This window comes from Drosophila takahashii, chromosome 3L (assembly GCF_030179915.1).
Source record: "Drosophila takahashii strain IR98-3 E-12201 chromosome 3L, DtakHiC1v2, whole genome shotgun sequence".
Classification (NCBI taxonomy): domain Eukaryota; kingdom Metazoa; phylum Arthropoda; class Insecta; order Diptera; family Drosophilidae; genus Drosophila; species Drosophila takahashii.
This window is the reverse complement of record NC_091680.1, coordinates 26465069-26532857: the sequence shown is the minus strand read 5'-3', so window position 1 is coordinate 26532857 and position 67789 is coordinate 26465069. Positions and strand designations below refer to the sequence as shown.

The 67789-nt window shown below is 39.3% G+C and overlaps 10 protein-coding genes across 15 annotated transcripts; 5 read left to right on the top strand and 5 right to left on the bottom strand.

Annotated features, from left to right (window-relative positions):
- Nucleotides 1–26842: 26842 nt before the first annotated feature.
- Nucleotides 26843–28384, top strand: CycH (cyclin H). The gene is made up of 5 exons (XM_017137223.3): nt 26843–27239; nt 27435–27636; nt 27693–27921; nt 27980–28091; nt 28152–28384. Exons 1-5 carry the CDS (start codon nt 26929–26931, stop codon nt 28267–28269), a joined length of 972 nt encoding a protein of 323 aa, XP_016992712.1. The 5' UTR covers nt 26843–26928; the 3' UTR covers nt 28270–28384.
- A 2140-nt stretch (nt 28385–30524) lies between these two features.
- LOC108054330 (matrix-remodeling-associated protein 7) lies at nt 30525–31692 on the top strand. The gene is made up of 2 exons (XM_017137225.3): nt 30525–30803; nt 30863–31692. The coding sequence occupies exons 1-2, from the start codon at nt 30672–30674 to the stop codon at nt 31235–31237; spliced, it is 507 nt and encodes a 168-aa protein (XP_016992714.2). The 5' UTR covers nt 30525–30671; the 3' UTR covers nt 31238–31692.
- A 1731-nt stretch (nt 31693–33423) lies between these two features.
- On the top strand, nt 33424–36382 carry eIF2A (eukaryotic translation initiation factor 2A). Of its 2 annotated transcripts, none has more exons than XR_001769748.3 (4): nt 33424–33714; nt 33888–35055; nt 35106–35604; nt 35664–35813. XR_001769748.3 is itself a non-coding variant. In XM_017137221.3 (4 exons), exons 1-4 carry the CDS (start codon nt 33675–33677, stop codon nt 36065–36067), a joined length of 1890 nt encoding a protein of 629 aa, XP_016992710.2. In that variant the 5' UTR covers nt 33428–33674; the 3' UTR covers nt 36068–36382. The 2 variants fall into 2 exon arrangements, 1 of the variants encoding a protein (XP_016992710.2); XM_017137221.3 differs by having other exon boundaries at nt 33428–33714; nt 35106–35383; nt 35664–36382.
- Nucleotides 36319–36818, bottom strand: LOC108054328 (small integral membrane protein 8). The gene is made up of 2 exons (XM_017137222.3): nt 36630–36818; nt 36319–36560 (listed from the first exon to the last, which is right to left on the bottom strand). Exons 1-2 carry the CDS (start codon nt 36726–36728, stop codon nt 36402–36404), a joined length of 258 nt encoding a protein of 85 aa, XP_016992711.2. The 5' UTR covers nt 36729–36818; the 3' UTR covers nt 36319–36401.
- Nucleotides 36819–37191: 373 nt separating this feature from the next.
- Nucleotides 37192–38509, top strand: LOC108054324 (putative nuclease HARBI1). Its single transcript, XM_017137218.3, has 2 exons — nt 37192–37471; nt 37526–38509. Exons 1-2 carry the CDS (start codon nt 37248–37250, stop codon nt 38370–38372), a joined length of 1071 nt encoding a protein of 356 aa, XP_016992707.2. The 5' UTR covers nt 37192–37247; the 3' UTR covers nt 38373–38509.
- Nucleotides 38345–39519, bottom strand: LOC108054325 (uncharacterized). The gene is made up of 3 exons (XM_017137220.3): nt 38945–39519; nt 38531–38883; nt 38345–38471 (listed from the first exon to the last, which is right to left on the bottom strand). The coding sequence occupies exons 1-3, from the start codon at nt 39294–39296 to the stop codon at nt 38454–38456; spliced, it is 723 nt and encodes a 240-aa protein (XP_016992709.2). The 5' UTR covers nt 39297–39519; the 3' UTR covers nt 38345–38453.
- Nucleotides 39520–40670: 1151 nt separating this feature from the next.
- Nucleotides 40671–42414, bottom strand: LOC108054838 (uncharacterized). Its single transcript, XM_017137932.3, has 3 exons — nt 41668–42414; nt 40912–41608; nt 40671–40853 (listed from the first exon to the last, which is right to left on the bottom strand). The coding sequence occupies exons 1-3, from the start codon at nt 42216–42218 to the stop codon at nt 40731–40733; spliced, it is 1371 nt and encodes a 456-aa protein (XP_016993421.2). The 5' UTR covers nt 42219–42414; the 3' UTR covers nt 40671–40730.
- Nucleotides 42415–43338: 924 nt separating this feature from the next.
- Nucleotides 43339–48032, top strand: Nopp140 (nucleolar and coiled-body phosphoprotein 1). Of its 3 annotated transcripts, none has more exons than XM_017137886.3 (4): nt 43339–43553; nt 43762–45222; nt 46156–46314; nt 46560–47234. In XM_017137886.3, exons 1-4 carry the CDS (start codon nt 43455–43457, stop codon nt 46989–46991), a joined length of 2151 nt encoding a protein of 716 aa, XP_016993375.3. In that variant the 5' UTR covers nt 43339–43454; the 3' UTR covers nt 46992–47234. The 3 variants fall into 3 exon arrangements, with proteins under 3 accessions (XP_016993375.3, XP_016993359.3, XP_016993367.2); XM_017137878.3 differs by having other exon boundaries at nt 43342–43553; nt 47091–48032; XM_017137870.3 differs by lacking the exon at nt 46156–46314 and having other exon boundaries at nt 43341–43553.
- Nucleotides 48033–48804: 772 nt separating this feature from the next.
- P5CDh1 (delta-1-Pyrroline-5-carboxylate dehydrogenase 1) lies at nt 48805–53705 on the bottom strand. 3 transcript variants are annotated; one of them, XM_017137899.3, is made up of 8 exons: nt 53572–53705; nt 52099–52264; nt 51436–51909; nt 50428–50599; nt 50179–50366; nt 49895–50117; nt 49474–49841; nt 48805–49420 (listed from the first exon to the last, which is right to left on the bottom strand). In XM_017137899.3, exons 2-8 carry the CDS (start codon nt 52161–52163, stop codon nt 49186–49188), a joined length of 1725 nt encoding a protein of 574 aa, XP_016993388.2. In that variant the 5' UTR covers nt 52164–52264; nt 53572–53705; the 3' UTR covers nt 48805–49185. The 3 variants fall into 3 exon arrangements, with proteins under 3 accessions (XP_016993388.2, XP_016993397.2, XP_016993404.2); XM_017137908.3 differs by having other exon boundaries at nt 53526–53660; XM_017137915.3 differs by lacking the exon at nt 53572–53705 and adding an exon at nt 52439–52560.
- A 7478-nt stretch (nt 53706–61183) lies between these two features.
- On the bottom strand, nt 61184–61652 carry LOC108054785 (neuropeptide-like protein 31). Its single transcript, XM_017137858.3, has 2 exons — nt 61334–61652; nt 61184–61254 (listed from the first exon to the last, which is right to left on the bottom strand). Exons 1-2 carry the CDS (start codon nt 61641–61643, stop codon nt 61184–61186), a joined length of 381 nt encoding a protein of 126 aa, XP_016993347.2. The 5' UTR covers nt 61644–61652.
- Nucleotides 61653–67789: the final 6137 nt, after the last annotated feature.

Here is a 67789-nt window from a genome sequence, read left to right as displayed (position 1 = left end):
AAGATTCAATTGAATTTTAAGTACGCCCAGAGCCGAGCTTCCTTTTGTATCCGTAACTAGAAACTGACGATAAGCTAAGGCCAACCGACTGTCAGTCAGTCAGTCCCGGCCGACGGCAATCCATCTCATCTCCGTCCGTCTGCCTCTGTGTCATTTTGCCTGTGTGTCGCGCACGCGCATAAACTTTTCAGTCCGGAGGTTGAACAATCGAAGGCGTCGTCTAGCTGAACCAGTTAGCTCTTTAAGACGGAATTGGCCCCAAAAATGAGACAGTTTTTGGCCCATGTTTGACAGTGGGTTGCAAAGTTGGTTGTTGCCCCTTGCATTATATTAGCGCCCAGTTATTTACATGTTTTGAAAATAAAGATGCATCGCTTAATTAAAATTTAGATTAAAACAAAGGTATTATGATTGGAAACTAATTTAAATAAATAAAATCAAAATGTTACAAGTGAATCTCAAAAATAAGAATGTGTATAACATTTTTAAGAAAATTTAAGAATTGCTCTTCGCATTTCTTTAAAAAGAAACGTTTTAGAAATCGAGACCTATGGTGCTTGAAGTATACTCTTTGAGATTTAATATATCATATCCTACTTTTGAGGTCGGGAATATTGTTTTGAGAATTTGTTTTTTCGTTGCGTATTTTATGAGTAGAAAGTGACTAAAATATTTGTAATTCAAGTAAAATTTATGACAATTTGGGCAGTTACTCTGTATAAAATAAGTAGACAATTTTACCAGAAAGATTTTGAAATTATAAATACAATATGCCATTTTGTCTCTGGCAAAGGAGTACAAATTTAAGAAAATAAAGAATATAAATTGTACATCTGTCTTAAATAGCTGCCGTGTAAAAGCCTAAAACTACGACACCAAAACCTCCGATCACCGTGCCGCAGTGAAATCGCTGAAAGATCAGCAACAAAACGCTGCAACAAGAGTTCAGAGTTGTCAATAAAAATTAATTGCAATTTTATTGCCACAGAAGGCAGCTCCTGCATACAAAGTACCGACTACGCATGGCACTTGAATACTCTTCAAGGTTTTGGAGATACCAAACAAGTTAATCGCACTTGGTAACATGAAATAAATAAAGAAGAAATATACGTCAGATTTATTACTTAAAAATTATTTTTTATAAATATATTAATATAGAAAAATGGTGAGAGTAATCCCAACTCAGCATAAAGTCTTCCGTTTTTGGTTCATGTAACATGTTTTGCCCGTCAAAAACTCCATGTGACCCAATTTTTCAGCCAACTCAATAAAAACAAAAGCAAAACAATATTAATTCAATTTCGAACCGACTGATGCTGCAGGCACCTTAAATGTTAATAAATGCACAGCACGTGCGTCCCGAAATGCGACCAGCAAACAAACAGCTAAAAACTGGGTCCATAAATACAACTTTGTTGCAATTCTGAGCCAATTTTCCTAGCTAATCCCGCAAAAAGTTTGGGCTGATGACCTCCTTTCTTCAAACGTTGTCTAAATTTAGTTTACAGCGTTTTTAATTTGTAAATTAATTTTGTAGTTAAATAATTTAATGCAAATTGGCCTGGTATGCCTTTCGCGAGTCTTTTTTTCAATTTGCGCTTTCAACATGACTGTTAAGTTAAAATTTTTGTGGACGACGTTTAACAGCTGTTAAAAACGTCCACCACAAAAATGTGAAATGTGTCGCTCAAGCTCTTAAGGAATCACGGTCCATCGAGGATATTTAATTCACGGTTGTAGGGTCTGGCTTGCTATAAAAACAATCTTACATTTTTGTCGAGTTTTATCGAACGCCTATTATTTTGACAACAAACGAAAATCCCACATGTTTTTTATAGCAAAATGTCACAAAAAACCTCAAAATTCTAGAAAATGCTATTTTGTTTTTATAGCAAAACACGCAACTTTGAAATGCAATAACAAGAGAACCATGCATTTCCGCCGATAATCTTCTGCACGTAAATTCATAAGAAATCGCGGTCCGTCGAGGGCAATTTTTTCGCGATTTTTGGGGCACAGGCCCCAAACTATACAATTTTTTTTAATTGGGCATAACTTTTTAATGAATACACAACAAAATTGCATTTATACTTCTCGGAAATCTTTAACGGGTTGTGCGCCAGACACATTTTAAAATCGTTAGTGGACGATTTTGGGAGTTAGAGGGGGCGTGGCGCTCGGCTGAAATAAACTTGCGCTGCGTAGGAAGCACAAGATCTCAGCGTTCATACAGACATGGCTATATCGACTCGGCTAGTGACCCTGGTCAAGAATATATATACTTTATAGGGTCGGAAATCTGTTACATACTTTTGCACGAATACAATATAGCCTTTTACTCTACGAGTAACGGGTATAACAATTCTCCTAAAATAAAATTTCTGCAAACCTGGTCACTCTAGAGTTAAACTTTATGTTTGAAAATGAGGAAGAAGAAAATTGTGCGATCTGGTCACTCTGAAATGCAGCCAGAGAGTAATAATGTATAGAGGCGCCATTTGCTCTGCCGCTCTCTTCGGCGAATTCGCCGAAGATGCCACCTAGGCGAAAAACGACAATTTCCCTCATTTTTAATAGGTTCGATTCAAACATGCATTTTGGGTCCATGGTGAGTTTAATGGGATTTTATATATCTGCACCGCTCTCACTCACTGTTTTTTTTTTGTTTGTGGCCTCTCACCACTGTTGCTGTTGCTTCGCACATGTTGGATGCGGTGAGAAATTTAAGTTTGCTTCGAACTTGGCCTAGCGTTTTGATTGCACATCACGTTGTTTTCGTTACGTTTCGATTGCCAGCGGAAAAGTATTGAAAAACCCAGCCGATCTGGTCTATAATATAATATATATATAGTTTCTTACTCCTATGGTTAGAATCCGCGGGAGATGACCGTTGGAGGTGGAGAAACATCGATGTTTGCGAACATCGTTGTTTCATTGATGTTTTTGTTAATCACAGTTTTATTTTATTTAAATGTTGGTTTTTGTTTAAAAACAACAGTTTGTCAACGAGGGAAGATGAAAGTCGAGTGCGACGGTCAGATATAAGTTGTCCAGCTTTGCTAAAAACGCGTTTGACGTTCCTAAAAAAAAATTATTTTCATACAAACACCTTGTAAACGTACAAATGTACATAAGCACACACATATTAGGGCGGTCCCCATTTTTGTGGAAGCTTTTAAGGTCCCACTCTCACCCGCCTATTGAAGTATTTAAGGTAGACCAAAAGAATTTTTTTTGTTTTAGGGTCTGCGAATTGGATTCAAAGTTTATCATCCATACGCACTGTTGCCTTCGATATACAGCTGGATTGCCAAACATCGATGTTACCGATGCTTCCAAAACATCGATGACATCAATGTTAGCATCGATGTTTCTCCACCTCTAATGATCGTCTCCCCGTCCATCACGTTGGACCAGATGACGTGCATCCAGAGGATTGGGGACAATGTGGAGTTGGTTATATATGATGGACGTTGATGCACTACGAGCAGTACAAACAAGTGGCCCAACGATACCAAGCACGTGCTTGTTACGCGCGGGACCCTTTATCAATTAGGGCAAAAATGCGAGTTCGCGAGGAAAAGACATGAAACCAAATACTACAAATACTACAACTAAGATTGAAGCAAATGAGATAAAATTTTAGTTTTCAATACGGGGATAGATGTTGAAGTGCAAATTAAATGATAAAGATTGTTATAATTTTTACATAGAACACGAAAAGGCTCATGCAGAGTAAAATTTGATGTACATCGAGGCAAATTAAGAGGGTAATAATTTCGTGTTAGTCTAACGGGAACATTAAAAGTTAAACGGTTTACCAGTTCTACGGAATCAATATCACCTCTTATAAGATTTTGCATAAAAATAGTACCAAGCATTATTCTACGGTTTTCAAGTGTAGGTAAATTAAGCAATAGTAATCTACTCTGGTAGGAAGGTAGCCTTACGTTTTGATCCCAGTTCAAACTACGAAGGGCAAAAAGAAGAAATTTTTTTTGCACCGACTCAATACGGTCGATGTGCACTTGATATTGTGGGCTCCAAACTGAAGAACAATATTCTAAAATAGGACGGACAAGGGAGGTAAATAATAATCTGGTTGTATAAGGGTCATCAAATTCCTTTGACCAACGCTTTATAAACCCAAAAACACTCATAGCTTTATTGACAGTGGCCATTATGTGGCAATCAAATTTAAGTTTTGGGTCGAGAAGAACACCTAAATCGTTAATTGAATATATACGGTCGAGTGGTGTATTTTGAAGAGAATAACTAACAAACGTAGGAGTGCCCCTGTAAAAAGTCATAACGTTGCATTTAAGGCAGTTCAGATTTAAAAGGTTGTACTCACACCATCCCTGAAAACAATCAATATCTGACTGTAAGTTGAAACCGGACCCTACATCTTTATATGATAAACAAAGCTTAACATCGTCAGCGTACATTAGTACACGAGAATGAGCTACGATAGAGGGAAGATCGTTAATAAACAAAGTAAACAGCAAAGGGCCTAAATGACTACCTTGAGGAACTCCAGATGTCACGTTGATCATTTTAGAAACAGCGCTCTTAAATATAACCCTCTGAGTCCTACCATTCAAGTAACTTGAAATCCAAGTTAATAGATTACATGGGAACCCAAGCTGATCTAATTTGAATAAAAGGAGAGAGTGGTTAACAGAGTCAAATGCCTTACTAAAATCTGTATATATAACGTCAGTCTGCATGTTATTCTTATATCCATTTATTACAATAGATGATAGTTCAAGAAGGTTGGTGGTGGTCGATCTTCGCTTAACAAAACCATGCTGACACGGTGATATTAGCGAGGAACATAAATGCTGCAAATGAGAAGTAATAATACATTCAAATGCTTTAGGAATTGCCGACAATTTAGAAATGCCTCTATAATTCTGAGCATCCGCCTTCGCACCCTTTTTGTGGAGTGGAATAATGAAAGAGTCCTTCCAGATAGTTGGAAAAACTGATGATGAAATAGACAAATGAAAAAGTTTAAGAATCGGTTTACAAATGGTTGAAGCACAAAACTTAAGCACACTCCCAGGGAGTCCATCAGGACCGGGAGAATACGTTGGCGTTGTTGTTGCTAAATCCTTTAAAAGAGAACTTTCGGTAATTACAGGGGTAAAAATACAATTAGCCCTATTTAAGTGGTTAGGGTAGGTAGGGTTTGACCAAGCAGCCGAACTATAAGTAGTTTGGAAAAACTCGGCAAATAAATCCGCAATTTCAGAATCCGACGATGCCTCTTTTGAGTTTAAACGTACCGATGAAGGCAATGCCGAAGACTTACGCTTGGCATTAACGAAGTTATAAAACTGCTTCGGATCATTTGAAAACTCGAATTTACATCGATTTAAATACATGGAATAGCAATGACTGTTGAGAACATTAAAATCTGAACGAGCCACAACATATTTCGCAAAATCAGATGGCTTTCCCGTTTTTTTATACTTTTTATAAGTGTTGGATTTAAGATTTTTAAGTCTTTGAAGCTCATTGTTAAACCAAGGAGGCCTGTTTAGCTTCGGAGGAAGACTGTCAGGTACGCATTCGTCAAAGAAAGTGTTTAAAACGCTATAGAAAAGTTCAATTGCACTGTCAATATCCATGCAATTGTACAAATCAGTCCAATTATATTGATAAATCATGTAGTTTAGTTTATTATAGTCACATTTACGAAAGCATCTCCTTTTAGTTTGAGGAACTAAAGGAGAAAGGGTATCAGTACAGGGGAGGCCAATTGTCAATTCCAAAGTTGGATGATATTGGTCTTCAGGTACAACAAGTGCGTCAATTCTAGCTACAGTGACTTCATGCGGATCTAAAACAAAGACTAGATCTAATTGTCTATTTAATGAATTTCGTATAAAGCTTACTTGCTGTAACGATAATTCTAAAAGGCCATCCACAAAATCATGGGCGGATAAAGGAGTAGCGACAAGTGAGTCAGTGGGAAGAGACCAAGAGATATTTGGGAGATTAAAGTCACCCAAAACAATCAAAAGGTCTCTGTTAGAAAGAAAGGATAGAACAGATTTAATAGCAGACAGATGGTGCTCATAAATTAGTAAATCAGAGCCAGGAGGAATATAAGAGCAGGTTACAAAAATAGATAAGGATTGAATGGAAACTTTGACACTAACAAATTCAATATCGTTAGGGATATGAATGTTAAGCCTCTCCGATGTTAAACTAGAGGTAACGGCAATCAGAACACCACCCCCCCTACGCGGGGAGCGATCGGTTCTGTAGGTGTTAAAGTTCATTGACAAAACTTCAGAGTCAGATATCTCTGGTTTCAGCCAAGTCTCCGTAAAAGCCAAAATATCTTCAGTAAATGCAGAGGAGTCAGCATAAAGCTTTGGTAGCTTCATATTTAGTCCTCTAACATTTTGATAAGCCAAAAATAAACCTGTTAGTTTTTTGGCACAGTGGAAGGCCTATTATTAGGCACAGTGGAAAGCCGATTATTAGGCACAGTGGGAGGCCTGTTATTTGTTCTCGGTTTATTGGGAACAAATTCTTTTATTACCAAATCATCATTAAGCCAAAAGCTTTCAGAAAGTAGTACATTAAACACATCAGGCGGAGCAAATATTTTAAAAGAAGATATCCTACGGGCGTACGAAAATCGAAATTGTTCAACTTCAATGTCCTCGGATGGGAATTTTTCACGTATGAATTCCATAACATCCTCAGATTTGGTATCCGGGGTAAATCTAGAAACAAACAATTGCTTCCTATGTGGAACAACTGAAAGTTTCTTACGCCCCCCAGCAGCAGTCTGAACCTCACTCGGCTGGGACCCAGAAGCGGTTCCTACTGTACCTACGGTCAGCACCGACTTCTGTAGCTCAGGTTGGCATCCAGAAACAGGGTCACCTCCGGAACTGGCTGTTACCATAGGCACAGGTGGCTCGCTTACCCCTGTACCGACCGGAACTGCTGCAGCTACCGAGTTCAATGTTTTGTTATGTTTCACGGTCTTATTAACCGCCCCTGAGCTGGCTTTTTTCCGTTTAGGCGACTCAGTTAATAATAATTTCTTATTATTAAATTGGTCGCAAACTGAGTTGAACCCGTCATTGAGCTGTGTGAAAACTCGTGAAAGGTTTAATAGTCCGTCTCGAGTCTGCCTCATAAAGCTGCTCATTTCGACTGTCATTTCCTTGCAGGACTCACATGCCCACATGAGACCGGTACGCATTTCAATGAAGTCTTTAACTCTGCCAGTAAATCCTGCACATTTGACGTGCATGACCGAATCGCAGAGCCAGCAGATAATAAAAGAATCTTTGGTTGACATCGGAAGAGCACAACTTTTCTTCATACAGATAAGGGCCATTTTATAGGAAAAAAAGATTATTCGAAGATATAGAAAATAAAATGTGGAAAATATACCTCGAGTAAATTTGGCACTGGGATCAAATTCCAAAACCGCAAAAAACACAAAACACAAAAGTATAAGAGCGCGAGATCGCGAATTAAGTCGAGAGCAAGAGAGCGCGAGAGAAAAAGTGTTCAATCGACTGAGCGTGGCTTGTGCGGCACCAACAACAAAACGAACGAACAGTTACAATGTAAAGCGAGAGAGAGAGACTATGAGAAAAGCACCCAAGAGTCTACAAGAAATTTGCAGGTTCCGAGAGAGCGAAATTACAGTTAAAATAGAGCGGAATAGAGAGAGAGAAAAAGAGAGAGAATACAAGAGCAAATTTAGAGAGCGCAAAATAACACCAACAAAGCCAAGATATTAAACAAATCTAATGGAAATTGTTAAAATAACTAAAACCACATACCCGTTAAACAGGGAGATCTATTTAAAACACTAACGCGATTGTTAGGCAAACTTTGTTAGATGCTAAACACAAAACACTTGCGTAAAAAATCACAAAAATAAATCAAAAACTCAGAGCACAGGTAAACACAACCGTTCACAAGCGACGCTAAATCGATTATGATCGATTATGGTTGGAAGAAGTCTGGCAAGAAAGTTAAAAGAAACAACGGGGTTGTACTATTTCTTATTTTGGTTAGATTTTAAATAAGAAATAGTACTCAAATTTGGTCTCGCTGTTACTTCGAGCTTTCTGCAAAAAATGTTATGTCTTTCATCAGGATTCTTCCGGCCACACGACTTACATTGCTTTACTTTATGCCTACGAATATGGTTTCAAGTCCGACGGCGGAAAAAATCTAATTTGTCAGATTTGAAATCGATTGAGTAAGTATTATCTTCTTCGTTATAACATTCAAGATTATTCATATTCATATTCATTTTCATTATTATCTTCATTATTTTCATCATTACTTTCATTAGTTGCATTATTATTATCATTATTATTATTACCTTCATTATTATTATCATTAGTTTCATAATAAATCGGAATTGTAAAAGTGAAAAGCTGCATTTTTTATTTACCCGCTTTGATACGCGGATATAGTTTCACCGGAACTGCATACCCAGGAGTGTGTCCCTCTGTTTGCGGACAAAAATAGGCCCAACACGCTCCTGGGCATTATGCAAGCGCATGTGCCTCCCCAAATGGTGCTGAGTGGGGAAAATTTCTCCCTCGGAGTGCTTTTCCAGCTGGTGCCACTTCACCAGCATCACCGTCGTAAAGGTTCCTTTGAACAGGAAGCAAATTAAATGTGCCGGATATGAGTCTGCTGGCGGAAGAAGCTCCAGCAAGGTGAGATTCATCGGTCCTGGATTCGGAGTCATCTAGCCTTGGTATTGTCTTGCGCCTTTTATCAGCTGGAAAAGTCTACCAGTGCTGTAAAGTATCTAAAACTATTTATATACCCCTTTTATATTGAAAATTAAAAAATTTAATTTCATATTCTTGTTAGTTTTTAGGGCTTGCAGGTGGTAAGCAATTTTCATATTATACCCGTTACTCGTAGAGCAATTTTCATATTATATAGAATTAACCGAACGATTTTTCACTTTTTTGGACGAAATGTAAAATGATGTGACCCTGCATTATATTCTTGATAATACCAAAATGCAGATAAATTTGGTGTAAATTTCGTCGTAAAGTAGGGTCACACTTTGGCGCCGAATAAATATTTCGTTTAAACAATACTTTTCAGGGACCGTAATGATTAAAGGTTACGTATATTATAGGTATATTAGGCATTTTTCCTGTTATCAATACCACCAACACGAGTTTTTATATTTTAACAACACTTAAAAATGGCTTAGGCCACGATCTGACGATCAAATTATTTTATTTTACAGAAAATGTTTAAAAATGTAAAAAACAATAATATTTTTCTTTTGTAATTTAATGTAATTCCTTGATAAATGTGATCAAATATTTTAATCGTCTGACCGTGGATTTTCTCTATAATTTTGTTGAATCCCACATTTATTCTTATTATTATTTGTAAAAATTTTGAGTAAAATAAATTAATATTATGATTATAGACATTATAATAATAGTTATATAGTTTAATTTATTTGATTAACAATTATTAATATTTTTTGAATATTTTTGAATGTTATAAGTTGTTGTTAAAAAATATTATAATCGTAGTGCCACAGAAATCACACAGCCCATAAGTGGCCTGATATTGATGCTACTCAGAAACCCACCCCCATTTAACGCTCAGAAATTATCTATCCCTACACCGCCGCCTGCAAAAAGGAACAGGATTTCAAGAACACAAAAACCAACTTTCACTTTCCCGCTGGGTGGACACCACTGATTTATACCTATCGAAATTTAGAAGGACAATTCATTAAAAAGTTATGCGCAATCAAATAAATCTTATGTATCAATCTCCCTCGCACTCCTTTTAGCTGAGTGACGGGTATTAGATAGTCGGGACATCCACCCGACTATAGCGTTCTTTCTTGTTTTTAAATTTTTTTCTCGTAGATTAACATCTTAAGATTATACAAAAAAAGTTTTAAGTCAATCGGACCAAAACTTTAGAAGTTCTGCATAAAAAAAAACTCCCCATGGGAAGCGTATTTTTATACCCGTTACTCGTAGAGTAAAAGGGTATATTAGATTCGTGCAAAAGTATGTAACAGGTAGAAGGAAGCGTTTCCGACCCTATAAACTATATATATTCTTGATCGGGATCACTAGCCGAGTCGATCTAGCCATGTCCGTCTGTCTGTCCGTCTGTCTGTCTGTCTGTATGAACGCTGAGATCTCGGAAACTATAAAAGCTAGAAGATTGACATTTTGCATGCAGATTCTAGGAGTTCCTACGCAGCGCAAGTTTGTTTCAAAGGGGTGCCACGCCCCCTCTAACGCCCACAATCGCTTATATACGATTTTAAAAATTTCAATATTTTGGAAAAGTAAAAATGCAGTTTTATTGTGTTTATCAATCAAATAAAAACACCTCTTAACGAGGTAAAAAACTAGTGACGACCGCACCTTCAACATACAAAAGTTCTGATATCAACATTTGTGACAAAAAATTATTACACTCGTCATTAAATAGACTTTCTAATATTTTCTCATTCGGCCCGCCCTAGCAAACTATTCCAGCATTTTTCCCTTCACAGGCATTTTCTATTGCAGCGTGCCGAATGAGAAAATATTAGAAAGTCTATTTAATGACGAGTGTAATAATTTTTTGTCACAAATGTTGATATCAGAACTTTTGTATGTTGAAGGTGCAGTCGTCACTAGTTTTTTACCTCGTTAAGAGGTGTTTTTATTTGATATCAGAAGTTTTTGTTTGTTTACATTTGCTCTCATAGGAGCTAATATATACATTTAAATTTAAATTGGTCAATCATAATTTTTAAACTATTGTATTTTAACAAATTAATTTAAAAAGGCGTTGAAGTATTTCAAAATACCTTTTAAACGAGGTATAGCACATGTCTGTACCTTTAGTAGTGTAGAACTTACAAACTAACGAAATTTAGCTATTTTTAGCTTTTTCCCGCTAAAGTAGCGGCTTTTTCCAAAAGTCGTAGAACAAAAGATTCCTATATGGAACTCTTAAGTGCAAATTTACTGATTCCATGACCCTAAAATACAGTTCGGATACCCTCCCACAAAATTCAATACTCAGGGAGCGTTAATTGTTCGAGCTGGCAAAAGTGGCTATTTTCGTATAAAAATAAATTTTAAACGTGACTTTTTACAGTAATGTGTTGTATACCAAAATTTAAGGAATCTCAAGGGCTATACAGTTTAAGGTTTTAAAGAAAATCGTTAGAGCCGTTTTTGAGAAAAATAAAAAAAAGCTAAAAAAAAAGTTTTAAAAAATTGTCTTTTGTTCATATTTTTTTAATTATTACATTTACACAAATTGCATATAGAAGGCGTTTATAGCATTTAAAAATACCTTTCAAACGAGATGCAGCACAAGTCTGTAGCTTTAGTAGTATAGAAGTTACGGCTTTCCGATGTTTAGCTATTTATAGCTGTTTTCCCGCTAAACTAGCGAGTTTTTCCAAAAGTGGTAGAACAAAAGTTTTTTATATCGATGTGATGAACGTCATATAAAATTTTCAAAACTTAAAAAACATGTTTTGGACAAACTGACAAACTGACAAACTGACAAACTGACAAACTGACAAACTGACAAACTGACAAACAGAATTAAATTTTCATTTTGGGAAGACGAAGAAAATCTTATTTTGGCTATAACTTTTGAACGGAGCGTCGGATTTTGACAAACGACCCCTCATTCGACGGGTATTTTCAAAAGGAATACAAGTAAAATATTGCGAGGGGGCAATTATCCCCACCGGCCCCAACAGCTCCAAATTTCGAAATTTTCACTTTTTCACTTTCACCGCTCTCTCTCCCAAGCCAATTGATTTTCTTAGAGTCTTGGTATGCAATCCTGTTAGTTTTTGCAATACCTTTCGATAGGTGTATCATTCATTATGATCGGACCATCACAGTAGATTTTCATTTCTTCGTGTATATATAGTAGTCGCCTTCGCACACTCTCCTGGTGCGCTTCGTCACTATCAATACCTATCGAAATGTAGAAGAAATTTTTTAAATCGGACCATTCGTTAAAAAGTTACGGCGGATCAAAGTTTTTCTCCATCTCTTTCGCACTCCCTTTAGCTGAGTAACGGGTATCTGATAGTCGGGGCACCCGACTATAGCGTTCTCTCTTGTTTTTATTATACCCGTTACTCGTAGAGTAAAAGGCTATATTAGATTCGTGCAAAAGTATGTAACAGGTAGAAGGAAGCGTTTCCAAACCCTATAAACTATATATATTCTTGATCAGGATTACTAGCCGAGTCGATCTAGCCATGTCCGTCTGTCCGTCTGTCTGTCTGTATGAACGCTGAGATCTCGGAAACTTGGCATTTTGCATGTAGATTCTAGGAGTTCCTACGCAGCGCAAGTTTGTTTCAAAATGGTGCCACGCCCCTCTAACGCCCACAATCGCTAATATACGATTTTTAAAATTTCAATATTTCGGAAAAGTAGAATTAAATTCATCCAACCAGTTTTTATAGAAAAAATCGAAAAGTTAGTCGATTTTTTGGTGCCAAAGACCCTTTCCCCCTTAAAGAATGTAACTCGCTCCCAGATAATAATGGAGACCACGGACATAACAAAACGGCTGTTGGACTTAACAGACAACCAACTAAAAACCATTTGTGATGAAACGTACATACGTCACCAAATAAGTTTGAATAACGCGTATTAACAAAAGTCCTTCTCAAGACAAAAAATTTCCCTTGGGTAAGCCATTTACTATTTTATCTACAAACGGCTTCGTAATTGACACGACAAGACCATACACGGCCAATGCTAACGATACTACCATCCTTAAATACCTTATGAACGTCCAGGAAGGATTGCCGAGGTTACTTCAACGAAGTGATATTTTTGTACTGGATAGAGGATTTTGAGAAGTCGTTAAAAGCCGAGAAGACAAAGGATTTAATGCCTGCGATGAAGGGAAAGCTAAGCTACGACGGACGAAGCAAACAAGTCACGAATTGTCACAAAAATAAGGAGGGCGGTCGAGGCGGTGCACGGAATTTTAAAGCAAAAATATCAACTTCTGGGCCAAAAATGACATAGAAGACTTCCCGAAATTAACAGAAGAAGATCAAATCATATATTTTGGCGGTACTTATCAGTACACCCAGTCTATGTGCTTTTTAGCAGAATTAGAGAGTCGTAACATATTACGAATACACATAAAATCTAAATTCATATTTAAAATCGGAATTCATATCACATATTTATGGAAACACATTAGACTCCATAATAGGGCACTTCTGCAGCTGCCCAAATGGAATTCGAACTGTTGGCGGCTCCTCTCATGTCACATCGGTTCTATGTTACATAAAGGTAGGAGTTTTTCAACTGCTCGTAGAGTTTGCCTTGGTTATCATCTCTGATTTTTTTGAATTTTTTTGGTGTCCATTTAGGGGCGCTATGAAACTCGTAGAGTTTGCCTTGCTTATCATCCCTGATTTTTTTGGTGTCCATTTAGGGACGCTATGAATTTTTGAAGTTAAGAACTTTTTTCCCTAATTTAAGAAAACCCTTTTTATATTTCCAGCGAGTACAATTATTACAGGTTTAAGCTGAAAGTTTGCACAACTCTATTACTCACAGACAGTGTTTAAAATGCTGCAGTCGAAGTAGCAAAAGTCACATAATTTTCATTTTTCTTGCTTCGACTGCCTGTAACTTTTCAATATGACGTGTTGCTTTTGCTGCTGCTTCTGAAAAAGTCGGCAGTCACAGTAGAAGCAAAAGCAAAATCCGACAACTGTTCGACAGTCGGCAGCTCTCGTATTTTGCTTTTGCTTCGACTGCGACTGCCGACTTTTTGATAACTGCTGCTTCGACTGTTGCTACCGACTGAAAGCAGCAGGACAGCAGCAGCTAAAAATCAGAAAGCAGCGACTTGCTACTTCTTCGACAGTTCTCGGATTTTGCTTTTGCTTTGACTGCGACTGCCGACTTTTTAGAAGCAGCAGCAAAAGCAAAAGCAGGCTAAATGAAAATTCAGACAGTTTTTAAAACACTGCTAACAGATATTATGCACATATGTATGTAAAGCAGGCCATCCACAGTCGAATTTGCTCGATGAACATTTTTGCGAACACAGGCAAGATAGAATCGTTTCTATCTTTGTCGAACAAATTTATATGAAATCTAAACGCAAACACTACCACCAACGATGAACACACGAACATGTTCGCCAAACAAATTCGACTGTGGATGGCCTGCTTAAATGTCATAATTTTACCACCGTTCCATCATATAACTGCCATAGAAATCGATGGATTTTCTTATTGTTTAAAATGTAGGCTTTGAAAATATTTTTTGTTTCAGATTGTAATACAGGGGAGAGTGGGGCAATTTCGTCAGCATTTTTTAAAGCTATTTTTTGTCCATCATACACACGTTATCATATTTCTATTTTTATTGTTGAATGCGGTTAGCCCCAAGCTTAATAATGTGACATTTACCTTTTTTTCAAATTACCTTGGTGATTTATAAAAAATTTAAAAGTAAAACCAATGTACTGGGGCAAAAATAAAAAACAAAATAAACAAGAGAGAACGCTATAGTCGGGTTGTTGTCCCGACTATCTAATACCCGTCACTCAGCTAAAGGGAGTGCGAGGGAGATAGATATATAATTTTTGATTGCGTATAACTTTTTAATGAATGGTCCGATTTGAAAAATGTCTTCTACATTTCGATAGGTATAAATATACACAACAAAATTGCATTTATACTTCTCGGAAATCTTTAAAGATGTGGGCGCAGGACCCATTTTAAAATCGTTAGTGGGCGATTGTGGGCGTTAGAGGGGGCGTGGCGCTCGGCTAAAATAAACTTGCGCTGCGTAGGAAGCCAAAGAATATGTGTGGGAAATCTCAACCTTCTAGCTTTTGTAGTTTCTGAGATCTCAGCGTTCATACAGACGGACAGACAGACAGACAGACAGACAGACAGACAGACAGACAGACAGACAGACGGACAGACGGACATGGCTAGATCGACTCGGCTAGTGACCCTGATCAAGAATATATATACTTTATGGGGTCGGAAACGCTTCCTTCTAGCTGTTACATACTTTTGCACGAATCTAGTATACCCTTTTACTCTACGAGTAACGGGTATAAAAATATCGCTCAGAAATAATGATTATTATGTGAGCGACATTATTTCGCTTAAAAAATCACTCAAAGTGCGATTGCAGCCGTTCTGTACGGAATTTTAGAAAGATTTAAATTTGTGCTTGTAGGTAGAACCACGAAGCACATATTGAGTTAATAAAATAAGGTGTTTTCTTTGTATAATCTTTTAAAAACGCGGTTATTAGTAAATACAAAAAGTTGTAGCAACCTTAGGACTTTATGTCATTTATATATTAGCAAAACGACTTAACAAGATGTTATGAACTATTCCACATAAACCCAACCCGACATGTGTGCTGGGTGTTAGTGTGTTGGTCCCCCGTGCTGTAAGCACGAGTTCGATTCCCACAGAAAATTTTTTTTTATACAAAAGTCAACCGCTTTTTAAGCGGTTTATACAAAGAAAATGTATTTTTTTCTTAGCTGGATATGTGCTTTGTGGTTCTACTTACAAGTGCACATTTAAATAATTGTAAAATTCTGCGTAGGACGGCTACAATCACACTTTGAGTGATATTTTAAGCGAAATATTATCGCTCACAAAATAATCATTATTTCTGAGCGATATTTTTTTCGCTTACAAAATAATCATTAAATAGTGATTTTTTATTATTATTTTCGGTCCCTGGTTTCGAGTCTTTTGATGGGCCATTTCAAAAATGTTAATTTTCTAGCAGCGTCTGTTCGTGTTCGTTGTGAACAGAATAACTGTCAAATTTTCACCATTACCTTTCAAGTGCATTTAGAAAGTCTTCATTATTGAACAGCCACAAAATGTGATTGAACCGTCTTGTGTTTCTTCTCAATTGATTCCAACTGGTAATGTTGACCAAGTCGACAATGAAAATATTTTTTTTTGACATTAAGCGAATATGATGATATTTTAAACCATTGTATTTTTAACCAGCTTCGCTAAGTACCAAACCTCTTTTGTTAGCCATAGAAATGTATGACATAATCTCGATACCCAGAATTCAAGTTTCTAAATTACAAAATTAAATCTCAACGATTTTAGTTTCAGCTTTTAGAAGTCCATTTAAATGAAAGCGACAAAAATGAAGAGATTAAACAGCCGTTTCGGAATATTCGTTCTGAATTTAAATTGCTAGCAACTTTAAGAATACTTGATTTGTTTAAAGAAAAACGATTATCAGAAATATTTTTGCATGGCAACCCTACTTTCGGTATTAAGACAGATCATATTTATATAATGCCATTAATAGGGGAGAGGTCTGTAGGATGGTACACCTTTTGCTTTTAATCTGCCATTTCGAAATTCACTTAAGAATCTTTACGCATTTAGTACTGATCGAAAGGTTATTCTATTAGCTTAATAAAAAACAAAAAAATATTTTTTTTCCTTAGGGAAAACTGAAAAATTATTTTTTTTGAAAAGTCCCAAAAAACGACATTTTGAAAAAGAGGTCTGTAAGTTGAGACACTTTTAAAAGTCAATAATACGCACACAAAAAGTACTCCAAACTATAAGGAACTATTTATTTATGTTAATTTAATCAATTTTAGTTCGTCCTAAATTATTTCCCATCCATTTTTTAAGAACTTAGACCAAATAACAATTAAAATCAAAAGGCTCTTTGAACATTCACTTTTCCCCTAATATCAAAGAAATGTACTAGGCTGAAAGCGACCTCTGCACAGTGGTCGATCCCATAGGCCAAAAATTAAAAAAAAAATGTTTGAATTTGGTCGCCGAATTGGCATTACTGATTCTTGAAATGGTAAATAATTTAACTGTAAATTTACTTTTGCTCTATTTTAAACAAGCTCATTGTAAAAGTTTTTGTAAATCGGAGATTTAAACTTTTCAAACGTGCAGTCAAGCAACACGAAAAAGTCAGCTCGCCTTGAAAAATTTATAAAAAATATTAAATCAAGGAATATTAAAGTAATTTAAAATGATAATTGTGAAAAAAGGTTTATATTTTAAAATTAAAGTGTTTCTGTGAATTTATTTGTTGTTGTTTTGTTGTAATATAAATTGTTGTCCAGTGTTTTTGTCATTGTTATAAAAACCAAAAAAGCGTACATTTAACTAAAGAAAAAGTTGTGATCCGGATCTGTCCCGAAAGTGAATAATATTTTGTAAACAAGATTAGTCTTTAAGAATTTTATGTTTACAATTTCAATTGCCCGTTTTTGCCCGTTCCCTTGGTATAATTTTTTAAAGAAACTGATCTTGTGCGCTTTTTACCGTTTTTTCATCAATTTCGTGACTTTCATTTTGTGTGTGTTCTTAGCTTTTGTGTATTTGATTTTATTTATTAATGGAGCTTTTTTCGTGCTTTGTTTTTATCTTTCTTTATGTTTATTATTCTATCATAGCACCATTCTTTATTTCTTTATAAATTTCGATTTCTTGATGGGCTGATTCTCTCAGTGTGAGTCAGTGATAGAGTAGCATAACTAATAAATTTTATTTATATTAAAAACCTAAACTTGATTTTTATTAAATAAGTTTAATAATTGCGTTGTTGTTATTAACGCATTAAAAAGTGTTGCATGCTTTAAGGGGTAAAATGTAAAATTTTTCCGTTTCACATAAAATTTTAGGCCTATACGGCCCTGTTCTAGTTTTCACTTCCGAAAGATTCACACGAAATCGAATTTCTCACACCTGTTCCAGGACTCACTTCCGAAAGAATTGCAAGGATTTAAATATCCCTCGTTGTTACTCTGTTAACTTCCGAAAAATTCACATGGAATCTTTCCGCCAAGCATTTGACAGGCGGACTTACATAAATCCGCTAGCATGAAATCAAATTCACTTCCGAGTGAAAACTGAAACAGGCCGGATATACTTAGTCAATTGGGCCAATTTTTATCAGTATAATCTAATTATATTATTATTAAGTTACAAAAAAAATTTCAAGTTGATATCTCCACTGGAAGTATTTTTGGCCACCATCTCCATACAACACCAACCACTGTGCTCTGTTGGCCTAAGGCCTTTTTGTATGAAAAACGGGTGTCTCAACTTACACGCTCAAAGTGTCCCAACTTACACAAAATGGGATGTTTCGGGAAAAAATTAATAACTTTTTTTCTGACTGCCACATTAAGCTGATTCTTTTTTTAATTTGTTAACAGTTAATATACTCATGTTTTAAATCTCTTACCAAGTTAATTTAAGGACGTTATTAATTTTAAATGGAATGTTGAAAAAAGTAGACAAAAACTTTTTTGGTGAAAAATGGTACACGACTCTCAGAGCTTTAACCTGGCTTATAATGTTTTCCCCAAAAGTTTTGTCACTAAAAGGGACAACAAAAAAAAATAAAAACAATTTTTTAGTGGATAAGTTTTGAGAAAATTTAGTGTCTCAACTTACAGACCGTCTCAACCTACAAACCTCTCCCCTTTTTATATTCAAAAATTTTTTTGAAATTCCTCATCTTTTAAAATATTCTTTACAAAAAATTGAAAATAATTTGCAAGGAAGCACTATAAAAAGTTTTGTTAATGGAAACATTTTTAAAAATATAGTAAAACGTTTTGTTAATAAGTTGGTTATACCATATATTTTATATTTCGATGATTTCGAGATTAACAATCCTATTGGCGGTCAAACGATCACCCTTTGTGGTTGTTATATTTCCTTTCCTATCTTATCTTCACAACTGCGATCGAAAGTCAGTTTTAGTTTTCAGATCGCATTTATTTCATTAGCAGCCATTAAAAATTGCGAAAATGAAAATTCATTTTTTCACGATGTAAAAGAATTACAAATATTAGAAAATGGTATACAGTTACGAACATACAATGGAGTTATAACGGATCACTTTGTTTTGGGTCTGATTGTTGGAGACAATTTGGCAGTAAATGAAATGAATGGTTTCGTGCAGTCATTTAATTCAACAAGAGAGAACATTATAGTCGAGTTCCTCGACTATCAAATTCCCGTTACTCAGCTTAACAACTTTAATATAAATATGCCTTTTTGTATGTTTTTTGCGCGCCTCATTTCAAATAATTTACGTGAATACAAAATGTATTCCAAATTAGAGTGACCAGTTTTTTTCCAGCACCAGCTGGAGTGTTGAACACGCGGCGACTGCGCCAACTATGGCACATAATTGGTACTGTTTATACAGAAAACTGTGGGCGCCACGGCTTTTTGCGGTTTGTGGGCATTAGAGAGGGCGTGGCACCTTGATAAAATAAACTTGCGCTGCGTAGGAAGCCCAAGAATATCTGTGGGAAACCCCAACCTTCTAGCTTTTGTAGTTTCCGAGATCTCAGCGTTCTCCAGACAGACAGACAGACGGACAGACGGACATGGCTAGATCGACTCGGCTAGTGATCCTGATCAAGAATATATATACCGGCCTTTTCCAGTTTTCACTCGGGAGTGAATTTGCTGGCTGATTTAAGACCGCCTATCAAATGCATGGCGGAAAGTTTCCATGTGACTTTTTCGGAAGCTAACAGAGTAACAACGAGGGATACTCGAATTCTTGAAGTTCTTTCGGAAGTGAGTCCTGGAACAGGTCTGGGAAATTCGATTCCGTGTGAATCTTTCGGAAGTGAAAACTAGAACAGGGCGGTATATATATTCTATATAGCTGTTACATACTTTTGCACGAATACAATATACCCTTTTACTCTACGAGTACACACAAAAAAAAACTTGGTAAAATCAATTGTAATAATTGTCAAACAGGCCCCAACCAGCAAAATTGTCAATTCTACTAAGTAAATAGTCATTTCACAACAACAAAATGCACACAATTAGCAAAGTCACAAACTCAAAGCAAAAACAAAATACACGTAACTATTTTAATAGTTATGTAACTATCTTTGTTTGTCAATTTTACCAAGCAAATTTTTTTGTGTGTAACGGGTATAAAAATGTATTGCAGAGCTTGCACAAAGACAAAATCAGAAATGAAAGTTAATACTCAACAGTTCGAGTCCCATTTACGTAACCGAACTAATTATGCAGAACACTTATCCTTAAATAATTTTCAAGAAACTGGAGTAAAAAGCGTTTGCGTTTTTAATGACCTTTTATCGTTCCATGTTGTGGAAAACATTTGTTTCGACATCATGCAGGATGTATTTAAGGGGTTGTGTATATACGATACATGCAACATTTTAAGCGCTTAGATAAAAGAAAACAGAACTGAACTGTAAGAAAAATCTTTTTCAATATGAAGAGACTGAGACAGGAAATAAGTCAAAAAGTATCGAGATTGAATGAATGAATGAATGCAACCCAAATGTATTCTTTAGTCCATTTCCTAACATTACAAATTGGTGATTTTATACCAGAAGGTAACATGATATAAGAGCTACTTCTGCTTGATATTATAGTTGCTAATGAAGCCTGAAGTCATTGAAGAGGATTTAACCGAGTTCAAAAGGCTTGTTTGCTTACACCATCAATATTGAATGTAATATTCGTAATAATGTAATAATTTCGTTCCTTTGAAGCCAAAACATCATTTTCTTCTACATTATTCCTCAGCAATTCAAAATTGCGGACCCATGCAGGACATGCATTACCATGGTACAATTATAGAATTATTATACAAAAACAAAAACGACGATTAATTTCAAATTCAAAATTATTAAAAATTAAATTATAAACAACTTTAACTCTCTTTACTATAAATGAACAACCATCTAAGGGTTAAACAACAAGCTCTATTGTCGTTTCACTCGCACTTACTACGCACACTCCTCTCACTCGCACTTGTTGTGAGTATTGTTAACGGACTGCTTTTTGCCGACGAGACTACCTTCTATAATTGTACCATGCTCTGCCCGAACCATAGAGTAAGAAAATATATAGAGGCACCATTTGCTCTGCCACTCTCTTCGGCGAATTCGCCAATGATGCCACCTAGGCGAAAAACGAAAATTTCCCTAATTTTTAATATGTTCGATTCAAACATGCATTTCGGGCCCATGGTGAGTTTTATGGGATTTTATATATCTGCACCGCTCTCACTCACTGTTTTGTTTTTGTATGTGGACTCTCACCACTATTGCTGTTGCTTCGCACATGTTGGATGCGGTGAGAAATTTAAGTTCGCTTCGAACTTGGCCTTGAATTGGCTCTCAGCAGAGCTTGGGCAGAGGTTCGGGCAGAGCAAATGGTGCCTCTATATATTTTCTTACTCTATGGCCGAACTATGTATTAAATTAAACAAATTTTTTAATAACATATATTATAATTATTTAAGTTACATACCACTAAAACTGGCTGAAGTCCCGCACTGTTATTGGTGATAGCTGGTGATCTGTATCAGGAACATAAGGCGCCACTCCTAGCGTGCCAGCTCTGATTCAATGTCCTGGACGCGAATGGACATTTCTTATAGTTATGGACAAGTAACTGGCGCAAGCAATTGTGCTTAACAGCTTTCTTGTGCTCATTGCACCTGGCCCAGCACATCCAGCACTGGAATGTGACCGTAGTCCACAGGGTCTCGTGCCTATCCCTGTGACTGACTGGCACGGCAGTAGGAACGCTATCGTACCAGCCGGCCATTTCGGGGGGTGGGGTGGACCCTGCTGCTGGGCCAGTTGTGCAGAGCCAATATGTCCTGGCTGCAGGTCCTCAGGCAGCTCTTGCAGATCCTCAGGCAGCTCTTGCGGGTCCTCAGGCAGCTGCTGGGGTGGCTGCTGTGGCGGCTGCTGTGGCTTGAGCTGTGCCTGGAGCTGTCCTTGTAGCAGGAGCAGCTGTGCCTGGAGCTGCGGTGTTGCAAGCTGCTGTCCCTGGAGCTGCGCTGTCCCTGGAGCTGCTGTGTTGCAAGCAGCGGTGTTGCAAGCTGCTGTGTTGCAAGCTCCTGATGGAGTGGATGCTGGATTTGCATCATTTGCAGCATTTGCTGCATTTGCAGTTGAACTTGCTGCATTTGCAAGAGTACTTGGTTCCCGTTGTTCTCCATCTTTACGAATGGCGAAAAAAATCGAAAGTCTACTCTACCGATAGACAAATGACTTGCGAAATCTTCTTTTGCACACTACAATGAAAACTGCAGCCTCTTTCCTTTTCGTATTGAAAACCGTTTATGTTTCATTAAATACCCCAAAACCAATTAGATAAGAATAAGTTGTTAAGTTTGATTTGATTTAATATAAGACTTTCATTCTTTTATTTATATTTTATACAATAATAATAATTTTCAATTTATTTTAATTTATTTTAAGGTGCTGATAAAAAATAACTGTAACTTATGATTAAACGTTTAACATTTAAATAGAAGTATTCATTTTATTATTCTATTTCGATTGGTGTATCACTCATTATGATCCATAGTGATCAACTGTTTTGTATAAGTTTAAATTTTGAAAGAAACGGTTTCGTTTCATCCGGTTTCGTCCGGGTAACGACCGGGAAATTTACCGGTTGAATTTCACAACGCCTTGGCACCAAAAAAACGACTAACTTTGCGATTGTTTTTTTATAAATAAATAATAAATTGGATGGATTTAATTCAAACCTTTAATATATTTTTAAGTGCCATTTTAATAACATCCACTAATTTTTATAGCCGATACTATCGGCTAATATATCGGTGGCAAAGCGATTGCTGAAACACTATTAAAAAAATGCGTTTTGCCGTGTTCACTGTACCTCCGCTAAAAATGATCGGATTTCCATTTCGTTTTTACATTTCGCTTAAGAATTGAAAAAACCCGTCCCCTAGGAAGCCTTTTTCTTAATTTTTTATTTTTAACAATTTTTTTCGAAAGTCAAAAGTGCGTTTTTCATCTAAAAAATTTGACTTTCGGCTTAAAAATAAAATATTTTAACCCGCCCCAGGGGGCGGGTTTTTTTTATGCAGAAAAATATGCGACAAATTTGAAAACGATCGGTTGAGCCGTTTAGAAATGCTTATGAACACAGACTTTCGAAACGTGGTTTCGAGAAAAACGCACTTAAAGATGCACTTACGCACCTAAAGTCTAAGAGGTTAGGGTACTAGATTGGGCATAACTTCTAAAGTAGTAATCTAATAAATGTTAATGTACAAAAAAATTCATATTTTTTTTTTACAAGACCCTACCCTCCTTAAGGGAACGACCATACGCATCAAGTTAGCAGAACAACTTTGGAAATTGAAATTTTTTTCTTATTGACAATTTGCCGTTATTTATCCGTAAATTATACGTGAAACAATTAATTTTGCCGCTTAACTATTTTAAAAGTTTTAGGATGTTCTTGATAACTTGATATCAAGTTAGCAGTACAACTCCTTAAATGTTAACTTTTCCAAAATGTTTTTAAATGGGATTTTGCCGTTATTTATCCGTATTATTATGAAAGAAAAAATTTGGTCACTCTTAATTTAAGATTTATTTTTTAAAAAATATCTAGCCATGTCCGTCTGTCCGTATGAACGCTGAGATTTTTTAAACTACAAAAGGTAGAAGGTTAAGATTTTCCACACATATTCTTGGGCCTCCTACGCAGCGCAAGTTTGTTTCAACCGAGCGCCACGCCCCCTCAAACGCCCACAATGGCCCACTAACGATTTTAATTTAGTATAAATTCAATTTTGTTGTGTATATTTATACCTATCGAAATGTAGAAGACATTTTTAAAAAGTTATACGCAATCAAAATTAATGTATCTACCTCCCTCGCACTCCCTTTAGCTGAGGATCGAATATTAGATAGTCGGGACACCAACCCGAGTACAGCGTTCGCACTCCCTTTAGCTGAGTGACGGGTATTAGATAGTCGGGACACCAACCCTACTAAAGCGTTCTTAACTTAACTAAAGCGTTTTAACTTCAAACGTGAATAAAAGCTTTGTAACTAAAAAAATAAATAACATAATAATGCAGAAATAGAGCTTATTTTATTACCTTTTCATTGATATATATATCAATACTTTATTTTTAATTTTAAAGAGATTCATGCAAAAACAAAAAAAAAACCGAATGTTTAGGCCACATTAATATTCGGTTTTTTCTTTTTGTACTAAAAATCTCAAAATTTATTTAAAAATAAACTTAATTTGACATTTAAAATACTAGTCATTATTGCCTATAAGGTCGTTTAAATGTTTTGGCACATATACAATTTTTTTTTGCATATTCTGGACCAGTTTTACCTATGTAAAAAAGGATGTGTGAGAAAGTCAAAAAAATTAGCAAATTAGTTCACTTTGATTCCTAAAATTTTCCAGAATTTCCAAGAAAAAACACAGGTATGTTAAAATTTAATATTAATTTATTTTTCCTTGGATCCAAAATGGAAGAAGAACGCAAGTTCCGTACAATGTCTAAGGGCGCCTAAGTCCTAGCCATTGCCTAGACCATGGACGCCACGAGCTGCAGAGCCATACCTGGGTCCTTCGCTTCCTCCTCGAACACCTGAAATGCTTCTATCAGGTGATCATGTCGGACCTCTGTCCACTTTTTACCAATGTCCTCGAAGATGTTCGAATTTATGTTGACCAGCGTAACTGGACTTCCTGGAACTACTTGGAAAATGTTTTTAAAAAGTATTTTATTCTTTCTAACTCATTACACTCATTACACATTGAGCGTGCGTGGTCATTATTTATACTGCGGGATACGACTATAAATTCGTTCAGCACCGCTATGTACATACATATGTTTCTTTTTTAAAGGTCGTGTTCCTGTATGCATGTATGTCGGTGGCGCCCTTCCGATAAAGTACTCCGCAGAGGTGTCGGTGGTCATAAAGGACCGGACACCTTTTCTTAAATAGCCAATCCATTGAATCTACATAGGTTGGCCGAGTTTCATTTACAAATTAAATCGATATTTCAACCAAATAACAAGAGAGAACGCTATAATCGGGTGCCACGACTATCAGATACCCGTTACTCAGCTAAAGGGTGTGCGAAAGAGATGGAAATATAAAACTTTGATCCAGCAAAACTTTTTAACGAATGGCCCTATTTCTACATTTCGATAGGTATAAATAAGGACGATATTCTTATGTATCGATAGTCGAAATATCGAAACTTATTAACATAGTAATAAAAAAAAACATCAGGGGGATTCCCTAAACTGTTGAATTGCTGAATTGTTGAATTTTGGTCAGCTGTTAATCAGCTGTTTCATACAATGTCAACTTTCAGAAATTTCAGCAATTCAACAGCCTCGGGGCTGTTGAAAATTTTGTTGAATTGCTGAAAAGCCAGAGTTGTCACCTTTTATTAAAAGTCATGGCAACTCTGTAACATTTTAGTATCACCAGTAGTTTTAAAATCAACTTAGAAAGCATATTTGTGGTTCTTTTTACCTTGGTATCACTTTTAGACACTAACTAGCAATAATAAATCAAATTGTACATGCTTTAAGTTCCGTGAAACTTTTCAACAAATAACAGCTGTTTGAAAATTCCACAGGAACCATTTTGGGTCGTTCCCTTAATTGCTGAAACTTTTTGTTGAATTTTCAACAATTAAGCAATTCAACAGTTTAGGGAATCCCCCTATCAATTCATATAATTGTTCAGCCATTTTTGATTTTTATGTATCCACGATAGCTGTGAGCAGTGCTGCAGTTCTGCTGGATGGATCAGTAATCAAGTTTGTTCTGCTGAACGCCATGATACATTTCGACGACGTAAAAGTAAAATATATAACAAATATTGCGCGCGCAATTTGAAAATATATATTTTTCCCGCCCCCGCAACTGCAGCACTGCTCACAGCTATCGTGGATACATAAAAATCAAAAATGGCTGAACAATTATAAAAAATTCCACCGAATTTATGGTTTTTATTAAATTATTTTGTTAATAAGTTTCGATATTTCGACTATCGATACATGCCAGAAGTCATGTATCATGTATCAAGAAAAGGTAGCAGGGGGATTCCCTAAACTGTTGAATTGCTGAATTGTTGAATTTTGGTCAGCTGTTAATCAGCTGTTCCATACAAAGTCAAGTTTCAGAAATTTCAGCAATTCAACAGCCTCGGGGCTGATGAAAATTTTGTTGAATTGCTGAAAAGCCAGAGTTGTCACCTTTTTTTAAAAGTCGTGGCAACCCTGTAACATTTTAGTATCACCAGTACGTATTATTTATTTTAAAATCAACTTAGAAAGCATATTTGTGGTTCTTTTTACCTTTATAACACTTTTAGATAGTAACTAGCAATAATAAATCAAATTTTACATGCTTTAAATTCCGTGAAATTTTTCAACAAATAACAGCTGTTTGAAAATTCAAAAGGAACCATTTTGGGTCGTTCCCTTAATTGCTGAAATTTTTTGTTGAATTTTCAACATTTCAGCAATTCAACAGTTTAGGGAATCCCCCTAGCGTACTTTTTTTGCTACCTGATCACTGATGCAAAATTCTTGCATCATGATCAGTGATCATGTGCGTTGAGCAGAACTATCGTAAGAGATCCATCAGTGATCAGTGATCATGTTGTTCTGCTGAACGCGGCCAATGTTTCAATTTTTGCTGACATACATGATTCCAACATCATCAGTATGTATCAAGTTTTTTTTGTGTGTGGGGTCTTCTAACGCCCGATCAGTAGGATTTTTTGTGTTGGTATTATTTAAACTACTTACTAAAAGAAAATACAAAACAAAAAACATTTATCCAGTTACAACTGTAAATAACCGATTAACACCTTCAACTCTACAGTTGTTTGTGCGAAATGCAGGAATACCCCAAATATTATTAAAATTGTACAAAATTGTACGTGGTATATTTTTACGTTCTACAATTGGTCATACAGAGCCGGCTTTGTGAAAATTTCAGGCGGTGCTGTTGTCTTTCAAATACAAGTTGCCCAATAATATGCAAAATGTATCCCGTGAGCTCCCAAAAGAGGTCCTGGACGTTCGCCAACGAGGGTCAGCTGATGGACTTCCGCGTGGAGCAGAACAACAAGTACATAGAGGGCCATGAGGCAGAGGCGGGTCGCGACATCGAGGAGCACTTCCTCACGCCGCCGGAGGAGCGCCTGTTGCTGAAGCAGTACGAGATTTACCTGTTCGACTTCTGCCGCCGCTTCGATCCGCCGATGCCCAAGTGCGTGGTTGGCACCGCCTTCCACTACTTCAAACGATTCTACCTGAACAACACGCCAATGGACTATCACCCCAAGGAGATTCTGTAAGAATGTTTCTTACGTAGAAAGCGTTTCGGTTTCAGTTGAAATTGTAAAAGTATTTAAAATCAACTTAAATCCGCTTGTTGATTTAATTACTTACACTCATATAAACAATGTTATAGCACTAATACTATTAATTTCTTATATCTGAGAACTTAAATGTATTTGGGCTAGCAGTAAAACATGATTTTTTTCAGAGCCACATGTGTGTTTGTTGCCTGCAAAGTGGAGGAGTTCAATGTATCCATCAATCAATTCGTCAACAACATCAAGGGTGATCGGAATAAGGCCACAGACATAGTGTTATCCAACGAATTACTCCTGATTGGACAACTAAACTATTACCTCACGATACACAATCCATTCAGACCCATCGAGGGGTTCTTAATAGATATAAAAGTAAGTGCTTTATTTCCCATTAATTGTGAGTTCATCAACTCTTTGGTTTATTTTAGACCCGCAGCAATATGCAAAATCCGGAACGATTACGGCCACATATTGATAGCTTCATTGACTCCACTTTCTACACGGATGCCTGTCTCTTACACACGCCCTCGCAGATTGCTCTGGCTGCCGTCCTTCATGCTGCCAGCAGAGAACAAGAGAATCTTGATAGCTATGTGACGGATCTGCTATTTGTTTCTGCCAGAGATAAGTTGCCCGGACTCATCGATGCCGTGAGAAGTACGTTTATTTCATAAATAAGGAGCACTTTTAACATATCATCTGTTTTCCCTTACAGAAATCCGTATAATGGTAAAGCAATATCAGCAACCAGATCGAGATAAGGTTAAAGCCATTGAAAAGAAGCTCGATAAGTGCCGCAACCAGGCAAATAATCCGGATAGCGAGCTGTAAGACAATTTTATCATAATACTCCTTCAGTTTTTGGTTACATTTGTTTTTTTTTAAAGGTATAAGGAGCGTTTGCGACGGTTGTACACCGATGAGGATGATATGCCAGCCGAAGATGCCTCATTCCATATAGCCGATGTGAGTTCGGATACGTCTGCTATGAACATAAGCCAATAGTTTTTAAAAATATTTATTTTCATGATTTATTGATTTATTTGATATATTTGATGGATTTCATTGATATTAAATCATGTTAAAGAAGTAACAGTTAACAGTTTAATAGGAAAAATGAGTCAGGACTCGTTTTTTTCCGTGTGGATGTGGATCCAAAAACCATTGAATTTTCTTTAAAATCCTCCTTTTCAGACCTGAAACTTTTTCCACTTATTTTAGTATTGCAGAATGATAATCAAGCCTAAAGATCAGAAAATTTATTTCAGTCAAATTTCATATGCACATAATGTATATGCTTTCCTGTCCAAGAATATCAGTTTATTGGACAATAAAAATAAAAAGTAACAAGTGGTTGCGATCGATTCCTATAACTATGGAATATCAAATAAAAACACCTCTTAACGAGGTAAAAAACTAGTGACGATCGCACCTTCAACATACAAAAGTTCTGATATCAACATTTGTGACGAAAAATTATTACACTCGTCATTAAATAGACTTTCTAATATTTTCTCATTTGGCCCGCCCTAGCAGACTATTCCAGCCTTTTTCCCTTCACAGGCATTTTCTATTGCAGCGTGCCGAATGAAAAAATATTAGAAAGTCTATTTAATGACGAGTGTAATAATTTTTCGTCACAAATGTTGATATCAGAACTTTTGTATGTTGAAGGTGCGATCGTCACTAGTTTTTTACCTCGTTAAGAGGTGTTTTTATTTGATATCAGAAGTTTTTGTTTGTTTACATTTGCTCTCATAGGAGCTAATATATACATTTAAATTTAAATTGGTCAATCATAATTTGTAAGCCATTGTATTTAAACAAATTAAGTTAAAAAGTATTTCAAAATACCTTTTAAACGAGGTATGGCAAATGTCTGTACCTTTAGTAGTGTAGAACTTACAAACCATCGAAATTTAGCCGTTTTTAGCTTTTTTCCCGCTAAAGTAGCGGCTTTTTCCAAAAGTCGTAGAACAAAAGATTCCTATATGGAACTCTTAAGTGCAAATTTACAGATTCCATGACCCTAAAATACAGTTCGAATACCCTCACACAAAATTCAATACTCAGGAAGCTTTAGTTGTTCGAGCTGGCAAAAGTGGCTATTTTCGTATAAAAATAACTTTTAAACGTGACTTTTTACAGTAATGTGTTATATACCAAAATTTAAGGAATCTCAAGGGCTATACAGTTTAAAGTTTTCAAGAAAATCGTTAGAGCCGTTTTTGAGAAAAATAAAAAAAAGCTAAAAAAAAAGTTTTAAAAAAGTGTCTTTTGTTCATATCTTTTTAATTATTACATTTACACAAATTGCATATAGAAGGCGTTTATAGCATTTAAAAATACCTTTCAAACAAGATGCAGAACAAGTCTGTAGCTTTAGTAGTATAGAAGTTACGGTTTTCCGAATTTTAGCTATTTATAGCTGTTTTCCCGCTAAACTAGCGAGTTTTTCCAAAAGTGATAGAACAAAAGTTTTTTATATCGATGGGATGAACGTCATATTAAATTTTCAAAACTTAAGAAACATGTTTTGGACAAACTGACAAACTGACAAACTGACAAACAGAATTAAATTTTCATTTTGGGAAGAAGAAGGAAATCTTATTTTGGCTATAACTTTTGAACGGAGCGTCGGATTTTGACAAATGACCCCTCATTCGACGGGTATTTTCAAAAGGAATACAACTAAAACATTGCAAGGGGGCATTTATCCCCACCGGCCCCAACAGCTCCAAATTTCGAAATTTTCACTTTTTCACTTTCACCGCTCTCTCTCCCAAGCCAATTGATTTTCTTAAAGTCTTGGTATGCAATCCTTTAAGTTTTTGCAATACCTTTCGATTGGTGTATTACTCATTACGATCGGACTATCACAGCAGATTTTCAATTTTGCGGCTATATAATAGTAGTCGCCTTCGCACACTCTCCTGGTGCGCTTCGTCACTACATGGACTGCCGTCCATAGTGATAAGCGTAGGATTTCAGTAAAACTATTTATTTTTTTTAAAACAACCAGATGATTACGTTGTTCAACTATAATTTTAAAAAACCAAACCGTTAGCTGTTGGAATTGGGATAAGTTCGCTTGCAGTCTGCGGTCACACCTTGCCCAAAGGAAAATAGTGATGTAAATTTGATGTCGATGTTTATTTTTAGAAGCCTATTAAATTTGTTATTGAGATTTCATGATATATAAATAAAAAGGAAGTAAGAGTTTGTCAGTGAGGCACTAAATCCATATGTTGTGCAATTTAGTGAAACTAGTAGTGCATCGATAAACATCGGCATAACAAAAACATCGCCCAAAAATCATCGATGCTCGATGCATCGATGTTTTTTTACATCACTAAAGGAAAACAAAAACAACGTTAAACACAACAAATAAGGAAAGAAAAAACAGAATGCAGGATACACTACCCTCACTGGACTTCCTTTTCCTTGGTCTACCAGGGCACTATTCGGTGGCCCTAATTACCCTGCTCCTGTGCGTTTTGATTGCTCTCTACTTCGCCAACATCTTCAAGGACAAAACCGTGGGTGTTGCCAAAAGAAGTGGTTTTTTCTTTGAGTATTTCGGCTTTCCAACTTGCAGGAATTGGAGGATGAGGGGCTGGGAGCCGACGAGCCACGCGATGAGGAGGATTCCGAGTCGAGGACTCCCCAGGGCGAAGAAACCGACGACGACGAAGCCTACGAGGAGAATTCCACCGAAAGCGAGGTGGACTTCATCGAGGAACAGATACCCGGCCACAACTACAACCACCTGATGGGCCAGCTCAAGGCCAAGGGGCTCCAGCACAAGATGGAGAAGACCCTGACTCCCAGCCAGATCGAGGAGGAGCGCCGAATAGAGCGGGAGCAGCTGGCGGCCATCTTCGATCTTCTGCGCAGGCAGGAGGCGGAACTAAATCTCCAGGATCGCATCAGCGACCAGGATCTCAAGCAGCAGGTGCGGTTATACCGCTGAATTGGAGGGAAATGAAAGCTCAGCTTACCTGAAAGCGAAAACTCGTGTGATCTATAAGTTAAATGTTTAAAAGTCCTCGATTTGCTGTTACCATATGCCGCTCCTTACTAAAAAAAAAAAACACCTTTTGAGTTGATTAATTTGATGTATTCAAAAAGTGTATAATTTATCTTATATCTTATTTATTTAACAAGTGTAGTAGGAGAGCGTTATATGCATTTTCAAGTATTAAAGCTAAGTTTAAATTAGATTCTGAGCTAAAAATACATATTTTTCGATGTTTTAAGCTTCTTGAACTTAGCCCTAAGATATAAAAACAGCACAAAAAGTATATTCCAAGCATAAATTAGGTATTTTCGATTTGCCAAGTCCGTTGGATAATTTTAAAATGTACTTACATAGATTTAGTTTCATTACTAAAGGTATTTGTTGAATAAATAATGTAATGCTGTTAATTTATTGTTATATAAGGATCTAGTACGGGTGGATTGCAGATTTTTAAATTGTATACTTAGTTGTGTGTTTCCGAACCAATTTTCCCCTAAGAGCAAATCTGGGTGCCAAAAACATCTTTATATCCTTGCAGAGGGTATTATGATTTCAGTCAGAAGTTTGCAACGCAGTGAAGGAGACGTTTCCGACCCATAAAGTATATATATTCTTGATCGACATCACTAGACGAGTGGATCTAGCCGTGTCCGTCTGTCAGTCGGTCCGTCTGTCCGTCCGTTTCTACGCAAACTAGTCTTTCAGTTTTGAAGCTATCGGCTTGAAACTTTCCCTTAACTTATAAGTCGGAACCGACCGGATCAGACAACTATATCTTATAGCTCTTATAAATCGGAAAAAAACGTTAAAACAATTCTATTGGGGTTATTATTTATTAAATATTTCTGAATTTAGAATTAAATATTAAAAAATCGGACGACTATATCAAATAGCTGTCATAGGAACGATCGGAAAATTAATAGAAAAACAATAGGAAATAAATGTTAGTTTTTTTGGTTTTTATTAAGTTTTCTTCTACTCTAGGATATGACTATTTTAAAATATTTCCGAATTTCAATTTTAATTTCATATAGCCGCCAACGATCGAACAATTAATGGGAAATTAATTGGAAAGAAATTATAGCTCCGTTGGTTTTTATATTTCCGAATTTTTAATTAAATTTAACACAAATCGGCCCCTATTTATATAGTTTTCATAGGAAGGATAGAAAAAATAATGTCAAAATATGGCGAAATTAAACATTTTTGCGATTAATTTCAAATAGGAATAATCTGCAATGGTACATATATAAGCTTCGGTTGGCCGAAGCTAGCTTCCTTTCTTGTGCTACTTTGTATTTAATTGTAAGATCAATGGATCAGAGCTTAACTTAGCTATGAGTCAAAATCTGCCAAGTGGGCCACCCCTGTTCTGAAGGTCCGATTTTCATCGAACTTTTTTACGTTTCCGGTTCACAACGAAAATATAAGAACTCCATTTGAACGGTTTTGCGAAATTTTGAGTTTTACCGGAGTTATAGGGGTCAAAACATGGCATTTTTGACACTTTTTCGAAAAAGTTGCACTCAGTCATTAATTCATAACTTCGGAACGGTAAGAGATATCTTTATGATGTTTTCACTAATCGCTCAAGAATTATTATGGCTTTCCATAAAAAAATGTAAAAAAAAATTAAAATTTATTTTTCTTAAAAATAAATCAACATTTTTTTTTAGTTTTTATTTTTTTCAGTGTTCTTCACCAGCTATAGAGTTTAAAACCATTTGAAAATGAAGTTTGATTCATTACGAAAAAGATCAAAAAAAAAAAAAGAGTGGCCCGGCCAAAGGTTTTTCGCAATATCGATTTGAAGAAGGGCGCACAGCGGATTCCCATACAAAACGACAAGAAGTGCCTCATTGACAGCTGCAGTCGGCTGACGCTACGCGCGCAACGGCATGTGTTGACCAGCCAATTTTCACGAGCAAGCCGTTTTTTAACTATCGCGTTCTCTCTTGTTTGATTCGCCTCATCCATTTCTCTGTTTCGAATTCAAAAATTCCCGGTTGGCTTTTTGCCCCAGGAAAAAGTTGGCAGGGTTATTGGGACGCGTTGGCAGCATTGGCCCGCTTATTTGATTACTATCGATAGCCTAAGGTAACGAAAAGTATCAACACACCCTTGACAGGACACTCAAGTACATAGCTAACGCTCAAAGTCCCTGATGTTAGTACTAAAATGTTTTTAAATTCACGTGGAGCAGAAATTTTGTTGCAGTTCTAAACGTTCGGTTCGGTTTGTTAAACTGTCGTTGTGGCGCCAATGCATGTTGACTATCGTTCATCGATATACCGCGTTCACGGCAACCGTGTGTGACTGCAGCAGAGCAGACAACAACAACATCGACGTGCGTGTTCCTGTGTGTGTGTGCGTGTGAGATTGGAAGACAATGGCTGCAGCTGCGGATCTGGTTGTTCCTACCCTTGCCAGTGAGTATAATCCGGGTGCAGTCCTGGCCAAGTGGCCTCCAAAGTGCTGCCCCTTCCGTGGGCCACGAAAAGCAGCCACTTGCCAGGCCTGCGAAGGCGGAAAAAGCCCAGAACCCGCTGACCTCGTGTTTCCACCTGCTAATCGGGGCCACTTCTGCCCATCTCGTCCACAGTTCGCTCTAGCGTGGGCGTGGAATTGTGGTCCTCGGCGGGCGCCAAGCAGCCCTACGAGCACAAGCCCCACCTGCCGCGCGAGGAGACGAAGAGCTCGCGCTCGATCTGCTTCAGCTCCGACGGCCGGTACTTCGCCTTCTCCAACGGCCAGGAGGTCAAGGTGCTCCAGGCTCCAGGCCAGGACAGCGCCGCCAGCTGGCCGGTCAAGTGCGTCCTGCCCAGGCCCAAGGCCTTCTACCTGCAGTTCTCGCCACGTGGCAGCTACCTGTGCACCTGGGAGCACTATGCCATCACCAAGGACCGGCCGGAGGGGTCGCCCAACCTGCTCGTCTACGAGGTGGCCACCGGCGCCGAGGTGTTCGCCATCGTCCAGAAGAACCAGACGGACTGGCAGCCCTCCTGGTCGGCGGACGAGTCCATCTTCGCCCTGGTCGTTGGCGGCGAGGCGCTCTTCTATGATCTCGGCGCGGGAGCGGACAAGGGATTCGCCGCCACGTCGCGCAAGATCGGAGGAAGTCGCGGCGGCATGCTGTCACTGGGCCCCGGCAACTGTCCCCCGTACCTGGCCTTCTACACGCCGGGCGCCAAGGGCGCTCCTTCCATGTGCAAGCTCTACAAGTACCCGGCGCTGGGTCAGAACCAGACCGTGGCCTGCAAGAGCTTCTTCCAGGCGGACCGCGTCGAGATGCTGTGGAACAAGCGGGGCAGCGGACTGCTGCTGCTGACCAGCACGGAGGTGGACAAGAGCGGCGCCTCCTACTACGGCAACCAGGCGGTGCACTTCATGGCCACCAAGGGCGACACCTGCTCAGTGCCCCTCTCCAAAGAGGGACCAGTGCACTGCGTCAAGTGGAGTCCCAAGGCCACCGAGTTTGTGGTCGTCTACGGGTTCATGCCCTCCAAGGCGGCCCTCTACAACCTCAAGTGCGACGTGATCTTCGACTTTGGCGAGGGACCGCGCAACTGCGCCTACTTCAATCCGTTCGGCAACCTCATAGTGCTCGCCGGCTTCGGCAATCTACCCGGCGCCGTCGAGGTGTGGGATGTGTCCAAGCGCGAGAAGCTGGCGAACATCAAGTGCGCCGACACCACGGTCTTCGAGTGGCATCCGAACGGAGAGTGGTTCGTGACGGCCACCACGGCGCCCCGGCTGCGCATCAGCAACGGGTAGGTAGATTATATTCGTATATGTAAGAAAATTAACCATCTCCCTGCAGGTTCAAGGTGTACCACTACTCGGGCGCCCTGCTGCACGAGACCATGTGGCCGCAGGGCCAGGAGCTGCTGGGCATCGAGTGGCAGCACTTCGCGGACAAGACTTTCAGCGAGCCCAAGATCACCAAGGCCAAGCACGAGGGCATCAAGTCCAGCCAACCGGAGGCCAGCAAGAAGGCCTACACACCGCCCCATCTGCGGCTGTTGAAGGAGGGCAAGAATCCGGAGAAGTATCTGCCCCAGCCGAGTATTCCGGGACTGAACCCCACCGCAGCAGCAGGTAATACGGCGCGGAAGTTCTGGCACAGGCAGTACGACCTGGACAATCCGATCATGCGGCGGAGCGAGCAGGGCGAGGGTCCGCCGACCACTGGCTCCTCGACCGGCCGCCACAACCGTCGCTATCGGCCCTACCAGCACAAACGCTACTAGGTTCATTTCACCCCCCCTCCACACATTTTCTGTATTAGCATGCCATTAGGATTAGGGATTGACGCGGCCGTAAGTAGGCTCGGCTGTGTGCTTGCTAATTGCTGTTTGCACTTCTATTTCGCCCGCAGGTGGTGCCAATGGGAACAAGAGGAACGCCAAGAACAAGCAGCGGAGCGCTAGGAAGGATGTCAACGCTGTGAACGGCGGCGATGCGGATTCGGTCCCGGCTGAGGTGGCTGAATCAGGTGCTCCGGCTGCTCGTCAGTCGCCCGTTTCCGTGCCCAGACCAAAGCACCAGCCGGATAACGCCCCCGATCAGCAAGTGAACCAAGAGGAACACGGCCAGGCCAATGGCCAGAACATCAGCGAGAAGGAGCGCAAGATCCGCAGTGTCGCCAAGAAGCTGTCGGACATCAAGAAGCTGAAGGTGCGCCGCAGCCAGGGCGAGAGCCTGGAGCTGAACCAGTTGAACAAGATTAAGATGGAAGCACGGTACCTGGACGAGCTCAAGGCTCTCAAGTTGTCTGCCTAGGAGGAAGATGATGGCGTAGCGATAACGACGACGACGGCGGCGAGAAGGATAAGGGATGCGAAGAGTAATTGCTCTTGTGATTGTGATACACCACCTCTTCTCAGCTCCACTCCATTTTCAACTCCTGCCCGTCCCCTTCCTGCTGTTTTACGCTCATTTTGTGGCCCCCATTTGCCGCGATAAGTTTCTAGTTAAAAACATTTTTCTACTATTGTGATTTCCTAACTATTTTTGGCAAAACAAACAGTAGCTCCCAAACAAAACAAATTTATGTACCAAATTGTGCTACCGAGTAAATAAAGATGTTTCCACCAAGATCTGAGTTCCATGTGATTTACTGCTCCCAATTTGACTTCTTCTTGATGAACTTCTCCTGTCCGTTTTCCTGGACGGCCACATAGTAGCCCAGACTCTCGTACTTGTACCGCATGTAGGCGATGTAACCGAAGACCCCGGCAAAGGCGGTCAGTCCCAGGCCCATGATGATTTTGTTCTGAGATTTGGAAGTTAGGATTTAATAGTCTGGAGGCCGTTAAACTGCCAAGATGAAATGGATGCCCACCGGTTTCGTGTACAGCTCAAAGTTGATCAGCCGGAAAACTCCGGTGCTTCGCATGGATCGGATGCCATCGCCGGGATTTTGTTGCTTTCCTTCACTCATCGTGTTGGCGTACTCCACTCAATGACCGGGGAATTTATTGCACAATAAATTTGTAAATATAAACATGTGAAAGGAATGGATTATTGGAACAGTGTGGCCGTTAAACTGCAAAATACCGGCGGTTTCAGCCACAGTGAAGCTTGCCTTGTACAAATGGCTTTGAAGGGGTTGTTTATATACATTTATGAAATATATTATAACTTAAAAAAACTTTATAATTAAAATTCTATAAATAAAATATGTACTATTTTTATTTTAAAAAAATCACACAGAACCATTTGACCGCAATCAATGCAATGTATTCCCCTCAACGACGAACAGTTCAACACTGAATATAATGATAATGTACATTTTATCATTTAACTAATCAAGAGTTAAACAAACTAATACGTTATAATCAGGGGTATCTTGCTAACTTAAACCTGTTGAATATTTTGAAACAGCTGACAGGACTGCATTTTAGCCATTCACAACGAAATTCATTTCAAGCAGACAGTTTTCATTAATTCTTACAAAAACATGCCAAAAAGGAAATTAAGTCGCGCTATTTATCTTCATTCACTTGAAGACTCTGATGAAGAACTACTTGTAAGACCTCGTAAACCACGAGTATACCAAACCAGACCCAACTTTCTCGAGGAAATGGAAGATGATGAGTTTATAAATAAATTCCGGATTTCAAAGGCTACTTGCTCACTTCTGTTACAAAAAATAGGAAAGAAGATGGAGCATCTAACAACTAGGTTGGTAACTATTCCTCGTCGGAAGATATCTTAATTCAACGCTTATCCGTTTAGGAGCTATGCCCTGAGTCCCGAGGATAAACTGTTACTGGCACTACGATTCTATGCCTGTGGAAACTTTTTAATAGCCGTTGGAGACTTTTGCAAGATGAGCACATCCTCCGCGTGTCGGGCGATAAAGGAAGTTTCCCTTAACATAGCCGCACTGTCCAGAGAATACATCATGTTTGGAGAGCCCCGTAAAGTCATAGAGGATTTTCAAAAAATATCCAAGTTCCCAAATGTGATGGGGGCTGTCGGCTGCACTCATATAAGGATTAAATCCCCAAGTCAGAACCAATATGAAGCGTTTCGCAACCGAAAAGGATACTTTTCATTAAACGTACAGATCGCTTCGAGTGCGCAGTTGATTATCCAAGATGTGGTCGCAAGATGGCCCGGATCGACCGATAATAGTACCATCTTTGAAAACAGTCGATTGAAGCACAGGTGGGAAACCGGTGAATTTGAAAATAACTTTCTTTTGGGCAATGGGTATGCAGTAAGCAAATATATGATGACACCCATCACAAACCCAACAACAGAGGCAGAAAGACTTTATAATGAGTCCCAGATCTCAGGTCGCAAAGTCGTTTCAAAATGTTTAGAGGTTTGGAAACAAAGATTTCCGCTGCTGTCCTACGGAATGCGAATCCATATTGATACAGCGAAAGTGGTAATCGTTGCATGTGCTGTTCTGCACAACATAGCCATCCAGGAAAAGGACCCATTACCCCCAGGCCCTGTTGATGAAGACCTACCTCCCGAGTCCTTTGAGGATGCCGAGGCAGTTAATGAAATAGTAGATGACCTCGGTGGTCTTCATCGAAACAATTTGATTAGTACATATTTTGAGAGGTGATAGTCTATTAGAATAAGTTTGGCACAATCTTTATACTAATTTATAAACTGCAGACTTAGAATAAGCTAAATTATAAATTCATCATTCCCTTGGAGCTTCCTGCAAAACATAAATAAAAGTAAGTTAACATTTTTTTAATTATGTTTCTGGTTGCTTACGCTAAGTTTCCGTTTTTTTTCGGCAATTTCTAAATAAAGTAATTGGCGTTTCGCGCTCAATGTTTCCATTTCCTCCAAGTGCTTTTCCTGTGCTCGTATATTTTCCTGTTCATAGAAATTACGCTGTGCCCTAATTAAAAGTAATTTTTCCTCTTGAAGTTGACTGCCAATGTCGGGTTTTTTCGCCTGCATTTTTCCGTTTGGACTTTTTGGTGGGGCAACCAATTTCGCCTCAAAGTGAATCGGATTACTTGGTTTGGAAGTCGCAGTTTCACTGGAGTTCTCCTCGTTGAACTCGATTATATCTCCAATAGATTCTGAAAGTCCATCCGTCTGTAGCTCATTCATAACACCTGCAAAATATTATGTTTCAGTAAAGGCTCTCCACAAATGCAATAAATATTCTTTACTTACAATCGCTGTCTGAGTTGTCGCCACCTGTGTCCTCATTTGCAAGGATCTCTTTTAGTTTATCTGAAACGGATGGGGTTGTGGGAGGCTGTCCATAAGGCAGCCCAGCTCCAAGTTTCTTTTTCAAGGCCTCGTACTTGGATCTCAGGCTAAGACCACTGCGCTTAATCCCAGACTTGTTCGAATAGTTGACGGCTAGATTTTCCCACGCCAATTCCTTTTCTTTCCAAGTCGCGGCATCCGATTTTTTATTTTCGAAAATCTGTCTCTGCTCGGCCGCCAAAGTAATGAGCAAAAACTCTTCTTCCGTGCTAAAGTTTTGACCACGCTTATATTTGTTTCTTTGACTATTCATTTTCACTGAAGTTTAAAACACTTTGAGGATTCTCCAGCGCTGGTTTTTGGGCAAATATGTTTTTAAAGCGGAACTTTCGAATAATAACTGTATCGGTTTGCTAAATAATGTAGCTCGTATCATACAAGTATTCTTTATTTGCTCAGTTATGTTTGAATTTTTGGTTAAACTAAAAAATGCCAAGGAAAACCGTTTATACCTCTCAGTTATTATACCTGTTAGTTAAGATAAAACAGCTGTTTTTGTTTTGCCAATCACAGTAAACACGTTATTACGGGTATTCTTGACGCTTAGCTAGTTTATAGCTATGTACATCTGGTAAATTTTTTCTTTCAGCTTACAATATTCAGGGATTATATTCACATGTACTCGCTAGAAATTGCTATAAGCATTTTCTTTTAGTTAATAGCTCTAGGAATACTAATAAAATAAACAACAAATCATGCTGATCGGACGGCTTATATAACGATTTTACAAGATATGGCATTTAATAACTACCTCTGGGTATCGAAACAATGAATACTTTTAAATTTCCATCGTTGATCAACAAGATATTTAAATAAATTATTAGTTTCTTTAATTTTTGGTTTTAAATAACCCTTTCTTCCGGAATAGTACCACCCACAAGTATACAAGTATATATTTAGCCCCCTAAAGGTGAGTTGGCAGAACTTTTAGTTATTGTTTTTAACAAATACATTCGGTTTTAAATGCTCTTTAATCACGATTGGTTAATTCGGTTACCATTACATCGTGATTTGGAATACAATAAAACAAGAAAGGAAGCTACCTTCGGCCAGCCGAAGCTTATATACCCTTGTAGATAAAAGAATGCTCACTCGGTGCAGTTCCAGGGATTCCAGATTCAGCGTTTCTATTTATTTAAATTTTGTTTTTAAGTAGTCAAGAATCAAAACGCCTACTTCCTACAAAGTTACAATGAATTTTCTTATATTTGTTTGAATATTCCTATGGGAGCCTTAAGATATAGTGGCTCTCTCCGACATATGTACTACCTGCAATAGAAAGAAGACTTTCGGGAAAGTTTCATCGCGATAGCTTGAAAACTGAGAGACTAGTTCGCATAGAAACGGACAGACGGACAGACGGATATGGCTAGATAGACTCGGCTATTGGTGCTGATCAAGAATATATATACTTTATGTGGTCGGAAACGTCTCGTTCACTACGTTGCAAACATCTGAGTGAAATTATAATACCCTCTACAAGGGTATAAATATAAAATGCAACTAAAGAACTTATACATTTTGTAAAATCATGATTGAAACTCAAAAAACAGATTCCAATTGACTGACAGCTAGAGCTAGTACTTGTTAAAACGCTTGAATCTGGTAAAAGTAAACCATTTATCCGTTTTGTGCAACATAATTTTTAATAATAAATATTTGTATGTTTGTATATTACATATGTACTTTAAGGGCAGTCAAATTCGAATTGATAGCCGCGGTCAACAAAGCTTAGACCCCGTTCCGAGTCGACGGGAAAGTCGGCTGTAAAAACAATGTATCCTTTATATACAGGAGAGCTTTTGAGATTCTGCAGTGGATAAATTGATTAGATATAAACCTAGCTATATTTCCCACTAAATAGTTACCGCTTTATCCACAAAATCCTCGAACCCACTGAGCTCATAGTAGAGCTGCAGAGGGGGCGACCGTCCAAAGCCTGGCTTATGCTTGTGCGGTTCTCGTTGTTTAAGGACACTCAGGGCGCGTGGTAGAAAGTTTGGCGTCAGATCGCGACAGTAGGACACATCAAGGTGTTCCAGCCTTGGACAGAGTTCCACGAATCTGAGGAGAATATCGTCGCTCAGGTCGTTCCAGTTGCGCAGGCAGAGGAGCTGAAGGTTTGTCATACAGGTATAGCGCTCCAAATAGTCGGCCGGATGGGTCCAGCTACAAATGGCTAGGCGCCTCAGCCTGCGATGCGTCCAAATTGGCAGCTTCTCATCCCAGCCCGGTTCCAGGGGCATGTAGTAGCCGTCCACGGCGAAGCCCACTATGTGCTCGGCCATGCGCTCCATGATCTCGTAGAACTCACCGACCTCTCGGATCTTGTGGTCATAGCTGTCCGGACTGACCAACGGCGGGATGTGCCACTCGTTGTCCAGCAGCACCACCAGTTTCCTGAGGGAGGGCAGCTCCAGAACGGCGGGCAGAATGGGTTTCAAGGTGGCCAGATTTAGCTTCAGGACGACGAGGTTCCTCAGGCTCGGCAGGCAGTTTCCCAGCTGAAGTTTGCTGATCATGTCGTACGTTCGAATGTCCAGAACCCGCAGATCGTGCAGTTTGCTGTGGGGTAAATGGAAAGTGAGTTGGAAGGCAGCTATCACCTGGCGATCCCTACTTACTGGCACACCTCGTCCAGGTACTCCTGCTGCAGCTCATACGCCTTGTGCTGATCCTCGTAGAGATGCAGCTCCTGCAGATGTTGAAAGTGGGACAGGTACCGCCCGTCGATGGGCGTGGTGAGGCGCAACTTGCGCAGTCCCGGCAGCAGCTGTGCCAGCTTGCGAATGCTCCGGTTCGAGGGATAGCAGTCGACGTCCTCGGGATCGTAGTAGAAGCTGGCCACCAGGGGCAGCTCCGCGATGTGCATTTCGTCCAGATCCTTTAAAAGAGCGCACAGGCAGCTGCTGACGGACATTTCCCTGACGTGCGGTCGCATCTGGGTGAGGAAGTAGACCAGATCTTCATAGTTCGGAAGCAGTTCCCGCCACTTGTCCAGATCGAGGTGCTCGTAGGCACGGCTGGTGCGCCACTTGGCCAGGCAGAGGTGCCGCAGTCGTTGGCAAGTCCTCGCAAAGGCCACTTCGGTCGGTAGGTCCTGCAGGCGGTCGAAAATCTGCTCCAGACAGTCGTCGTTCAGTTGAAGGATCTGCGGAACCGGCTCGGCAGCCATGGCCCTGGGATAGCCCACCTGGTCACCGCACCTGGATTAAAGGTCTGATACAAAATTGTAATGCAGAAACGTAGTATATTCCTGTCTGCTCTCAGTTTTCTGGATACTTCCAAGCAAAGAAACTCAATTGAATAACAAACAAAAATACGACAAACCCTGCGCCCTCCCCCGCAGTATGACCGTGCCCGGATCGCCTAAATATACCGTGTAAAGGTCACACTGCCGTTGTTGTTAGGTATTAACGGTATTCTTTAGGCTGTTAAATTATGAGTAGGGGGATTCCCTAAACTGTTGAATTGCTGAATTGTTGAATTTTGATCAGCTGTTCCATACAAAGTCAACTTTCAGAAATTTCAGCCATTCATCAGCCTCGGGGCTGTTGAAAATTTTGTTGAATTGCTGAAAAGCCAGAGTTGTCACCTTTTTTTAAAAGTCGTGGCTACTCTGTAACATTTTAGTATCACCAGTACGGATTATTTATTTTAAAATAAATTTAGAAAGCATATTTGTGGTTCTTTTTACCTTGGTAACACTTTTAGACAGTAACTAGCAATAATAAATCAAATTTTACATGCTTTAAGTTCCGTGAAATTTTTCAACAAATAACAGCTGTTTGAAAATTCAACAGGAACCATTTTGGGTCGTTCCCCTAATTGCTGAAATTTGTTGTTGAATTTTCAACAATTCAGCAATTCAACAGTTTAGGGAATACCCCTAGTATTTACCAACTGTTTGTTAGATGTTGAATCGTTGATAATTCAACTGACGTTATCATCAAGAAAGAACAACAACAAATTGTTCCTGTTAAATTCTTTAACACCTTTCATGGAATTTATATAATGCATAATTTTATCTTTCAATAAATTAATAATAACAAGATATGAAATCCTTTGATTCTAAAGTTAATACTGTATTACTAGACTAAATAAAAAGCGGATTTGCTAAACTGTTGAACTGTTTAATTTTGGATCGAGCTTAAAAGCTGACTGAAATTAAACATTTTAAGAAATTAAGAATTGGCATCCGAGCATTGTCGTAGAACACGAATGTCTACTGTAGTTTAAGTGCTGTAAAACTCTTCAAAGTCACTTAGAGCAGAGCTGCCGGACTGGACGTGTGCTGCCATACCGCTAAAAACTCAAAACACGTGTGTGTGCGCATTCTTTTTTATGTGAACGAGCGTGCGGCTAGGAATTAATTGCGGACGGGAAATTTAGAGAAATAACTTAAACAATCATGACGGACCTGCTCAAGTTAAGCGATGCGATCGTTCTGGAGTACCTGCAGACGAAGGACAAGAACCTGGCCAAGGTTTTCCAGCAGAAGACGAAGGCGGTGAGTTTCGGTGCACGGCGGCAAGTGCAATGTGTCCGATTGGGATGCACTTATTTCTTGTGCCATCTGCATGCGCAGTGCAGGACCAGGAAGCCGGACACCTGAGCGCTGCAACAGATTGTTCTTGGGCCGCCCACCTACTATTCGACACCGACTCCATGACCACGTGTTCCCTAACCAACAACATATTTCTCTTTCCAACCCCCAGGCTAGCGTAGCTAAGAACACGCCGAAGCTCAGTGAGATTCTGCAGTTCTACCAGTCGAAGAGCACCACCAAGATCCCGGCCATCAAGGCGGCAGCGGCGGACAGCAGCGATGACAGCGACTCTGACTCCGAGGAGGAAGCGGCGCCCAAGAAGCCCGCAGCGGCCGCTCCACTGACAAACGGCAATGCCGCCAAGAAGGCAGCCTCCTCCAGCAGCGAGGACAGCGATTCCGAGGAGGAGAAGAAGCCTGCGGCCAAGGCCACGCCGGCCAAGGCAGCTCCCGCCGCCAAGAAGGCAGACTCCTCCAGCGAGGACAGCTCCTCGGAGGAAGAGGCGCCCAAAAAGGCAGCACCTGTCAAGCCGGCTGCGGCGAAGGCAACTCCCGCCAAGAAGGCCGCTTCCAGCAGCGAGGACAGCAGTTCCGAAGAGGAGGCTAAGCCCGCCGTTAAGGCCACACCGGCTAAGGCTGCAGCCGCCAAGAAGCCCGCCTCCAGCAGCGAGGACAGCAGTTCCGAGGAGGAGGCCAAGCCCGCCGCCAAGCCGGCAGTCAAGGCTGCGCCGGCCAAGAAGGCCGCCTCTTCCAGCGAAGACAGCGACTCTGACGACGAGCCTGCAGCCAAGAAGCCCGCGGTAAAGCCTGCCGCTAAACCTGCCGCTTCCAGCAGCGAGGACAGCGACTCCGAGGAGGAGAAGAAGCCCGCAGCAAAGGCTCCGGCCAAGGCGGCCCCAGCCAAAAAGGCGGAATCCTCTAGCGAGGACAGCTCCTCGGAAGATGAGGCTCCCAAGAAGGCAGCAGCTCCAGCGAAGGCCACCCCAGCTAAGGCTGCGCCGGCCAAGAAGGCTGACAGCTCCAGTGAGGACAGTTCATCGGAGGACGAGGCACCCAAAAAGGCTGCTCCGGCTAAGGCCACGCCGGCCAAGAAGGCGGCTTCTTCCAGTGATGACAGTTCCTCGGAGGACGAGGCACCCAAGAAGGTGGCTGCCCCACCAAAGGCGACACCGGCCAAGAAGGCTGATACATCCAGCGAAGACAGCGACTCCGATGAGGAGGAGGCTCCCAAGAAACCGGCCGCCAAGCCGGTTGCAAAGGCTACTCCCGCCAAGAAAGCCGATTCCGAGGATTCGTCGGAGGATAGCGACAGCTCTGAGGACGAAAAGCCCAAGGCTAAGGCTGCCCCGAAGGCTCCGGCCAAGGCTGCCGCCTCGAGCAGCGAGGACTCCAGCGAGGATGAGACACCGGCAGTGAAGCCAGCCGTCAAGAAGACCGCTGCTCCTGCTAAGAAGGCAGACAGCAGCAGTGATGACAGCGACTCTGGCGAGGAATCCGGGGAGGTAAAGCCCCAGGCTGTGGCCAATGGCGGTGCGAAGGCCGGTCAGAAGCGCAAGTTCAGTGGAGGTGACCAGGAAGAGGCCACTCCCAACAAGAAGTACAACAACTTTGTCAAGTCGGGAGAACAGCAGGTGAGTGGGGGTGCTATATTTTATGGCGATATTGACTTGTCTAAATCATTGAGAGTAGGGTCTTAAATCATTGGATACTCATGTACCCTAGAACCAAAATGGATACGTTGGTGTATTAGAAACCCTTTTAAACAAACATATTTCAGAATGTTTTTCAAACTAAAGTAGATATGGGCAATTCTCTGGGGATGTCAACCAAGCCAAAAAGCGTTAAACCTGAAAAAAACATATTTCTATATAATTTTGCACTGATATTTGATTCTAGTTAGATGGATACTCAACTTAGCTAAGTAACTTGAGTATCCTTGGATAATTTTCCAGGACAATACCGGTTATATGAACAAAAAAGGCATTTTTTGTTATTTTTTAAAGTGGATCTTAAACGGTTTTTTGACGTTAAGGTTACAGAAAAAACACCAAAGAAAATGACGGAAAAAACTGTCGCGTGCGACATGTAGCGTGTAATAGTCACTTCGATGCCAATAAAAAAACCACTCAATATTTTTTAACCAAGCCAAATACATTTTAAAGAGGAAAGAACAAGGAACATTACCTGCATTATAATATTCCTTCACGTTTCGTTACAATCGAAAGTAAAGCAAAGTAAAGTAAAGTCAAAAAAGTAACTTCTATTGGTGTCGCGTGCGAAAGTCTTGGTTTTTTTTATATATCTTAAAAACGAAAAATGCTAATCAAGACCTTTAATTTAAGCCTAGTGCCAAAAGAAAAGATGTCCGGAAGATGGGTTTTTTTCACTTGCAAAGTGTACGAACGTCGCGTGCGACAGCAGAGAATTGCCTATATATTTTAAAAAATATCATAAAACCCATTCAAATATCATAAGAAGACCTTCTTAACCCTGAAATACCTTGGAGTGACCACTTGTCCGAGTCCTGTCCAGACACTTGATACTTACTCGTTTGCCATTCGCAGAAGAATGATTTCACCTCCACACCCAACAACAACTTTAACCGAAACAATCAGTCAAACAATAGCGGAGGGGGAAGTGGCCGACGGTCACCCTTCCGACGGGTTCGCACCGAGGATGTGCTGGTGGACTCCCGGGTCCAGGACATGTCCTTCGAGGCTAAGGTAAGTGCCGCAATGGATTTGAGTCGCGCATGTGGGTGTGTGTGTGTTTGGGGGCGGGCTAGAGAGCAGGCTAGGATGGGGGTGGGGTTTCCTGGGACGCCGAAAAGAGGCGGACACACAAATTAGCGAGATGCGCCGCGTAGAAAACTCAAATCAGTTGCGGCACTTTCCGGATCCATTTCGAACATGCATTTCAAATCGTTGCTAATTTGTGGTTCGCCCTCTTTGGCGTTTCTCTCTTTCAGGACAACGGCTTCAAGAAGCACAACAACGGACGCGGCGGCCGTGGTGGCTCTGGATTCTCTGGACGTCCGGATCGCAGCACCTGGGAGACCAACAAAAACGACGGCGAGGGCGGCGGTGAAGGAGGCGGCTTCAAGAAGATCGGCGATCGCAAGAGCTTCGGAGGCTTTGACAACAACCAGCGAGGAGGCCGAGGCGGCGGTGGTCGTGGAGGTGGCGGCCGTGGAGGCGGTGGTGGCTTCGGCGGACGTGGTGGCGGCGGACGTGGAGGCGGTGGTGGCTGCGGCGGACGCGGTGGCGGCGGACGTGGAGGAGGCGGTTTCGGTGGACGTGGCGGCGGTGGACGCGGGGGTGGTCGTGGCGGTGGTTTCGGAAACAAATCCTTTGACTCGTCGGCGCCCAAGCCGAACAAGAAGATCACCTTTGACAATTAGAGATAGTTTAGTTAACGCCACCCACCAGCAAACACACACACACTAGATGCAGTTATGTTATCGAATTAACCTGTTTATATTATTTGTAAACCACGATAGAAAAACGCTGCCGGCTCTTGGGGTGAGAGGGCCAACAAAGATCTGAAGCACACGCGCGGCAAGTCCTTCAAGCACGAGAAGACCAAGAAGAAGCGCGGCAGCTATCGAGGCGGCCAAATTGACGTTGGAGTCAATTCAATAAAATTTGACTAGATTTATACATACACTCTATGAAATAATCAATATTCTTACGGATACACTTAGCCTGTAAGCCACAAAAGTAACTATGTAGAATAGTTTCCTTATGCAATAATTTCGCCAACTTGTAAAATCTTTCCAAACTTTTAATTTGACTCGAGGAAGTACGCACCTCTGTTTTAATCCGGAGTGTTACATAAATAATATAGAAGCCAATTTCAAGAGAAATTTGTATGTACTTTTAGTCCGAATTTGGTTGGAGCAGATTTGTAAAGCACCCCGGATTTGAATTGATTCAATGCGAACAGGAGGTTAATATAACTGAGACCAGACTACATTTTGTAGTAGTACTTTCTCTCCTTTTAAATAATGGTTATTACGACTTAAGCGGACCAAACATTTTCTTTTTCTGATCGGTCTGAAGGTAGACGAAAATCTTTACGCAGACTTTTTATAAACCTTTTAAGACTAAATACTTATACATTTTATTTGTATTGCCTTTATTAAACCAATATCCTTAATTTTTATTAAAAAAAGGTTTATAAAAAATCGAAAAAAAACCCACGGATTTGTCAGACGCTTGGATAAAAAAAAAGATGCCTATTCCGATTAGTGTTTAAGCCATTTTGCGTTAATTTGTGGTGATAACAAGCATTTGGTTCCAAATTGTAAGAATGTAAGATCAAGTCAGAACTTCAATATGTCAAAGTTTAGATCACTAATTTGTCGATATAGGCAACCAATAAAATTAGTTCAACTTAAGTCAAATGGAAAGAAAAATACATGTATTTTTTAAAAACAAAACCGGTGGTACTTTTGATTCTAGCTTATAAAACAAATTGAAAAGCATCCCGGAAATTCCCGCGGAAATGCTATTTAAGGGTACAATTATACTTTATTAGTATGTACTTTTAAAACGTCTTACAAAGGGGTGTCACAAAAATATTTTCTAACCGAAATCTTTTTTTTTCTTACGTACATCAATGCACTTAAACAACCGTCTTCGGTTGAAAGAGATTTCTGTGACAGCTCCGTTAATTTTAGGCGAAAAGTTAACAACTGTCTAATACACCTACCTATATATTTCCCACAATCAATTTAAAACTGAGGTGGTGCCGATCAAGTTTAAGAACGATTTGCACTAGATTACTCAAGTTTCCATAAATTTGCAATATGTGTTCCGAAAAATTTTAATGTAAGATTCCCATTTTAAATAATGATTAATGTTTCCATGGAAAATTAATAAAATGCAATTAGGCCGGATATAATTTTTGCTCAACAAAATAAACACATTCGGGTGAATACCAATTGATATCATTATGGGCGCTAGAAATATTTCCCTTTGCCTTGAAATTTAAATATTTTATTAATATGAATTTGATGCTTACGGTATATGTAACTAGACTTTAATTTATCTCTTCACGATCTTCCACATTTAGTAATCAAAATGTATTGTCAAGTGTTTGCTTTCACATACATGGGTGTGTACATAGACGCATTATATAGTTTATAACTGGAAAGGGCATAACGCAATTCAAGTAATATTGATAAAGATAAAAACAAAAGACGGGCCGTGTAATTATAAATCATATAATTAAATAATCACATTGCGTATAATCGTACGTTAACATAATGATATTACATAGTATCCATTTAAAATATCCATGTCACGGTGTGTTTGTGGTTCGAAAGGTATCAGCATATCAATTTACAAACTTTTTTTGAGGCATACTCATGGGTAGTTCTGAGATTCTTAGAGTGTGTGTGTATACAAATTGTAGCTAACGGAACTAGAAAGGTGTTAGGGTGTTAGGGTATGGGATGGTGTTTAAAAATATTTCAACAAAATACATTTATATATATTTATATAGTTAGTAGTTATATGAGATTCCTGTCGGGTTTTTTTGCTTCAGCTAATTCTCATCCCACTCCCCATTCACATCCTACTTCGCTCAGCTTACTCGCACATATATGGATAGTTGACATCACGCAGGGGCACAAAAGTCTCCTTGATGGATTGCGGAGACGTCCAGCGCAGAATATAATGGGGTCCTCCGGCCTTGTCATTGGTGCCGGACATTCGGCCACCACCGAATGGCTGCTGGCCCACCACGGATCCGGTGGACTTGTCGTTGATGTAGAAGTTTCCAGCGGCCATTTTGAACTCCTGCAGAGCGCACTTGACAAACTCCCTGAAAGTAAGTGTTATGAACAAAGGGCAACTTTACTTCCGGTCTCTCCTTACTCGTCCTGGCCGAATACTGCTCCGGTTAAAGCAAACTTGGTTGAGGTGTGCACCAGCTTCATGGTTTCCAGGAGGTCCGACTCCTTGTACACATAAATCGATAGCACCGGGCCGAAAATCTCCTCGGTCATGATACGGTCCTTCGGATCCTTGCTGAGGACAATGGTCGGATTGACGTAGTACCCCTTGCTGTCCGAGTACGTGCCGCCGGCGAGAATTTCGAGGTTCGAGGACTTCTTGGCATGCTCAATATAGCCCGTAATGCGTTTAAATGCTTTGTCATCAATAACAGCCGACGTGAAGCTGCTAAAGTCTTGAACGTCGCCGATCTTCAGTTTCGACGCTTCGCGCAAAAGGCCTTCCTTGATCTAAAGGCGAGAGGTTCAACAAAACATCGTAATCTGATGACTCTTGAACTCACCTGTGGCCACAGAGACTCGGGCACATACATACGCGAGCAGGCAGAACACTTCTGACCGCAGTACTCAAATGCCGAGCGTATCGTGGATGTCACCACCGATTCAACATCGGCTGATGCATGCACAAAGTGAAAATTCTTGCCGCCACACTCACCAGTCAAGCGTGGAAAGTTCACGTACTTGTCAATGTTGTTGCCCACCTGCTTCCACAGGCGATTGAAGGTTCTGTCGACGGACGGAAGGAAGGGGTTTGAATAGGAAAATCAATAGACCGACAATTACTTACGGGACTGAGCCGGTGAAATTGATGCCGGCCAGGTGGGGACTGGCGGTAATGGTGTCCCCAAACACGGGTCCATCGGCGGGCACGAAGTTAACGACTCCATCGGGCACTCCCGCTTCGCGCATAATTTTGAAAATAAGCCAGTTGGACAGCATGGCAGTGTCCGATGGTTTCCACAGCACACCGTTTCCCTGGGAAAAAAGAAGGTGGTTGCTTAGTATATTGGAAATTTCAAGGATAGGCTGGCCCTACCATCAGAGCTGGCGTGTAAGACAAGTTGCCGCCGATGGCCGTAAAGTTAAAGGGGCTGACAGCCGCAATGAAGCCATCAATGCCACGATAACGCAAAGAGTTCTTAGTAACCTTGATGTTTTCGCTGATGGGCTGATATTTAGTGACCTCCTTCAGAAAGTAGGCGTTCATTCTGCGAGATAAAATATAGATTAGTACTTATTGTAAGAGCTTTATTATATAAATTCACGAAATAGTTTTAAAATATGTGGTACGGTAAGTCTTATTTTTATACCTTATAATTTATAATTTTTGGTCAGAAGTTAGTAACGCAGTGAAGGAGACGTTTCCGACCCCATAAAGTATATATATTCTTGATCAGGATCAATAGGGGAGTCGATATAGCCATGTAAGTCTGTCCGTCTGTCCGTCTGTTTCAATACCGTTGGCGAGCTGTGAAACTTTCACAGTCGTCCTAAAACATGTGTACCCAGATCAAGTTTGAAAACCGACCCGATCAGACGTCTATATCTTATAGCTCCCATACGAACAATCGGATATAGCTTTCACAAAATGAAGATATTTCGCTCAGTGTAAGAGCTTTTGACATGAATCTTATTCTTTTACGCATACCTTGATCAGGGTAAAAGCGCGTGCCGATCGGACGTCTATATCTTATAGCTCCCATAGGAACAATAGGGTGAAATCGGTCAAAATGTGATGTTTTTCAGGACATTTCGCGCAGAATATAAGCTATTCTTATGAAACTTTCCAAATCGTATTATTTTATGCATACCTTGGTCAAGGTAAAAGCGCTTGCCGATCGGACGTCTATATCATATAGCTCCCATAGGAACAATAAGGTGAAAAATTTAAAATTTTTATTTTTTTCAATTATAGAATATTTTGTTGTTTATTAATTAATGTTGCTATTCTAGTCAAGTTTTCATTCGTGAAATCTGCAAGGATATTAAAACTTCGGCTTGCCGAAGTTAGCTTCCGTCCCCGTTTTTGGTTTTTTTCACTCACCGTATAAAGTCAATAAGCTCCGCTGCCGCATCGATTTCAGCTTGGATTGCCGTTTTGGACTGACCCAACATGGTAGCGGCGTTAAGTTCCTGGCGATATGTCGTCGCCATTAGATCTGCTGCCTTCTCCCAGATCTTCAGACGGTCTGCGATCGGCACTCGGTCCCACTTGGGCTGCGTTTCCACGGCGGTTTTGATGGCCTTCTCAATGAGCTTCTTGTCGGCGTAGTAGAAGCTTGCCAGCTTATGTTGGTGGTCATGGGGCATAACCTGGTAGCGCACTTCTGACGTCTTGTATTCCTTGCCCCCGATCACGATGGGAATATCCTCGCAACTCGAAGACGTGCCCTTTAGAGCCTGCTCAAGGGCCTTGCGCTCCTTCGAGTCCTTCCGATAACCCAGGATCGGTTCATTGACGATCGGGAAGTCCTTCAGGTTGAGGTCCGGTATAACAGAGCCCAGACTGCGAGTGTAGCTGCATATAAGAATGTAAGTTTAAGAAATCATAAATAAATAAAAATATTATATTAATTAGAATTGGTTTTCTAAAGGGAACATTTATAAAACAATTCTATTTCATAACTATTACGAACATATTATGTCAGGTTGACTATTATTTCTTAATTTGATTTGAGACTATTATCGATTTAAACTTTAAAGTTACCTTTTTAATACGCTCTGCTGCAGACTGGAGCATCTGGAGGCGGAACTTCGCAGCACTCGCAACATCTTGTCGGGATTGGGGGGCCTGTCTCCTTTGCTGCCGAATTATATAAGCGGTCTGTAGATTATTCGTCGTCGTCGGCTCGTACCACCTAGAATTTTGCTATCTGAGCGATAAGGCAGCGAAACGAACAAACTTCTGATTAGTATTCATTTATCAGCAACCTTGACAATTCATTGGGGGTCCGCTTCGAGTCGCGTGATTTTGATAAGCAGCCAAACGTGAAGCACCCGACACACCCCCCAGATAAGGCAACACTGCGGCGCAAAAATATACGTACTGCCGAGCAATTCTAGATCAAGTTGGGCAGTTTGTCAACTGAATTGATGACTGAGTAGTTTTTAGTTTATTTTTTTATCGATATCCTAGTTCCCTCGCTCACTCACACTCGCACTTAAAGCGCTTTTATGTACAAACAGAAAGCTAAAATTTGACGAGCATCAGCTGTTCTGTCTACGATGCGCACAGTGGGAGAAGTGCGTGTAAAAGCTGATAAAATGCAATTCTTTATTGAGTAATTATTTTCTTCATTTATTGTCATTTTGATTTTACGAAATGGGATTAATATATGTAAAATAGTAAAAGAGTGCAATGTATTGACTATTCGTCTTTACTAAGTCTTAGCTGTAAGCACTTGACTGTGCTTTTATCCAACTTCGTGGGGCTCGAAATTTAATTAACTGCCCATAAAATCACAGATTGCAATCAACTAATTTCAATTGCGGCCTTTTTGTCTTTTTCCACTGTGCGGTGGCTACGGAAATTTCCCATTGCCGAAACCAGAAAGATAGATGAGAGGGGGGTGAAGGGGACTCGAGCAGAAGTAGCTCTTGTTGTTTTTTAACTGACGCTGCCTTGATTTATGAAATTAAGCGGTACGAACAGTGGGCAAGGGGTGCAAGGGCAGAGGCAATAGCGACACACAGAAAAGGAAAAAACACCCCACGGTGCGCGTGAGCAGCCCCGTAAGAGCGAAAGAGATGGCGGGAAAGAGGGAGAAAGGTTGCGAAAATGTGGAGCAAGCACTTTTTAACGTAAGCATACTTCTGCTGTTTTGTCTTCCTCTTTCTATTCACTATATGTCAAGTGCTTAATATAATATACTATGGATTATTAAACACTTTGACTTTTATCCGCAAAAAAAACAGACAGCAAGTACGTGAGTTGCCTTTTGAGGCCAAATAAGTAACGAATTTATTTGCTGCTCAGCTGTAGATACACACACACAGGCGCATTAGAATGCAGTCGGTTGGCTTTGTTTTTTCGGTTGTTTTTCTTGTTGGCCCCAATTACGCAATGCAATGTTAATGTTTTTATGCCGCCCACTGGCCTCCCCCTTTAAACTGAGTATTTATCCCATTTTCCACCTTATATTCGATTATATGACGATTTTTGCACTGATTTCGGGATTACTTTGTGTTAGTTTCAGGCGACGGCGGCGGAATTTGGCGAGAGCGCGACGTCTGTGCCTTTGTTTTGTGTTTTGCGGGTCGAAATAGTCGAATTGGCCAACAGCCTGTTCACACAGGGTACAAGCTGGAAAGTTTGAAAAAATAGGGGGATTCCCTAAACTGTTGAATTGCTGAATTGTTGAATTTTGGTCAGCTGTTAATCAGCTGTTCCATACAAAGCCAACTTTCAGAAATTTCAGCAATTCATCAGCCTCGGGGCTGTTGAAAATTTTGTTGAATTGCTGAAAAGCCAGAGTTGTCACCTTTTTTTAAAAGTCGTGGCAACTCTGTAACATTTTAGTATCACCAGTACGCATTATTTATTTTAAAATAAACTTTGAAAGCATATTTGTGGTTCTTTTTACCTTGGTAACACTTTTAGAGAGTAACTAGCAATAATAAATCAAATTTTACATGCTTTAAGTTCCGTGAAATTTTTCAACAAATAACAGCTGTTTGAAAATTCAACAGGAACCGTTTTGGGTCGTTCCCTTAATTGCTGAAATTTTTTGTTGAATTTTCAACAATTCAGCAATTCAACAGTTTAGGGAATCCCCCTAATATCTTATCGAGCTGCCAACTTAATTTCAGTCGCCGTTACGTTATTGGTAAACGTAACGTTACGTCTTCGAGCTGCCATTTGATCTTTTTTGTAAGGCCGTTAAATTTCAAATTATCTAAAAATGATTTCATTAGGTGCCTATGTGGAAATGAATTCATATTGAATTATGAATGTTTTGCTTATTAAAATAATTTTGAGAAAACCCGTTACAATAAATATAATATACTTTGGTAGCATTTCAAAATTATATTGCAATTAGCAACCCACCTTCTTTGGTTAGAAATTAAGTGTCATGATTTTTAAATAATTGTTGTGTGATTTGTTTACTACTGAACAGTAGTCAATTTTAATTCGTGTACGCATTTCGCGCATTCAAATAGGCTTTGATTATTTTAGACGATCGTTAAATATTTTTACATTTCACAGCACTGGCCTCTTTGCCTATCGTTATCGAAAAACCGCAAAACCAAAGCAACCAAATCAAAAGCATAAGATTATTATTATGGATTATCAACCACCGGACAAATTTACGATTTATAAAGCGATTCCGGAACCACCGGGCTGGAACCCACGATCATGTTCGGTCGACGTTCCGCAGCTGGATTCTATAGCTCCAAACGCAGCTTTGGTTCCTATAATTGTACGGGTGCCCAAACAATTTAAAAAAATAGATTTAAGGGGTCTCCGGGTGCCTCAGGGCGTGGTTCTCCCATCAGTTTTGGACCTGGTCGCGGAGATTCCACCCCCGGAGATTCCACCCCCTGAGATCCCACCCCCGGAGATCCCACCCCCTGCTGAATCCTCGAAATCAGGTAAAATATTATATTATATTAAATAAAATAAATACAAATTTATAACACCAATTTTGTTTTAGTTTACGCATGCTATTATTGCAAGGCAATATTCCCCCAGATTGGGAAAGTGATGCAGCATTTCGAGTACGACCACCCGGCGGAGGAACTGTTTTGTTGGGTGTGCAAAGCACCATTTGAATCCCAATATGCGCTGTCCCGCCACATGAGGCAGCACCCGGCAGCGTCCTCCCCAGCGTTACTGGTGTGCAATGTGTGCGGGTGCACACAAAAAACATCAAGCAATTTGAATACCCACAAAAAGACCCATAAATAAACATAATAAACCAAAAACATAATATATATAATATTCATTTTTCATTTAATGGCAATTGAAGAAGATCGTCCAGAGCAGCAATCGGCCGAGGGTTTTTCGTTTAAGCCTAGTACTCAGCTGGGCTAAGAGTTTCACTAGTCGAAAAATATTATTCTTTTGTAGTGTGACCGAAGTTTTCAGAGATCACCCGCTTTGCTTGCAGCATGGTCTTATTGTAAACCTGCTGGATTCAAAAACAGCAAGCAAATTACCTGGCGCCAATTTTGAAATATTAAATTGGCTGTTGGCTTGAGGATATGTATTGCCGCAACTCCTAGAGACAGTTTTTCATTGGATTTTGGGGTTTTCATTCCATTTATAATATGTTATTGGCACACCGCTTCTGCACAAACACAGCCAAAGATAAAATTTTTTAAGCCTAGTACTCAGTACGACGAAAACTGCTAGCTAAGCATAGGAGTAAGCGAGAGGCAAATAGGTAGCTAAAGCCCTTAGCCGGGGACTTTTTCCCACCTCGGTACTCAGTTGAGCTAAGGAACTAGTAAGAAAATACCACTAAAATACTAGATTTAGCGGATGAATTCTGATGAACGCCTTTAGCCGCTGCCCAAAGCCTAGTACTCAGTTCGGCTAAGAGTTTCACTAGTCGAAAAATATTAATATTTTAGGGTGACCGAAGTTTTCGGAGTTCATCCGCAATGCATGTAGCACGGTCTTACTCTCAGCAAACAAATCAACTGGCGCCAATTTTGAAATATTACAAAATGATTAGCCGACCTAGGTCGCAAGCTTTAAATTTGCTGTTGGAATGAGGATATGTATTGCTGCAACTCCTACAGGCAGTTTTCCATTGGTTTTTGGGGTTTTCATTCTATTTATAATATGTTATTGGCACACCGCTTCTGCACAAACACAGCCAAAGATCAAATTTTTTATTCTTTGGGCCGCGGCTAAAGGCGTTCATCAGAATTCATCCGCTAAATCTAGTATTTTAGTGGTATTTTCTTACTATTTCCTTAGCTCGACTGAGTACCGAGGTGGGAAAAAGTCCCCGGCTAAGGGCTTTAGCTACCTATTTGCCTCTCGCTTACTCCTATGCTTAGCTAGCAGTTTTCGTCGTACTGAGTACTAGGCTCAAAGAATAAAAAATTTGATCATTGGCTGTGTTTGTGCAGAAGCGGTATGCCAATAACATATTATAAATAGAATGAAAACCCCAAAAACCAATGGAAAACTGCCTGTAGGAGTTGTAGCAATACATATCCTCATTCCAACAGCAAAATTAAAGCTTGCGACCTAGGTCGGCTAATCATTTTGTAATATTTCGAAATTGGCGCCAGTTAATTTGCTTGCTAAGAGTAAGACCATTCTACATGCATTGCGGATGAACTCCGAAAACTTCGGTCACCCTAAAATATTAATATTTTTCGACTAGTAAAACTCTTAGCCGAACTGAGTACTTGGCTTTATTCTTTGGGCCGCGGCTAAAGCCTAGTACTCAGTACGACGAAAACTGCTAGCTAAGCATAGGAGTAAGCGAGAGGCAAATAGGTAGCTAAAGCCCTTAGCCGGGGACTTTTTCCCACCTCGGTACTCAGTTGAGCTAAGGAAATAGTAAGAAAATACCACTAAAATACTAGATTTAGCGGATGAATTCTGATGAACGCCTTTAGCCGCGGCCCAAAGAATAAAAAATTTGATCTTTGGCTGTGTTTGTGCAGAAGCGGTTTGCCAATAACAATGTATAAATGGAAGGAAAGCCACAAAAACCAATGAAAAACTGCCTGTAGGAGTTGCTGCAATACATATCGCCATTCCAACAGCGAATTTAAAGCTTGCGACCCAGGTCGGCTCAACGTTTTGTAATATTTTAAAATTGGCGCCAGCTAATTGGTTTGCTGAGAGTAAGACCATGTTCCATGCATTGCGGATGAACTCCGAAAACTTCGGTCACACCAGAAGATTAATATTTTTCGACTAGTAAAACTCTTAGCCGAACTGAGTACTAGGCTTAAAGGCGTTCATCGGAGTTCATCCGCTAAATCTAGTATTTTTGTGATATTTCCTTACTATTTCCTTAGCTCAACTGAGTACCGCGGTGGAAAAAAGCCCCAGCTAAAGGCTTTAGCTACCTATTTGCCTCTCGCTTACTCCTATGCTTAGCTAGCAGTTTTCGTCGTACTGAGTACTAGGCTTTATAATGAATTTCACCGAATTTATGGTTTTTATTAACTATTGGGCGCGTTCAGCAGAACAACATATTTTTCAAACGTCTGATTTCAAACATCAGTCGAGACTCGAACGTGGTTCGGAAATAAATAGCAAAGACTAGTGGCCGCTGACTACTGTGAACTTTACAACACTAACCAAAGATATCGATTGCGCGCGAACATTGTACTGCATTCAAATTTACACCTTTTTAATAGCGTTAGTTTGGTACAGCAGTCAGTCATTAAATAAATGACAACCGTTAGCATTTTTCATCTTTTATGTGGGATGTTTATAACAACATATTTACATAAATAGGAAGACAATAGATTAGGCAGTTTTGAGAAACTACAGACTTTTGTATTATTACAATTACACAATTAACATGACAAAATAAATGCCGATTAGTTAGAAGACCTAGCCTCTTTTAATTAAACATTATTTTCCTTTTCTGTTTCTACTTTAATTCCAAAAAATGTATTTTTTCCATAAGTTAAATGTGAGGAACAGGGCTTAGGGGGTAGAGTCTTTGGCATCAACAAATCAACTAACTTTGCTAATCCAATTAGTCTAGTAGTACAATTATAACACAGGTACACAGCCAAAAATTTCCACGAACCATTTCAAGTTTTCCATGATATTTGGGTGCTCCTGAGTAAAAGTCCCATACAAAATTATTTTCCATCACCTACAGGTTCCGCGGTATAGCTAAGAATACAAAAAACCGATCTTTGCCGACATTTTGAATTACGTGGCCTATATAATTGGACTAACCTTTATTATTTTCGGTAGGACCTACTCTCAATACATCACGGCATTCCTAAAAAATAGTCCCCATTGTGAACCATTGCCCATGTCTTTGGAATTCGACGCCAAAGTTGAAAATCCCAAAATTGTAGAGATTTTTCTGATGGAAAAACAATTCTGAGGATTAAATCTTGAATGGAAGTAATTTTAACTATTCATTGAATCTATTGTTGGGTAAACTTCCGTTTAGCTCCAACCCCCGATTTCGTCCAAACTTTCAAAATCGACGTTATTTGGGGTCCTGATTATTGGAAAAATAGTCAAAGTTGGCGCAAATAATGGGATCATGGAAAATAACGGTAAAAACTGTTTTTCTTAAATATCTTCGAATATAATAAAGCTGTAAAGCTATTAAATAAATGAGTATTTTATGTTTTATACATTCATGTTATATCGGTGTGTCAAAATGTATATCGATGTTTCTCGATGTATTAGCGAAGATACTACCTAAGCACGAGAATGGCATTACATTTTTTAGGAAGAGCATTTCTGTTCTCGTAGTTAAATATAACATTTAGAAAACAAAATAATATACAAATTATACAACGGAAATAAAATGTATTAACAAAAAATACACATAAAAATGTTTGCCTTCGGCGCTTTCCTCGCCCGTACCTTACTACTTTCTTTAAAAGCTTATCCAGCTATCATTCAGGTCATCCGTCCCATTTCCTTTTTTCGAGGAACATGAACACGATACATCGTATAAAAAAACAAAATAGGTCCATCACTAGAGTAGAAGGTAAAAGGCTGTTATCGACTAATCGAAAACTATCTGTCGCCATTTTTATGGCGGGATATTGCAGTATTTTAAAATGTTCACACCCAATTTAAAATACTTCTTTTAGTTTTTCCTCGAAAAGCTTTATGTTTACGAAGAAAATGATTAATACACAAAAGATCCGTTTTATAAATATCTTCTGTTTTTGTCTAAAACATTTTTTAATTTTCCTCATATTTTCCAAAAAAACTGCAAAAAACCGAAAATATTACGATTTTTACCGTTATTTTTCAAGATCCCGTTATTTGCGCCAACTTTGGCTATTTTTCCCGTAATCAGGACCCAAAAACACGTCAATATGGAAAGTTTGAAAAAAATTGGGGTTAGGACTAAACGGAAGTTTATCCACTTATTCAAAATTTGACAACATTTAGGAGTAGATAATAAAATAAAACAAGAGAGAACGTTATAGTCGGGTGCCCCGACTATCAGATACCCGTTACTCAGGTAAAGGGAGTGCGAGGGAGATGGAGATAGAGATAGAAAACGTTGATCACGCATAACTTTTTAACGAATGGACCGATTTGAAAAATTTCTTCTACATTTCGATAGGTATTGATAAACACCATAAAACTGCATTTTTACTTTTCCGAAATATTGAAATTTTTAAAATCGTATATAAGGGATTGTGGGCGTTAGAGGGGGCGTGGCACTCTTTTGAAACAAACTTGCGCTGCGTAGGAACTCCTAGAATCTGCATGCAAAGTGTCAATCTTCTAGCTTTTATAGTTTCCGAGATCTCAGCGTTCATACGGACAGACGGACAGACAGACAGACGGACAGACGGACAGACGGACATGGCTAGATCGACTCGGCTAGTGATCCTGATCAAGAATATATATAGTTTATAGGGTCGGAAACGCTTCCTTCTGCCTGTTACATACTTTTGCACGAATCTAGTATACCCTTTTACTCTACGAGTAACGGGTATAAAAAATCGGTTTTATTAGTATAAGAAATCCAATAAAATGTCCTCATGAAAACGCTTTAAACCTAAATTAAAGCATACAATGAACTATAGATACAATGAATAGTTAAAATTACTTTTATTCAAGATTTAATTCTCACAATTGTTTTTCCATCAGAAAAATCTCTACAATTTTGGGATTTTCAACTTTGGCGTCGAATTTCAAAGACATGGGCAATGGTTCACAATAGGGACTATTTTTTAGGAATGCCGTGATGTATTGAGAATAGGTTCTACCAAAAATAATAAAGGTTAGTCCAATTATATAGGCAATGTAATTCAAAATGTCGGCAAACATCGGTTTTTTGTATTCTTAGCTATACCGCGGAACCTGTAGGTGATGGAAAATAATTTTGTATGGGACTTTTACTCAGGAGCACCCAAATATCATGGAAAACTTGAAATGTTTCGTGGAAATTTCACAAAGTTTAATTTTGTGTTCCTGTGTAATCAATACAATATTACCAGAAAAAAATAAATTACAACAAGAAACTTTAAAAAACACAGGGCGGCAACACTACTACTGTTTTGACCGCAGCTGTTTTTATGTTTTTTGACTACCTTTTCTAGAATTTGTTTCTCCCTTTAACAAAATCGTAAAATTATTCTATGTGTAGGGTTTGAAAGATAAAGAGTGTATCTTTTAAAAAACTTTAAAATCAAAATAAACCATGAATCCGTTTGCGTGTGATACATCCGGAAAGTTGGCCAATTTCAGCATTTTTCGAACTTTGATGCTAAGAATCCTTGCGTCGGGGATCTTTTTAGAAAACGCAGATTAATTTGGGAATTCGTAACGAATTCAAAAATATAGCATCGATCGAGGTAATTTTTTGTGTTATTTTTTTTGTAGGTAAATTTGACTAATACTTATACTAAAGTTGTTGTCCAATTAAGATGTTAGTCTACAAGAAAAAAAATTTTTTATCTTGCCAGACCCTACTATAAATTCCCGCAACTATTAGATCACTTGGCCTTGACAAAAGTTTAAAATAATAAATACTTTTTAATTATATAAAATATTAAATAGCTATTATATTTATTCGCATTTACATACTACAATAGAAGGAAGACTTAACCAGTATGTACATTAAAACTAGCTTAGGAATATCACTGATCTCTTAGCCGTAGTATCCGTTTCCGCCCGCACTGGCTGTGGCGAATCCTCCACTGCTGCTGGCGTAGGCCACGTCTAGAGAAAAAAACATGTCCAGAACACTTGTAGATTACTTGGGTGCAATGACTAAGGAACGCGGAGAAGGATTACTCACTCATGCCGTTGCCGCCGTAGGGATATCCTCCATAGGGATACCCGTACTGTCCATATCCGCCAACTCCTCCTCCACCGTACATCGAGTAAGGATTGTAGCTGGGGTACGAGTAGTATGGGTATCCGCCGTAGCTGTAGGGATATCCGTACATGCCGCTGCCGTAAATGTTCCCGTACGCCGATCCCGCTCCCGCATTAGCCCCTCCGTATCCGTAGGGATATCCGTAGTATTGGCCCTCGGAAAGCGGCAAGAGCATCGCGACCAGGACCAAACCCAACCATAGGCAACTGCTCGTTTGTTTTGCTGACATGATTTTGCTGGCCGTGTTTGCGGTGTGTAATCCTCGAACGTTGACTGAATGCAAAAAGTCCGGCATTAACTGTTTTTATAGAGTTCGCCGCCGAATGCTTGCAATTTTTAAAGCATAAAACGCTTTTTTAATGGAGCTTAATCGGCCGCCCATCAGCGGCTGCTCGGTTTGCTCGTTCGTGCATGACCCAGGCGGCGTATACGCAATATTTTGAAATCCCCCTATAAACGCATTTCAAACTACTTAGTACGCGTTAACTAAAATGGAACAAATCAAAACAAAACTATTTAGGCCCTTATTTGGCCATCGCCCGATTACTCATTCCACTTGCTCTGATAGCCGTTTTGCTATCAATTTAAATTAGTTAGCCGCTTTTTTCGGCAGGGGTTCACATTTATTTTGCGTAAACACAGTCATTAACCTTAAAATTGGTTGATGGTGCGCTTAGTCATGTGCGTTGTCAGCTCTGGACGGTTCTTTCCACTTCTTTGAGGTTCATTGCCGGCCTGGACCGTGGTCATTGCTCATCAACGCCCTTCGGATGAGGTCAACCATTATAATTCTAATACAATTAGAACCGTATTGGATTTTGGATTTTCCACTGCGATTAGCTTGGCCATTGGCCGGGAGTTCATTGTGAGGGACGTTTTTGACACAGACTTTACCCTTGGTCATGGATCGATGGTGAAAGTATTCCACATAGCAAAGCCGATAATAGCTTTTGGATTTTTGGCACTATTATCTGAATCTCTAACAGTGATTGCAGGTGTCAACTGAGAAAACCTGAAGAACCAACAGAAAAAGGAAGGGATTTTACTAGTAAAAATGATAAATCGTTTAAGGACCAGATTAAGAAATAAAGCCCAACTTCTTATTCTACCTCTCTGCTATCTTCCTAACAGTTATTTTAATCTCTTTTGATTAAACTTGGGAGAACTTCTTGATCACTTTAAAAGTGTTGCAAAGGTTTGTGGGATGAAGGAAGGGACTATTGCTGGATGCAAGTACTTTATTATTTTAACATTTTTGCTCATTATAATTAAGAGAAGAAACTACTTACATCCAGTAATCAGCGTGATCAGAGACCCAAATTTAGACGTAAAAAATTGGTCTTAGTGATTTTCTTTGCTGTAAACTAGTGTAATTTAGGAAAAAGCTTAATTGAATTTTTTTTCTCTTTACTAGTTCCTGCATTTGTGCCCGAAAAGTATACAACATTTCATTCATAAATATTTAAAGCCTTCCCCGCGCTGAACTCATACTCATTCGTGTAGGTGTGTGTCATTACACTGGCCAACAATGGCAAACGTCACAATTGGAATCGTCCCGCCTTTGGGTTCTCATGCAGCTGACGTTTGTTTTCCGCCCGCTTGCTCCCTTCCTCTCTCTTGTACCCCTTTTCTAGGCTCTCCTTCTCTGTTTGCCGCATTACTTTAGGTTGTCCAGGTGTGTTTACGAGTCGCGTAGGTGTTGCACTCTTGTTGCTCTCCAGTTGAGTGAGTTGCGTTTGCGCATGCTCAAGCCTGGATGTGAACGGATTTCAGAACACCCTGTTTCCGGCTGGCCTGAGTTGGTTAAGTCCGAGTGAATTAAAAGCTCAAATCGACTTGCCAGTTTGGCTTTGATTTGATAAGCTATCAATGCCATCTTTGCTATTTTTAAGTATGTAAGTAATAAACAAATAATTTGACATTCCGTTTGTTTATATGTACCCTAAAAAAAAGATAATTGAAACAAAATTATTCATTAACGAATTCTAAACTAGTGGGGTTAAAAATATATGAAACTTTCGGTATAGAATTTAAACTTCAAAATTAAATAATGTACTATGAAATTAATACTACAAAACAAGTCCACAATCAAATTTTGACTTTAAAAAACTTCCACTAAGAGAGTTGTAGAGCTATTGCCAGTATTATAGGTTCAAACAGTTTCTACAATAGTTCTCTACAAAACTAACTTAGTTTCTATACAGCAAGCAGAACTCGATTAGCAGCTTGGCTAATAACTTTGATAGAAACACAAAAATAATATTTTGTTTAAAATTATATAAAATCAATAAAGCCACCTGCTAATTATACCCGTTACTCGTAGAGTAAAAGGGTATATTGTATTCGTGCAAAAGTATGTAACAGGTAGAAGGAAGCGTTTCCGACCCCATAAAGTATATATATTCTTGATCAGGATCACTAGCCGAGTCGATCTAGCCATGTCCGTCTGTCCGTCTGTCCGTCTGTCTGTCTGTCTGTCTGTCTGTCTGTCTGTCTGTCTGTCTGTCCGTCTGTCCGTATGAACGCTGAGATCTCGGAAACTATAAAAGCTAGAAGATTGACATTTTGCATGCAGATTCTAGGAGTTCCTACGCAGCGCAAGTTTGTTTCAAAAGGGTGCCACGCCCCCTCTAACGCCCACAATCGCATATATACGATTTTAAAAATTTCAATATTTTGGAAAAGTAAAAATGCAGTTTTATTGTGTTTATCAATACCTATCGAAATGTAGAAGAAATTTTTTAAATCGGACCATTCGTTAAAAAGTTACGGCGGATCAAAGTTTTTCTCCATCTCTTTCGCACTCCCTTTAGCTGAGTAACGGGTATCTGATAGTCGGGGCACCCGACTATAGCGTTCTCTCTTGTTTTTGTTTTATAAAAAGCGAAACATTTGAATGCAGATCGAAAGAACAATGTATCATGTGTACGAAAAAAAATACAACGCGTCCTTGATACTCTTTTTAATTTTTCGAAATATAGTCTATTTTTTGCCTTTTTTCGATAGTTTGATAATTTTACGACCGAGTTGAATTTTTTCGGTTCCCATGATCTTAGCCGAGATTTTTTTTTAAATAAAAACTAAAATATTCCATTTTGAGCCTTCCTGCCTAAAGATCCTTCCAATCTTCTACCGATACATAAATATTGAATATGTCTCTCTATACCTTAAAAAAAGTAGTTATCCGAAGTCATATCCCACAATTCGTCTTAACTTTTCAAAATCTCAGCGGTTATACAGACAGAAAATGCTTCCTTCTAGCTGTTACCCTTTTACTCTACGAGTAACGGGTATAAAAACCAAATTTGACCGTAAATTGCCAATATTGCTTAGAATCTTTTAAAGATTACGTTCCCCTATACGATACGAAATTTTTTTCAACACCATACAGATCTACCCGTCCTAGTGTAGAATGTTTGATTTGATATGATTTGCAAGCTTCAATTTTCATAGCTTTTACACAGCACACTTTTTATTAAAGCACTGCGACTTACGTTTTTAGCGATATTTCCTATAGAAATATTAAATTTGCACAATGAAAGCTGAGCCTGCAAATGGTATACAATCAGACATTATACAACGAAACATTTTTCTCGCCGACTGATGAAATCAATATTCCAAATAAATAAAAATATTTCTTGCCCACTCTTGTAAAAATGTACTATGAAGAAATTGCCCATAATAATCCATATTAGGACCGAACAAGAGATCGCGCAAAACTTTTTAACGAATGGACAGATTTTAAAACACATTTTAATTGGTATCGATACACACTAAAAACTGCATTTTTACTTTTCCGAAATCTTTAAGGGTGTGGGCGCCAGACACTTTTTAAAATCGTTTAAGGCAACTGTGGGCGTTAGAGGAAGCGTGGCCCTCGGCTAAAACAAACTTGCGCTGCATAGAATAGCCACACATATTCTTGGGCTTCTTACGCAGCCCAAGTTTGATTCAGTTTGACTCTTACGCCCATAGTCGCTTTAAAGGACTTTTAAAAAAGCCTTAATACCTATCAAAGTGTAGAAGGAAATTTTAAAATCGGACAATCCATTTACTAATTATGAGCAAAAAATGAAATGGTCGCCAAATGCATCCAGTAGCATTGACGACTGCATATCTCCCTCGTACTCCCTTTAGCTAAGCAGTCGAAGCACTCGACTATAGTGTTCTCTTTTGTTTTCTTTATGCTTTGGCTAATTTCCTTAAGGTATGCAATATAAATCAACAAGGAACTGGACCGGAAAAGCTAAAATCAAAAATACCTTTTTCAGCAAACATTATAATTTTGCCATTCTCAGAAAACTCCATCAAAGTTAAATAAGTCCTAGACTTAAATCAATCGAAAAGGGTACATTTCCCCAGCCGCCAACCCAGCAGCCACTTAATTTCCTCGACCCAAAACGACCAATTTTCATATTAAAAACTTTGTCTATACCGGGTCTAACTTCTCTCTCCACGGGCCGCTTAAAAAAATATCCCTCATCCCTTCAAAAACTTCCGCCAACTTTTCTTTCATTTAGCCTTATACTTTTGCGTCATATTTGGGACAGTGAATGCTAATTGTTTGTCCAAAATGAATGGAACGTCGTTGTGGCCATCAATTTTTCAGCATTCTTACGTGTAATTAATTTAAAATTTGATGCAGCAGCAACTTTTGTTTGCTGTCGAAATTACAGCAGCAACAAAAAGCTAATTAAAACTTAAAATTATGGAGGAGAGAAACTGGAGCCGTGACCCACAGGAGATCGCCCACTCGCAACTCACTCAGAAGGAAACGAAACTCACTCGAATCGCCGAAATGCAACTGTAATGTTACGCATACGCCGCGTGGGACCGAGCGAGATGCGAGCACTCAGGCTATCCTGCTGTGAGTGAAAGCCGGGTGAAAAAATAAAGAAAAAATCAATTAAAATGCACTCGAGTGCATCGCGCTTCTCTGCTCATTTTTTGGGTTTTAGCAAATTTGTAAGAAATTTTTGAACGAAAATAAGCGAAGCCAAGCATGCTTTCTCGCTTTCACGCACCTGCTCTCTCCCTCGCTCTTCTTCTTTTCTCTGTGTGTGTGTGAGGCGGGGGGATATTTCAATTCAGTTATTTGTGCAATTTCGCTCAGTCAAGTTGTGTGTTTCTTGTGCAGTGTGTGCGCTTCTGGCATCCATCAATCAGCCGACCAAATTCGACGAAAGGAGATAAACCAGAAATTGCCCAAAAATTACCAAAATTCTTCCCGGTTTCCCTAAATTTGCGACCTAAAACAACAGCTCAAGTGCATCATCCAAAACGCCGCTAACTTCAATCACAGTCTCAAAAGAGGGAAAGAGAGAGACACAGAGATAGAGTGAGGGGAAATAACAGTTTCGACAGCTAATAACAGTTGCTCTGTGCTTGTTTTACCTCTGTGTTGGTGACTGTACTTTTTGGCGCCCAAAAACATTCTCGACCAACAACAAACACAAAAAAACAAACAAACTGAAAAACATTCAAACTAATTAACCAAATTTTACTAAAGCGAAATTTAATGTAAACTATGCGCTACTAAATTGACAGGTGAGTTCGGACTGCTGAACAGTTCAAAAAGTATCTATTTATAACGCTTTATTGGGAAATATGAGTACATTTATGGAGGTCTCGTGTTAATGGATGTTTGATTGATGTTTTATTTTAAAGAGGCAACGTATTTATTAAGGGATATTGATAGAGTATAATTTCTAATTATGCACAGAAAAAAAAACACGTAAGGATCAATTTAATAAGTACACGGTAAATTTATGTACAATTTTCAAAAAAGGGCGAGATATCGCCTAAAATTACTATGAGTAAAAGCGAGACAGAAATGTTCAAAACGATATCTCGAGCAAATAAAAGTGATCCGCCCCGTATCAATATGGAATTGATACTGAATTTCATTAAATGGATCAACAATAATGATGTATCACATTTTATAAATGTTTACGCGTGTTACTTGTTAAAAAAAAACTTGACATAAAATGATAATCAATTTGATATTATGTGGTATCATTTTTCACTTTAAAAGCGGCATCTCAATTTGATATGATAGAATGTGTGTCTTTCTCCCTCCCACTCATGTAACTTTAAGCGCTATCTCGCACTTTTTCGACTTGAGAGAATCGTAATATTGCTTCTTACTCTCTTTTTTAAAGTCAGAATCTCCGAAAGGGAGAATTCGGCAAAATGATATTATTCATCAATATTATTTGTACAAATACCATACATTTGTGTGTATGTAATGTAGTGTTGAAGGAAGCGTTTCCGACCCTATGAAGTATATATATTCTTGATCAGGATCCCTACCCGAGACGATCAATTTCGGAAGCTATAAGAGCTGAGAGTTGGGGTTTTAGATTTAAATTCCTT

Coding starts and splice junctions, on each gene's coding strand:
- CycH (XM_017137223.3), top strand. CDS start 26,929: ATGTATCCCGTGAGCTCCCAAAAGAGGTCCTGGACGTTCGCCAACGAG. Junction 27,922..27,979: donor ACTCATCGATGCCGTGAGAA/GTACGTTTATTT, acceptor TTTCCCTTACAG/AAATCCGTATAATGGTAAAG. Junction 28,092..28,151: donor AATAATCCGGATAGCGAGCT/GTAAGACAATTT, acceptor TTTTTTTTAAAG/GTATAAGGAGCGTTTGCGAC.
- LOC108054330 (XM_017137225.3), top strand. CDS start 30,672: ATGCAGGATACACTACCCTCACTGGACTTCCTTTTCCTTGGTCTACCA. Junction 30,804..30,862: donor ACATCTTCAAGGACAAAACC/GTGGGTGTTGCC, acceptor TCCAACTTGCAG/GAATTGGAGGATGAGGGGCT.
- eIF2A (XM_017137221.3), top strand. CDS start 33,675: ATGGCTGCAGCTGCGGATCTGGTTGTTCCTACCCTTGCCA. Junction 35,056..35,105: donor CGGCTGCGCATCAGCAACGG/GTAGGTAGATTA, acceptor ATCTCCCTGCAG/GTTCAAGGTGTACCACTACT. Junction 35,384..35,663: donor GAACCCCACCGCAGCAGCAG/GTAATACGGCGC, acceptor TTTCGCCCGCAG/GTGGTGCCAATGGGAACAAG.
- LOC108054328 (XM_017137222.3), bottom strand. CDS start 36,728: ATGAGTGAAGGAAAGCAACAAAATCCCGGCGATGGCATCCGATCCATG. Junction 36,561..36,629: donor TTGAGCTGTACACGAAACCG/GTGGGCATCCAT, acceptor TCCAAATCTCAG/AACAAAATCATCATGGGCCT.
- LOC108054324 (XM_017137218.3), top strand. CDS start 37,248: ATGCCAAAAAGGAAATTAAGTCGCGCTATTTATCTTCATTCACTTGAA. Junction 37,472..37,525: donor ATGGAGCATCTAACAACTAG/GTTGGTAACTAT, acceptor TTATCCGTTTAG/GAGCTATGCCCTGAGTCCCG.
- LOC108054325 (XM_017137220.3), bottom strand. CDS start 39,296: ATGAATAGTCAAAGAAACAAATATAAGCGTGGTCAAAACTTTAGCACG. Junction 38,884..38,944: donor CGACAACTCAGACAGCGATT/GTAAGTAAAGAA, acceptor AATATTTTGCAG/GTGTTATGAATGAGCTACAG.
- LOC108054838 (XM_017137932.3), bottom strand. CDS start 42,218: ATGGCTGCCGAGCCGGTTCCGCAGATCCTTCAACTGAACGACGACTGT. Junction 41,609..41,667: donor TACCTGGACGAGGTGTGCCA/GTAAGTAGGGAT, acceptor TTTACCCCACAG/CAAACTGCACGATCTGCGGG. Junction 40,854..40,911: donor AGGATTTTGTGGATAAAGCG/GTAACTATTTAG, acceptor TATCCACTGCAG/AATCTCAAAAGCTCTCCTGT.
- Nopp140 (XM_017137886.3), top strand. CDS start 43,455: ATGACGGACCTGCTCAAGTTAAGCGATGCGATCGTTCTGGAGTACCTG. Junction 43,554..43,761: donor TCCAGCAGAAGACGAAGGCG/GTGAGTTTCGGT, acceptor TCCAACCCCCAG/GCTAGCGTAGCTAAGAACAC. Junction 46,315..46,559: donor ACATGTCCTTCGAGGCTAAG/GTAAGTGCCGCA, acceptor TCTCTCTTTCAG/GACAACGGCTTCAAGAAGCA.
- P5CDh1 (XM_017137899.3), bottom strand. CDS start 52,163: ATGTTGCGAGTGCTGCGAAGTTCCGCCTCCAGATGCTCCAGTCTGCAG. Junction 51,910..52,098: donor CAGCAGAGCGTATTAAAAAG/GTAACTTTAAAG, acceptor TCTTATATGCAG/CTACACTCGCAGTCTGGGCT. Junction 49,421..49,473: donor GCAGTATTCGGCCAGGACGA/GTAAGGAGAGAC, acceptor ACTTACTTTCAG/GGAGTTTGTCAAGTGCGCTC.
- LOC108054785 (XM_017137858.3), bottom strand. CDS start 61,643: ATGTCAGCAAAACAAACGAGCAGTTGCCTATGGTTGGGTTTGGTCCTG. Junction 61,255..61,333: donor CTACGGCGGCAACGGCATGA/GTGAGTAATCCT, acceptor TTTTTTCTCTAG/ACGTGGCCTACGCCAGCAGC.